General features: G+C 36.0%; 4 protein-coding genes across 5 annotated transcripts in view; 3 read left to right on the forward strand and 1 right to left on the reverse strand.

Moving 5' to 3' along the window:
• LOC121251918 (diacylglycerol kinase 5-like) overlaps positions 1–4,602 on the forward strand; it is a 23,010-nt gene extending 18,408 nt beyond the window's left edge. The window contains exons 10-13 of the mRNA XM_041151325.1: positions 1,595–1,669; positions 2,834–2,921; positions 3,058–3,174; positions 3,911–4,602. Coding sequence (XP_041007259.1) covers positions 1,595–1,669; positions 2,834–2,921; positions 3,058–3,174; positions 3,911–4,240 — 610 coding nt within the window. The 3' untranslated portion in view covers positions 4,241–4,602. The remainder of the gene's footprint in view (positions 1–1,594; positions 1,670–2,833; positions 2,922–3,057; positions 3,175–3,910) is intronic.
• A 3,265-nt stretch (positions 4,603–7,867) lies between these two features.
• Positions 7,868–15,193, reverse strand: LOC121252891 (protein THYLAKOID FORMATION1, chloroplastic-like). The gene is made up of 5 exons (XM_041152722.1): positions 14,789–15,193; positions 13,270–13,537; positions 12,490–12,706; positions 8,901–9,016; positions 7,868–8,263 (listed from the first exon to the last, which is right to left on the reverse strand). The coding sequence occupies exons 1-5, from the start codon at positions 14,982–14,984 to the stop codon at positions 8,170–8,172; spliced, it is 891 nt and encodes a 296-aa protein (XP_041008656.1). The 5' UTR covers positions 14,985–15,193; the 3' UTR covers positions 7,868–8,169.
• Positions 15,194–37,275: 22,082 nt separating this feature from the next.
• Positions 37,276–42,055, forward strand: LOC121252812 (vesicle-associated protein 4-2-like). Of its 2 annotated transcripts, XM_041152634.1 has the most exons (8): positions 37,276–37,424; positions 38,083–38,288; positions 39,219–39,289; positions 40,053–40,134; positions 40,286–40,404; positions 41,272–41,349; positions 41,478–41,597; positions 41,705–42,055. In XM_041152634.1, exons 1-8 carry the CDS (start codon positions 37,396–37,398, stop codon positions 41,762–41,764), a joined length of 765 nt encoding a protein of 254 aa, XP_041008568.1. In that variant the 5' UTR covers positions 37,276–37,395; the 3' UTR covers positions 41,765–42,055. The 2 variants fall into 2 exon arrangements, with proteins under 2 accessions (XP_041008568.1, XP_041008567.1); XM_041152633.1 differs by lacking the exon at positions 37,276–37,424 and having other exon boundaries at positions 37,737–38,288.
• Positions 42,056–49,000: 6,945 nt separating this feature from the next.
• LOC121253383 lies at positions 49,001–49,774 on the forward strand. The gene has a single exon (XM_041153403.1). The coding sequence runs from the start codon at positions 49,001–49,003 to the stop codon at positions 49,772–49,774; it is 774 nt and encodes a 257-aa protein (XP_041009337.1).
• Positions 49,775–72,089: the final 22,315 nt, after the last annotated feature.

Genomic DNA, 72,089 nt, shown 5'->3' on the forward strand with positions numbered 1-72,089 from the left:
ACCTCTTTACCCCTATTCTACTCTCGAGACTGCACCGGCGCCGTCTTCTGCACCAAGGCCTCCCTATACAAACGATTTTGTGGTTGATTCACCACCACCAACGGCCTTAGAAATACACCTCCTCTATTGTGAGTCACATGTCCTCTCTCTTTTACGACATCCCTCAATGCATCCGCCATTCTCTTCTAGCCTTTATTGTCCACCTCTTCTGGTATGAAAATAAAGCTGCATTTGCCACCACCACTGTACTCCACTAAATCAATGCAGCTACCGTAGGCATTTGAACACCTCTACGCAATGAAGCTTCTGGTACCCTCTCTTGAGGTGGTGTAAAAATCCTTTTTTCACCCTTCTGACAGTCCTCCAGTATTTTGGCGAACCATTACACCATGGACACCCCCAGCCTCATCTCTTTCACTGCCCTCCAACTCCTCTCAATAATAAGCATGGAATTTCCATCCTTCGACAAAGCAAAAACTTTTGATTCTATCACTAAGTGTTTCAGGAACCCCTTAATCACATTATTCTCACCTAATAACTCAAAACTCAAACATAATCTCACCGTTGAAACCCAACAAACATCATCGGAAATAGGGTTTGTATGCAGAGAAAATTTTTTGTAGTAGTATTTCATTTACAATAACCTCATTCTGACTCTTGAGTTACATTTCAGTACATGCAGTCATGCCCTTTAAATTTTCGGAAATCTAAACAAACTCTTAACTCATAGTATGAGTTTTGGCATGGATCGAAGCTTACTTGGGTGTTTTCTGCATTGTCAGACATAACATAAATAAATTTGATATTTTATTTAAGTATGTGTTTTTAACAAATATATTGAATCGGATTTACTCAAAACCGTTTTGTGTTCAACAATGTCACTTGAGAAAATACTATGGTAGCAATAGCTACTGCTCTGGAAATAATGGACGTCTATTCTATATTTCATGAAAAAGAAGAATAAGTTTTATATTTCAATACTGCTTTATCTTTTCTTTATTTTATTAAATAATATATAAGCAGATGCCATATGTTACTGTAAAATTTTCTGCTCTCTGGTTTGTACCTTGATAAGTGTCCGCATCATGATTATGCTCTGGTGGAGTTCCCATGTACTCTCCTAGTTCTTGTAATGTAATCCTCTGACGGCTCAAGAAAAGTCCAATCCACATCTAGGCCTACACTCTAAAAGGAATAGCTAATGGTACAACTTGAGCCCCATTGGAATCACTAAGAGCAAGAACTTTTGCCACCCAAGCAATACGGGATCCCATACATCACCTATATTCACCATTCGCAATGGGGTACCACAAATCCTCATCATCATTGTCATCGTAGTACTATATTTGTTTGCTTTGATGAATCACCGGTTACCAACAGACATGCAAAGGCAGAGTTTTAGTGAGTCACTTTAAAGTTGATCGCATAATCATGCAGAGGAATTTGTTTCATTGTCTTCATTTTTGTCCATATTCTTGGTTGGATCCTAGAACAGCAACTACCGAATTGATTATCTTCACTCATAAAGATACTAGATTACATAGTATAAAATATATAAATATAGTAGATTAACTGATATATTTTTTAAATAAAGGAGTGTGGCTCACCTTGCAAAAGTACTCATCCTGCCAAAGAAGGGTCAGTGGCAAGAACTCCATATACCTAACAGGTAAAATATTCTGTGTATTTTATACCATAATTTAATTTAGTTTGCTTTTTCCAGGTTTCATGTTGCATCTAATTATGGACCATTTGGATAGCATATTGTTGATATGTATAAGGTCAATGCATCCTGTGTTGTTTGCACTTACAATAAGGTGTCTGGTGTATCTACTACATTGGGCTGCCCTCCATTGGATTTTGTGAGATTTAATGCAAGTTTAGCTACTATATTTAATGGGAAATAACATGGATTTCAATTCTATCTGATTTTTTAATAGTCCATAGATGTAGGAAGTTATCTTGCAGGTGACAATATCCTCTCTAGTCTTAATTGTAGAATTTAAAAAGAACATATAAAGCAGGCCTTTACATCCTGTGCTGTTTGCACTTACAATAAGGTGTCTGGTGCGAGGAATTCCTTATTATTTTTATTATCATGTACCTGACATGCATCTGTTTATCTAGGACGCATGATTGCTTCTCATCATCTGTTTGCTGCTAACATTTGCTTCAATATAGGATCCTATTGTTTTGAAAAGTTCTGTTCTTTTTAGTTTTTCAGGTAAAAGGTGTTAGGCTCGTTAGTCACTGAGTGTCATTAATTTATATTACAACATCCTTTACGGGTAACTCTCCAGTAAATAATCTCTTAATTTCTTGGTTGCTCGAAGATTGCAAGAGTGATTATTTTCTGTTACTGCTGCTCTGATCGTTAGATGATTAATGTGCTATCAAACCAAGAACGTGCACTTTATAAGTTTTCTCTGGTGTTCTATTTGAGTTTTTAGGGTAAATTACACTAAAACCCTTGAACTACAGCCCCTTCTATATGGTTTTCGAACTACCAATTTTGGCACATAGCATCCGAATTCAAAAGTTAAGTTGTAAGATATCCCGGCATTTTTATTCTGAAATGACAAAATTGCCCAAGTTATTTTATTATATTTTCTTTTGATGAGGGCAATTGGTTATTTCGAGCCTTAAGAAAGTATACAAGGTATACATTGCAAATGAAGTTTCAAATTGGGGTACAAAAGTGCTAAAATTAGTAATTTGGTGGTCAAATTGCAAAAGTGATGGTAGTTTTGTGGATTAATTATAAACTTCCCTAATTAAAAGTCCCTTTGCTTCTACTGACTTTTTTTTTTTTTCCTTTCCATTTTAAATACAGCATCAGGTCTATAGTTTGTCTGAACTTGCCTAGCTTCTCTGGTGGACTAAATCCTTGGGGAACACCAAATCCGAAGAAAAAGCATGATGTCGCTCCCAAACTTGGCTTGTCTTTTCTTCCCCCGCCCCAGTCCCAAATTTTGTGTTGATCTTGATTAGTTTCATGCAAGTTGATTCTGCTTATGTAGATCTAATAAAAATATCCTGACACAATATGACTTGCAGAGGGATTTAACTCCTCCATTTGTTGATGATGGCCTTCTGGAGATTGTTGGGTTTAGAGATGCTTGGCATGGGCTTGTTTTGCTTGCTCCAAAAGGACACGGGACTCGTCTTGCTCAGGTGAGAAATAAAAAAATTAAGGGTTAGCCTGTTACATATGCGCACGTGCGGCGCGCACACACACACTTGTGTATATATATATATATATATATATTTGTAGTTTTCTAGAAAATGCAAAGACAAATCTCACAAAAGAATTAGACCCTAGAAATCGTGTGATTTTGGATAAATTCATTATCGGTACACACACACATATATGCCATATATATACACATATATACATATATTTGGCAGCATATGGGATAAGCCTCATGGCTAAGAGGATCACAATCTTGATGGTCCGGTTAGAGGTCCAAATCCTTTAAGAGTTGTGATATATGCTATATCATAATACTGAGATGAACTCCTGATTTTTCTGTCCCTTTTTTCTTTTTAATCTTTTCATTGGTGGGTAGGTAAACACTGCTTGCATTTCTAAATTGGATTGAACCATGATCTGACGTCCTTCTCAACTTAGTTATTGTAGGGATGCTATTTGGTTAGGAATTGACCTGTTTTATCTTGGTCCTCGGGAAAATGGCTTCCTTAGAAGATATCTTTGCTGATGTCAGCCAAATATATCCAAATATATGACCTCTTAGGAGGGAAAGGGTACATCTAGTTACAAATTTGATTTTTACAGTTGAATGACTTTGCTGAGCACCATTTGACATTTTATATTGGATGACTCAATTCTCAATACCCACTGAATGATCTGAGCATACCACTGATTTCTTTGGCTTTATTTTGGCCGTAGGCACACCGAATCCGCTTTGAGTTCCACAAAGGGGCAAGTGATCATACGTTCATGAGGATTGATGGGGAACCCTGGAAGCAACCCCTCCCAGTTGATGATGATACTGTCGTGGTAGAAATCTCTCACCTTGGCCAAGTGAATATGCTTGCAACTGAGAATTGTAGGTCTAGAAGCGTCCATGATCCCACAACACCTAGCCATGATGATGCTGAGGAAGAAGATGATAGCAATGAAGAGGACCCTACAGAAGACGAGGAGGCGTTCAAGAAGTTTGGTGCTGCAGACACATTCAAGATCCCCGACGGGGTTGATATTTCCCATCTAAGCTAAAACCTTCCAATTTCTTCACCAATGGCTTCAATCATCAATCGTGCCCTTTCTGCAGTCAGCATTTTGTCGAGTCTTGGAGTTCCAGTATGGTTTCAAGTTCTAGCTCTTCTATGATGGCTTCATTACAAATTTGATGTCAAGTGGAACAGCATTCACAATTTGAGGGCCAGGAGGGTTGTTGGTTGAGGGGACAATTCCTTTAAGAAGTGCTCAATTCATATGGTTATCTTATGCCTTTGTAATAAAGTAATAAAAGCGTGCAATCTCCCTTGATGCAGTTGTAACTATGTTTATACATAGTGGAGTGATTAACAAATGTGGATTGGTGTTATTCTTTTCAAATGAGAATGGATTGTGGGTGAGTTCTCTCTGTCTCGCTCTCTCTCTCGATTTCGGTTCTTCCTAACCTTTTTTTCGTTTTTTGTTATCGAAACATAATGATCCGTGCACGTACAGCTCAAGTTAAGATGATTTTCTTGTTTTATGCTTCAACTAAGTCACTTGATACGATTCATGTTAACATCTTTTCATAGATGTCAATTTCATTTGCAAAACTGCTTAGACTATGAGAAAATCAGGCTACAAGAAAGAGGAATGCATTTTGTGAAGTCAGTACAAACACGCATTTCTGTGGAGAAGCCAACTACTACGCATGAGTGGTTTCTTGCAAAATTTCCAAGTGAAAAAAAACGCAAGGAGTTGCAAATTTTCTTCTCATCAGTGGAACAGACAGGGTGGCTCTGCTTTGGAAGAAAACAGTGTAATGACTCTGTTAAATCTGGGAATGTAATGGCTGTTAAACGCAGGATGGGATAAATCTGGAATGTAGCAATGAATGTAGGTACTCTGTTTGTGTAAATGTTTGTGACGATAAAGGATAAGACAAGAATGATATAGGGTTCTTCGAGGGCCCCTTAACCTCCCAAAAGCTTCTATTCAATTTTGTGATAATTGTTCCCATGATGTTTCTGTGAATTTCCTCATACTCACGAAGAGTACTTCTCAAAGCAATAACATATGGACACCTATCCTGACTCTAACAGAAATAAAGCAAGAAAGTCCTTACAAGGTTCTAGAACATAAAAAAGGAAATAATGGACAAAACGGTGCACTTTGGAACATTGAAATATGCTGACATCCTCATGAAACGACGCGTTGCTCCTTACTGCTGCTGTACGTTTTGCTGCTTCAACCCAGGTCGAACGCTGCGTTTTGGAACAGGCTTCTCAACTCAACTATATTCCCAACGCTTGACTCCCGAAGTCTTCAGTTGTCTTTGTCCTCTATCGTCCTTACTCTTCTGTGAACCTTAGACCCCTCCATACTTCTCCTTACTTCTCCATGGGGCCATCACAAACAGAGGCAAGATCCATAGTCGATACCCTATGTATGTATACATATAAGTTTAATGGGTATGAAAACCGATGTTTTTAGTCAGGTGATTTTTTACTTTTTGTCTATTATCTTCTAACAACAATTATCAACATGCTGAGAATTTTTCTTGATCATGTTTTTTACACCATGTTTGGCAGATTTTGACCACCGAATCCCTGCACTCCCATTGTTTGAACCCAATTCCTCCTCCTCCCACTCAAATTCTCATCTAATCATAAAAAATGCTTGGATTAAACCTGATTTTACACCGTTCGGTTCTTGTGTTTTTACTCCTCTTTTTTTTTCTTTTTTTTTTTTCAAGAGCTTATGTCCGTGTTTAAGGTTATAAAAGGGAGATCTATGTGTGTATCCATGGATGCATGTACTCTCTGACCAAATATATCATGACAAACACAAACACAAACATGTCTCGGTATGACTTCAGAAAAACAAGTGTTTCGCCATAAAGCTACAATTCAGAATGGTCTCCTTCTGCATTTTCTGTTCTTAATCTTTTCTCCTCGTTCACTTATTTCCTTCGTCTTATTACGTCCACAGAAGAATTACATAAAAACAATCCTATAAATTGACGTGGCTTCATCTAATCCGGTAGATCTATTTTATAATAAAAATAATTTTACAATCTGATAAATTACATCAAGTTACGTCACTTTATAAAATTATTTTTATATAATTATTTTGTAACTAAAATATTTCTTTTTCATTAAACTTTCATTTAATGAAATAATAATTTTTACTCTAAAATTAGTCAACGAAGTCAAGGGAGGCCTTCGCCCGTAAAAAAAGTTTTAATATATATTATATATAATCTTGTATCTAATTTGTATGTCTCTCTTACTTTTTTTGTACTTTTGTTCTTGTCAAGAATTCATAAACAGCACTGACCAATATCTTAAATGGCCAGTTTTACGGGTAAATTGTCAATTTTATAATAGATTTTTCTTATATATCATCAAATTAGAATTTGGTCTCATTTAAAATTTTATGGTAACTACTTTTTATTTTTCTGTTTTATTTCAAGAAATTAATTAGAATATTAGAATATTTCTCTTTTAAAGTCTGTGAATTTATAATTATCTGGATGAAACATATTTAACAAAAAATCTCATGTTCATTGGATAGCTGGCTACGTAGTATGCAATTGCGCTACTTAACAACTTTTAAATATATGATGTTATTGCTATACATTAATTAGCAAAATACAAAATTCAGTTTATAGTTTACATATATTACTCCTTATTACAATTCCTATATAGATCATTTCCATAGTTCAACTTCTTCTCATAATTGCAACATATGAAAAGCTTAAATGTAAAATTATCAGTAATCATGGAAGAATGCAAGTTTAAAATTTAGTTTTTTCTTTCTTTCTTATTTTGCACCAAGTTTTTTTTTTTATCAATTTGTTAAATGTGTTTCTAAAAATTGTTAATTCAACTATTTATTCTAGACCTAAAAATTGAGTCCCTCCAAACTTATAATTGTGGTTGGCCCCTGGTCGTAGTCTCAAACTCAAACTATAATTTCGGAAGGGAAATTAATAATTACTATTCACACATAACAATTTAGATGTTGACATAAGTTTAATTTATTATATGTAGCGGATCCACTTCCACACTCAGGTAAAATTTGTCAAAGGCGTACCTGTAAATTCTAACATTCTATTCATAAAAGTTGCAGATTTTCATGCAGAGGTAACTCATCCTCCCAATTATTAGAGTGAGAGAAAACACTATCAATCCAATAGGACATGTTACAATAGAAACAACTACTACTGCAGCGAAGCTTTATGAAAATAAGGTAGTTGATAAAACAATCTCTTTTTAAAAAAAATCAAATAAAAAAGGGTTAGAGAGGGTAATCTAAGGTGGTTTCAATTGATAAATCAATGATTAATGGAGTATCCAACGCAATAGAAATATAGGGGGGAGCCCATTGAGTCTTGAGAGGGACATCACACTCGAGTCAATTGAAATGGAAGTTGAGCAAACAGATTGATTGCAAATGCACCGATAACTCGAAGGTTCAAGATGTTCAGATGTCATCTTGTTGCACTTATTCATGACTTCAGACATGTCGCCTTTGGCACTCAGGGGACTCTCTCATAAGACTTGTTTGGTATAGCATTCTTAAGAATTTCTATTCTATACATAAAATAAACAAGGGCTATGAAGTATGAACATCTAAGGGGAGAGAGAGAAAACAAAAGTTGAGAGAGCGAGAGAGAATATCTAAGAAAACTGGATTTACCATTGAGAATACCGATTTCTATGCATTTCGAGTATTACAGTTATGAATTTTGAAATACATTGCAGATTTTTCTTTTATTTTCTGGGAAATATATATGTGGACATCGTCAATGGAAGATCATTCCGAACGACACCATAAATGAAAAATAACCAGCTGCTAAAAGGGTGCCTTTAAGTGTAAAAACTTCAACTCTATCTCAAAACCACTTAAAACAAATTAGGGGTTTGAAGATTCACAGAGGTCAGAGGGCGATGAGCAATCGGAGGAACCACTGGAAAAAAATTCTACAGGCCAGCATGCTGGTACTCCCCCAAACATTTTGTGATAGCCTCACTAGCCTTCTGCACTCCTGCTCGTTCCTCTCGTTTTTTCTTCTCCCTGAAAGCCAAGTTCATTGAAGAAGAATACTATGGTTTATTTCACCAAATACAAAGTAAAATGATTACAGGTATAGTAAAACCACATAAAGTAAATCTTCTATTATCGATTGGTATGTCCGAAGGACCTACCCAACCCCACCCCAGTTCAACCCTTTGCCATCTCAAGGAAGGCCAAGTGACATAAGAGCAAAATGGAACAAAACAAAAGAATAAAACAGGAAAAAAAAAAGTGATGCAGAATTTTTCCAATACAACTAGAGTTTGCACTCTGGAAAAAGGTCCATCATAATACAGGGAATTGAAGTTCGAACCTAACTTGTGGACTCATGCAAACTTAATAAGAAGGATTGTGTACGCGTTTAGAAACTTGATGAGTCTCATGCCCACAGGATTTAACTTCCTTTCCACCATGCTACGGTTTGGAAATTCTGATCCTTTGTGTAAGGTTATGCAGAAGACTGTTCAATCTTCATGTCTTGAAAACTTATAGTATAGCAGACCTTTTCCAGTCGACTTAAATATAATTTTCACGCTCATGAACTAGACGACGTGCCAGTCCAGGAAGATGATATGGTAGCACGAAATGAAAAGGTACTAAAACAAAATACAGATTCTAGTTTAGTATATGTTTTTACCTATCCATGTATTCCTTTAGCAGCTCTTTTGCCTGAACCAACTTGGAAAGCAGATTGCGATATACATCAAGGTCCCGATCCACACTTCTTTTGTTAACATTCAAGGACGCACAGAGCTGTTAGAAAGCAATGAGAGATATTGTCAAACCATTAGTCGTAAACAATTATACATCAGCTCCACACTAAACTTTGTTGCTAACAATTTTTTTTCAAGTACAACAGAATTTAAAATCAAATAGGTCATTGTGTGATTCTGTGTCGAGATTTACCTCTCATTTTCATCTGAACTTTCCGCCATTTAAAAAAATATACACAAATCAGATCCATAGATATTTAGTAATGAACTTGAGCAGGTGCATTGCCAGAAAATGTCTGACTTGTAAACAGTACAAGAGTGAGGCCAAATATGTTCGTCAGCCCTATACATAGGGGTGTAATCCGGTCAGTCCGGTCCGGTCCGGCAATGGACCGAATATTTTCGGTCCATTGCCGGACCGGACCGAATAGCCATAGGGACCGGACCGGACCGGACCGATGGTCCCGTCCAATCGGTCCGGCCTAATTTTTTTTTTTTTTTTAAATCAATTAATAAAAAAAATTTATTAAAAATACTAAATTAAATTAAGTGATTTATTAATGTGAAGTATGTAACAAACTCAATAAAAAAATATTTTATATGGTCAATGATAATAAATTAGATGAAAATTACATTATTAGTTTATATAATTACTATATAATTAACTAAGTGATATTATTTTTTTTTATAAGTAAAAATATTGTATATATCAAAAGGAGAAACCAAGTACACTGAATGTATACAAGAAAACATATTGCCCAAAATGACCCAACAAGCCCCTAATTCCCCAAAAAGCCCATAAAAAAACCAACCCAAAGTACATCAGACCCGACCCCAATCCTTGTTTCCCGTATAACTAAAACTCTACCCGAACACCAACCCCAACACCTTGATTCCCCGTATTCACAATACCCTCTCTTTAGACTTCCCTCTAGTTGAACTACCACCCTTAGCGTCTTAGTTGATTGTCGAAAAGAGACGCTATAACTCCCTGCTTTTCTTGAAGCTTGATTTGGTTTCAAGTGTGCGGCTTACCTCGATCGCAGTAATTCGTTCGTTAAATTGGTCTTCACATCCTCCATGTGAAATTCCCACAAACTGCTGAATCTCGTTAACTTTAGGCAGAATCCAATCAGCTATTGGAGGAAGAGAGACTAGGGGAGCCACAATATCCCCATCAACCTGCACTCCCGACTCTAGACATTCCTCTACACAAGGCACCAATGCCAAACCCATTGGTTCTCCAGTAACTCCATTGGTTCTCTCCAATGGTATCGGAGTCCCCATTGGAAATTCTGGGGTGCAACAAGTCCCTTTACCTCTGGGGTGATAGAGGATCCTACATCTCCTTCAGACCTCGGCAGTACACCTTTTTCCTTCAACTCTGACGAGGGAGCCATAGTTTCTTCAGGGACCCTTGTAATACCGACTATCGATCTATCCTGTGTTACACGAGGTAAATGACATTCCATTACTGATGTCTCTACGCCAATACCCGATGTAGACCCCATTTCAAATAACCTAGATTTCCTTTTGACTTGCCATACTCTCCTGAATCTGGTTATAGGGACAGGGCCAAATCCGATCTTTCGTTTTCCTTTCAAAGGATTCGGGCCTATCATGTTTCTTACCACCCTGTTGCCTCCAGTTGAAAGCGATCTATTTTCGTAGACAAGAAAGTTATCGTTGTCTTCAACTCGACAAGTTGGGTTTCCATCTCCTTTAGAGAATTGTGCATCTCGACAAACTGGTCTTGAGGCGTGAATGACAGACCCCCCACACTCTGAACCCCCGAAGCATGTCCCGTCTTTAGAGTTGCCGCATAGGATTGCCTCGCCACAGAGGATGTACTTGGGTCTTTCTCCATGTTCTCCCTCCCTGCCACACCACCTTGTCCTTCCAAGCCGTCACTCCCTCTCTTGCCGAAGGAAAAATGACGCAGAACTTCCCCCATCCTTCTCCAACCACTGCCCCTTCTTCAGGAATGAAAATAAAATTCCTCCTCCTCCCCCACCACCATACTCCTCCACCGCCATATACCGTCCGCGAGCATTCGAGCAGCAATGCACTGTGAAACTGCGTCGACCTTCCCAGACAGTGGAGAAAAAATCTTGTTTCTTATCCTTAGTACACGCTTCTATAGCCTTGGCCAGCCACTGCACTGTTGTCGAACCCAGAACCAACTTAGATATCACCCTTCGACTCCTTTCAGTAATGGCCAACATGCTCCCCTCCTTTACCAATGTAAAGGATTTAGATTCTATGGCCAACTCCATAGAAGAACCCATACTGACCCACTCCCATTCTTCAACAACCATTCATCATCTCAGAGAAGCACTGCGAAGTTGTGGACTCTAGGTCGTGCTCACTGCAAGCACTGCAGAGTTGTTTCCAGCTGCAAATTGTGCTCACAGAAGATGCCGGAGCACTCGCCGGAGCCTTCAGGGTCGACGGCACGACCAAATGAAGCCTTTGGGAGTATCGCCGAAGTACTCTAAGAGGCAAATCTAAGACGCCGAAGGTTGAACCGACGCCAGACGGCCCTCAGCGAAGTCGCCGAGGTCCGTCGGCTTTATCTGTGCCGAAGGTGCGGTGTGTCTCGCCAGCGAAGGGTGGGTGGCGGCAGATCTGGTTCCTTAGGGTTTTCGCGCTTCGTATTGTTTTCTCTTTCCTCTGGACCGAACGCCGGACGGCCCTCAGGTAAGTCGCCGGGGCCCGTCAGCTTTGTCTGTGACGACGGTGAGAGGTTCACTCGCCAGCAAGGGTGGCGGCGGCTTCCTTAGGGTTTTATGTATGAGAGAGTTTTCCTTACGTATAGAGAGAGTTTTCACGTTTGACACCTAAGTTACATACAACATTAACAAGTGTTAATAACACATTTAAAATTTTATATTGTTAATAATGATAGGTTAGATGAAGGTATATATAAAATATTGTTAAATTTATAGAATATTAACAAGTATTAATAACATATTTAAAATTTTATATTGTTAATTGTACAATTATTATATAAATAATATATATAATTTTTTTTTTAATTCTGTCGGTCCGGTCCGGTCCTAGAAATCTCCACCCCGGGACCGGACCGAAGACCGAAATTTCTCTATTTATTGGACCGGACTGGACCATGCATTTTTTCTGTCCGGTCGGTCCGGTCCGGTCCGGACCGAACTGGTCGGTCCAGTCGGTTTCTCTGGTCCAGACCGACCGGATTACACCCCTACCTATACATATGAATATGCTTACCCCAAAATGGTACAAGTGAAAGTTCTTTCCACTTGATGAACCAGTACTTTAGAGCATATTTTAAATTACAAATCTCCAAACACACGTCTATTCTAATTTTCTCATAATCTCTTCAAGAGCAAGAAAGTTGATTGACTTACTATAAATCCACCAGTAAATTCATCATTATGGGTAGAAAGCAGACACAGAAGAACCCCATATTATGCTTCAAAAATCATCCCATAGAAAAATGTGCTTAAAATAGAAGGGTTAGGTTAATGGTCTAACCTTTTCTAAAATTGTGGGTTCAGTTGCATTTGCCAACTCAAGAAGACGAAAGAGCCCAACAGCAAAGAAACGGCTGTAGCTGAAACTCCCCTTACCCCCGGCTCTTTCTGCAATGTCCTTTAATATCCCCTCAACTTCACCTTCTCTGGATGCAAACTCAACTAATGAACTAGCAGTTTGAGCCCGAGCCCACTCTTCCAGTTTTTGTGCATCAATTCTGTGGTGTGTATCAGGAAATTAATCAATGTTAAATTACTAATGCTTCTCTTTAAAATTGAAAAGAGCTTTACAAAATACGGTGCAAATGTTCTTTAAGTACATGTGTCAAGTACTTATTGAAAAATATGCTCAAGAGTCCAAAGATTGATTGCTTCCCTTCCACAATCAGTCTACTGAAGAGGTAATTGATGATAGTCATATAATTAGGACAGTTTCTTTTCAGTGGAAGAAACCTCTAACTTTTATAAGAATCCATCCCATATTTTCGTGCAGGTTTATATTCACTCAGCTTACCTTTTATCCCTTTTTTAGAGCTTTATACATATACAGTATTCTTTTTGTGCCACTTATCTAGCTTAGCTGGATTTCTCTTAATTGCCATACATGGTGAAAAATTAGCAAGTTACAATAAAACAATCTTCCCAGCATAAATGATCACCAATATCCCAATGCTCATGTTGTAATAAGGAACAATGTGGTATCATCCCATCAAAACATAAAAATGAAAGTACTGAAATGAAAGGAGGCAGTACAGGAAGATAAGAAATAATTTAGTTAAACCTATATTGTTCTGGGTCCTCCTTCAGTGCCTTTATGTATGCTTGGAAGATGGCATCTCGATCCTCATCACTAGGGTATCCATCCATGAGTTGATCATACACAGTAACAAAACCAAGGGCAAACACAGGGTCATAACGGTATGTTCTCTTGTACTTCATCAAATGTTGCTGGACAATCAGCTCCTGGATAACATTGTTGTAGACAGTGGGAATAGGCCGCTTATATGACTTGAGGAAATTCAACTTCGTCTCAGATACAGTGGGCAATTCTGCAAAGCATGTAAAATAAAATCATGACAAGGAAAGATATTAAGGATCTTTTGTTCTTCTTCTTCTTCTTCTTCTTCTGGCTAGGAATGATAAAATAATCTGAAGCAGAAAACATTAATCATATGGGATACAAAACCTCTGATCCTATTCAAGCATTACTATTGGAAATGAGAAATCCTGAAGAATTCAGCATGCCATTGTAAAAAGACTATCTCATCAAGTTTATTTTTAAATCAATGGAAGGGTGGCTTAAAGAATTGAAAAGGGATAAAAATAAATAAATAAAGTCACATGGCTATGGTCATCATTTTTTTGAAGTAGAAACATTATTTTGAAAAACATATGATCACTTAATGAGAAGCCAAATGGCTAAAGAAACATCAACCCAAATCATTTTCCCACAAAAAGAAAAAGAAAAAGAAAGAGTTATCTGAAAGATTGATGAAGAAAAATCCATACCTTTGAAAATTTTTCCAACAAAAGAAAAGCAAAGAAGCTTAAATTCCCATTGGATAGAGATGCAAGATTATATTTCATAAGATTAGTTAGGGCATTGAATAAATTTGAAAAAATTTCCAACATAAGGAAAGCAAAGAAGCTTAAACTCCCATTGGATAAAGATGCAAGATTATCCTTCATAAGATTAGTTAGGGCATTGAATAAATTTGAAATCTTGATAATTTCCATTTTAATACAACCAGTAATTCAAAACAAAACACAAAAGAAAAAATAACAATGTCAATATAACCAGCAATAACAAATTCACAATCCTCCTTCACTGCTCTCCACATATCTTCTTGGCAGTCTCTCCGGGCACTAAAATTAACCAGTTTAACGAGGTATCCAACTGAAACAATAACATGACCTCGACATAAGTTTTTGCGGAAACATTAGAAAGAAATACAGTTCAGATATGATGAGTCTTCTGCCTCAAATTAATTTCAAAATTCTTATTTTTCCCACACGTATGCCTTTTGAAGATGGTTAATTTTAACAACAAGCTTGAGTTATCTCAAACCATATGCATATCCAATCCAGTGATTCCAATCAAAATAACACACCAAAATACAAAAGAACACAGAAAACCCTATAGCTTCGCAATGGCAAACACATCAAGCTATTTCTTTAAAACTAACTTAATCGGAGAAAGTGGAAATCAAGTTACCTCACTAACTGGAGATTAAAAAATAATTAAATTTCTATAAGTTATGCTCATTTTCTCAGCAATCAAACAATGCAGAGAAAATCACCTATGGAAGTGGACATGCAATGAATAGCCAGACGAGATGAAACCGAGGCTCGAATGCCCCCACAGTGACATGACAAGCTTGTACGCAACCGGAACCCTTCAAAATTCGTTGGCAAAGTACGAGTCGACGATACGATTGCTCTTCGCTCGGGATATTGACTCGGTACTGAGAAAGACAGAGAAGACACAGATGCCATTGTATAGAAAGTGAGAAAGCGGAAAGTTGTAATTAGTAATATTCCTGGAAAATGAGGCTCATTTACGGAGATTTTCTCGGCAAAACAGAGAGAGAGAGAGAGAGAGAGGGAGAGAGAGAGAGAGATATGAGGTCGACCGAAAGGAAGCTTATCCAGTGTGTGTGAAATTGAAACTTCATGGAGGAGCCTGTAAGAGTTCGACACGTGGATATGTGATGCTGCTGAGGCTATTTTTTTCTCATATGTTGGAGGTTTCGCAGTTGACTTACGGTCTGCGAATCCGTTGAAATGCAAAAGATAAAAAATAAAACAGAAAATATTTTTTCTTTCAATCGACATAAAATATTATATATTGGAGGAACGTAAAATATGACTATCGGGCTTATAAGTTTTGTGCAATGAGTCCGGCTACTCTGCTCCCCTCTCTACTTGATCGTTAGTTAATATTTAATTTCTTTTTATTTTTTTATTCATATTTTTTTTTAATCACTAAGTTAATAAAATAAGTTTTTTTTTCACCAAGCGGTACATTTGAGCGGTTCGTTTGGGACTGCATAGTACCTTTTTCTTTGTACAATATCTATGAAAATATTAAATTTTATTTTTTTATTATAAAATTTATTTTTTTCAAAAAGACTATACGAAGATTACAGGTCTTAGATTTGCACAAATTCTTTTTATTTCTATTTCCTTTTGTGAAAAAATCTTTTTTTTTTAAATATAACTCAAGGGCAAATAAATATAAATAAAAATTATTATTAAGAATATTTATTTTGTATATAAGATGTGACATCATCTAGATAATACATCTTCTTAAATGAGTGTTATAAATAATCAATTAAAAATAATCATACAATAAGTACAAAATATGCATTACTATAATGACTTTTCTAACGTTACTGGACATAACTTTTGTGCAATCCTCTACGAAAAATGTTGAACCTTATCATGGGCGCTGCTACAGCCACCTCTGCCCTTTTACTTTCTTCTTCTTCTTTTTTTTGTTTTTATCCCCCCTAATCCTCTGCACTTTCATCACTTTTGTATGAATATCCAAATAAATTACAGAATAGTCAAGAAACGTGGTGAACAATCACAGAAAAGGTAACTGTCAGACGCTCCTCCTTTTGCGTTGAGAAAATTAGCCGCGAGCAGAGATTAGCATGCAAGGTCGTTGGGAACAATATTACAACCATAAATCAAGAAATCTATCGTGATAAACCTAGACCAGTGATAAACAAGAGTGGTCCACCGAATTACCCCACCATTGCTAGAACTCACCCATTTCTTGATTTCTAGACCAGGAAATAAATCAAGAAATTTAGATGAAATGTGGAAATGGAGAAATCTACCATGAAGGGGACGAAATGCAGAGGTTTTGTTTCCTGGATTTGAGGCCGAACGAAGAGCGAACGTCACCGAAAATGGGTCTCTTGTGCCGGTCGGAGATGGGTCTCTTGTGCGTCGGGGTTTGAGTGCAGTCGACACTGGTTTGGAGAAAATGAAATGGGTGAAACTGAAAGTGAAAGTGCAGAGGATTAAGAAAAAAAAAAAGTGCAGAGTTGAGAAGTGAAATTGTGAAGGAGAAAGTCAAACGCGGGTGCAGACGGGAAGCAAGGGAAAAAAAAAAAAAAAAAATGAAGAAATGCCATTGTGGCGTGTACACGTCAACCGGAACTCAAAATTGGTGTCTTATAACAGTGGCTTTAGTATTTTTCTTATTTTTTAATTTCTAAATGCTTACAGCGTGATATTCCACGTCAAGCGAAAAGTGGGAGCGGGATGTTCGAACGATAGTCATAGCATTTTATTTTCTATTTCTATTTATTTTATTTATTTAAAGAAACTCGTTTTTGTCTCTCCCTATGTCCAATGACCAAGTATTATTATGTGATTAGTTTAGTTGAATTGTTGTGTGTAATAGATAAAAATAATAATTACACACAAAATAAATATGGAAAACATGAGTCTAATGCTATTTCTTTTCATCAAATGTTGGACAAGTGAGTTATGTTTATATTCTGTGTGCTTGAGCTTTGTCTATATTTCAATCATAATAATAATAAAAATTTGGGGCAGTTTTGGTTTTTATGCATGCATGTACATAAACGACAGAATCAACATCTATCGTTTTGGTGATGCAAAATGGTTAATTTGTCGTTTTTACCTTCATTGTTTTTGGTTGGGGGTGGAAGAACAGATAAGGCTTGTTGCAACTTGCAATCATGTATGGTTTAGGTGTCATTCTTATCCATCTGACTAAATTGTGTTATGATCTATCGGAGAACGTACCTGCATGTTGCAACCAAGGCAGTTATATTTCTAGGAGTGGAGCCACCGCACCGCTAGTATTAGGATATTTTTTTTTTATCATATATGTATTTTTTAAAAAAATAAAAAAAAATCACAATATTATTAAAAAATACATACTTAATCATTAAGTAAAACAAAATTAAAAAAAAAAAATTGGGAGCGGGAGCTAGTGACGAGTTACTAGCGGTAGCCCCCAGCGGGACATTTATCATTTTCCTATTTCTAGTGTTCCAATGTTTATAATAATTAAAAATATGAAGTGTGAGACATGCATATGAGAGTGACTCCATACATTTCTTGAGAGTAATTAACTACAAATTATCATTTAAGAACGTGTCTTTCATGATAACAAAATTCATGTAATTCCTCAAAATTGAGGAAAAAAAAATTAATACTTACTCTTTAGATAGATCATGACTATATATTGAAAAAAAAGGCTCTTCAGATGTCTTTTAATTTTTTGTGAGTATTGCTAATTAATGGCTCTAAGCAAGTAGACTTAGGTCTGATTTGAATACAGAAACGGTTTCATCTCATCTTATTATTACAGTTTTTTTAAATTTTCACATAAAATATATAAATAATTCAACTTTTTCAAATCTCAAAACAATAATAATATTAAAAAATAATATTTTATTTAATTTTCAATTTCTATCTAAATTTATCTCATCTTATTTCATCTCATTATCTAAACGGATCCTAAAAATCACGTCACTATTGCCACGGTAATTCAAAACGCTGCAGAAAATTAAACCTGAAGGTAATAATTAGTAGATTTTGCCCAATGAATGGTTAGAGTTTTGCCAGCAGAGGTAAACTAATTAATATTTCCTTAAATTCTTATTCAAATTTACTGACTTTAAGTGAAAGGATACAATATTTATTAAATATTTGAAATTATCCAAAAACTTTATACAATAATAACAAATATTGTACCATATATTAACTTTATATATAGGTCTATCCGTTTTCAAGTTTTGTACAAGAAGTCCTCAAAAAAATTTTCCTTCCTGATTAATGACTTTATGAGACCAGGAACCATCAATGCAAAGCCACCATTCTTTCATAGTAGTGATCAGGCTTCTATATATGTAGACAACCTCTCCTCTCTCTCTCTCTCTCTCTCTCTCTCGGAGAGCATTAAATTTAGATGTGTATGGAAGAAACCTTCCAAGCAGGTTCACAAATGAAACAAGAAATTGAAGACCAAGCTCCAAGAATCACATCTTTTGAGGGCTCTGCTTGTTCTTCTACTTCAAAGCAGGTGAGAATATCCAGGACTGCTTTCAGTGCAGATATTGCCTCTGCTAAAGCTTAAGATCGAGCAAGGATAATAAGATTGTTCAAAAGGCTGAGGAGTCCTTTCGGACTGTGATGTACTTAGGCTGTTGGGGTCCCAATTGACCTCTAACCTTGATTTTCGAAGTCGCTTTGACCTCTCAGTTTTCAGTGGCTGCTTCTTTCTAAGTCTATTAATTAATGCAGCCTCCTGTACATATTTTGGAGATATTATGTAAGATGTTCAACAAAAGTCCTTTGAATGAATAATATATCTATATTTCTTGGAATATTGTTACCTCCATAAACGAATTATATAAAAATAATTTTATAAAATAATATAATTTTATCTAATTTGTTAAATTTATTTTACAATAAAAATAATTTTATAATTTGATAAATCACATAAAATCATATTAATTTATAAAATTATTTTTATATAATCTCTTTACGACTAAAGTATTTTCCTTTGCATAATCGCATTGGATTTGCTATGAGGTGAGCCGTAAAGATTTGAGTATTAATTCCGACTTACAAATAAGAGTCATATTTCTTCTTCTCCGCATCGGCTTATAAATATAATTTTTCATAACAATTTTAAGTAAGTTTTTTTTTTTTTTTTTTTTTTTTTTTTTTTTTTTTATGTTTTCCTTGAGCTACATCTCCAGGTAAGCCCATCTAAGTGCAGGTGAAGTGGTTCACTAATTCCGACCATCTACTTATGAAAGATATTCTTGGACAAAGAGCATTTACTCAGTATTGGCAGTTCTCTCTTGCTAAGCTTGAAATATCAAGCTCTGGTTCACTATATTTAAAAGCTTTTTCTTCAGTACACAAACGTATAAATCAAGATGCTGAGGCAAATAAAAATAATGCTAGGTGGCTAAGCTCTGGGTGTGTGCGCGCGCCTATACTTTCTTCACTAGGAATTTATCAAAATACTTGTACAGAAATTGACTTACCCAAAATTTTCTGTGTCAACGCAAGACTTCTCCTTATTACTAGTCACTGTAACGCTCTAAAGTCGTTCCCCTCTACTCGGTTGTTTTCACTAATTTTTAACGAAAAATTCTTTCTATCAGTTACTATTCACAACCTCACACTCCACGCTTTCTGAAAAACACACTCATACCTTATAAAAAATACTTGCACACTCTATGAAAAAGTTATAAGTATTAGATGCGAGAGTGAATAGTGGTTGATACATAACATTCCTCTATCTTTTTTTTTTTTTTTTTTGTGTAATATAGGGAAATAAAAGGAAAATTAAGTCACTTTTACTAACAAACTACAAGGAAAAACATTTAACTCAAAGTGCATATATAGTTGAAAGTCATAGCTCAAAAGCACCTCATGACATGCATAGAAAATGACTATTTGGGTCCCCAAAAAATGAGATGCATAACATTCTCAGCCTTCTCAGTCTCTCTTGGCTCCTTTTTCACAGGCACATCAACCTTCTTCATGGGTTCCACGGCGCCCGAAAACTGTCTAACCTGAGAAGAATTATCAGAATCTGATCTGATTTTTGGTTGAGGAGGCGTAGTTAATCCCTTATAAGAGCCATGCTCTTTAAGCTCTTCTGCCATGCTAACAACAATTCTGCTCAGATAAGTCAACTCCTATTGAGCTCTTACAGTCATTTGATGTCTGAGTAAAGGTTAAAATGGTATTCGGGAAGTAACTCCCGGTATAGTAGTAAAAGCAAATTAATATGTATTGGCAATGCATTGATGAAGAAAAATAAAAAGAAATTAAATGAGAGAGAGAGAGAGAGAGAGAGAGAGAGAGCTGATTTCTTGGCCAGTAAGTATAATTCAATATTAATTCATTTATGAGGAAAAAACCAAAAAGAAATTAATAAGTATCCTTATTAATTATGCTCAACTAGGCTTATTAAACCAACCCAATTATATATATTTTTTTTATAAAATCTGGCATAAAGGACATTACGTACAACTGTGCCCATATAAAGGAGGAAACACAGGAACTATAACAACCAAGATTCCTTTTCTAGATGACAACGCAGTAACAAACACTAATAAATGGGCTGACCAACCTACTGGACTGCAAGTTAAACAAATGACTATTGAAATAACAAAGACCCAAACCAGATAACAAGACACAATATGTAAATGACCCATTACAAAAGTCCGGCCCATTGGCCCAGCTCCCACTTCACAAGACAGAACCCTACGCTTCGCCCCTCACTTCCATCTTCTAGATCTGAACTGCAACTGAAGTGTGACTCTCTCTCTCTCTCTCTCTCTGTGACATAATCAAAAGAATAGATCATCTGTAATTATATGCTCTGATACCACATGAAAGTTGCAGCGCGCACCCATGTGCAACGCACACCGTGGTGGTGCTGCGCGCACCACTAATGGTGCAGCGCCACCCAGGTGTGGTGAGATACAGAGCTGCGGCGGCTGCAACGGCTGTGACGGCGTCTGTGTGCTATGCTGTGAAATGGCACTGTTCATGTGAACAGTGCCCTAAGTTGAGGTTGAAGATGAGGAGTCATCTGAAATGGGCTTGGCCCTTCGGCCCATTTTTCTTACAAAAAAAAGGAATGCTGGGCCAATTTCGTGACCCAGTGTTTTCATTAACCCTTTTTTTTTTTGTACACTGAAATAAAACAAAAAGTGACACAGTTTTGAACCCAGAACTAACTCCTAAAACCAAAAGTGCTGTGCGCACCACTAAGTTGCAAGTTTTTCTTGGTTTAGGTGGGATTTATAAATGTATTTATTATATATTTATTTTTAGATAATTTATTTTTGCATGATTTATTTGTTTAGATACATGCTGTTTTTTATTATTCCATAATGTTATATTTCATGTGATATTTTATTTAATATTTTAGATTAAATGTGATATATTAGGCTTGAATGTTTAGACATTAGCTTTTTTTTTTTTTTTTTAGTGATAAGATAGAAAGTTCTCACTAAGTTGTCGTTTGGATTCGAAAATGAGTTGAGATGAGTTAAAATGTATTGTGAATAGTAGTGAGATTTGTGAGTTAAAGTTGATGAATAGTAATGAATAGTAGTGAGATGAGTTGAGATGAGTTGCGAATACAAACTGGGCTAGTTGATATTGTCAGTGTAAATGATAAACTGAAAGAATTACAGTGACCCCAATAAGAAGTGTAAATGCACTATATAGCCAAAGGACTATGGCTTCAGTAAGAACTGTAAATGCACTATATAGCCAAAAGACTACAATGGCCCTAATAAGAACTGTAAATCCACTGATAGAACAAGAAAAGTGGATTGTAATGATCTTAAAAGAACCATCTTTGTAGACTGACCCAACAGGTTATTGTATTCTGAGTAGCTGTCCTTGTAGACTGACCCAACATTACTGCGGTTTTAGTAGGTTCTGTCTTTACATTTCAATAAGGCTATATAACTACTTAAAATAGTGGGAGTATGGTTGAGATTTAGGAGGATTTGATCTCCCATATAATTTTTTAAATTTGAGCAAAAATTGGATTAGAAATTAATAATTAGACATTGTGGCGAAAGAGATGATTATGAAGCCTAGTGAATTTTCGATCTTGCGACGTGTTTGTATTATTTTTCTTCTAGCTTAGATGAACGCGGTAGATTTCTTAAGTGTGTGTGTAATGACATCCAAGAATATATTGTCAATTTAAACATGGGGGATAAATTGAATGGGGAGAATTATGACTTCTGGCATTGCAAGATTCAAAATGTCTTAGATGAGCAAGAGGTCTTAGAGGCCTTAACTCACTCCCTTAATGAGCACGATAAAGGGACTCGGACCAACACTGGAGAGATAATGAAGCCTATATTGGGGCCAAAAAGAATTGTTGTGCACACATTATCATGTTAAGCAATATGCACAATGATCTCCTGTGTGAGTTCGAAACCTATGACACTACCCAGAACATGTGGCAAGTACTGAAGATGAAGTTTGGGGGAACTTCAACCACGAGGTTGCATGAATTGACTATAAGATTTGACTCCTATAAGATGTGCTCTGACCACACGATGAAGCAGCATCTTAGGGCAATGTCGATCATAATTTGCGAACTTAAGACTGCAGGAAACAACCTGACTAATAAGCAATAAGTACAGGCAGTGATACGCTCACTACCAACTTCTTGGGAGACAATGAGCCAGAATCTGATGCACAATGATAACATCTAAGACTTTGATGATGTCTCGCGTCACTTGGAACTTGAGGCTGAGCGCCTAGAGTTACTAAGCCCAAACATTCAGCCGATATAGTTGAGTCTGGTTAGCACAAGGCATCTAGGCCTAAGTGCAAAAAGTCCAAGATAGGGGTAGCTACTGGACAAGTGAAGAAAAGGTTAGAAACTTCTCAGCACAACAAAAGAGACGAGTGCGAGAAGAACAAGTTAAAGTTAAAGTTAAAGTGCTTCAACTGCGGAAAGGAAGTCCACTTCGCTCGTGATTGCATTGAGCCGAAGAAGGTACATTCTGACTATTCTTGCATTTTTTTTTAACCAGCCATGTGATGGTTGCTCATTCCTATCCTATGTGGATTGTTGATTTAGGAGCGACCGAGCACATAGCGCAAGATCGAGTCAATTTTGTAGAGCATCGCCGGATTCTAGCTAAGAGTCGTGATATCAAGGTAGGGAATGGAGCTAGTGTGGAGGTGTTGGGACTTGGTACCTACAAGTTAGACTTGCGGTGTGGCCACACTCTATTTCTACACGATGTGCTATACGCTACCGAGATATGACGAAATTTACTTTCTATAGTTACTTTATTAAGACTTGGTTTTCAGATTGTATTGGAAAATAATGGTGTTTCCTTATATTTGGGCAATATTTTTTCTGGTTGTGCTTTTCTATCAGACGGTTTTATGACCATGGATTTGGATTATTCAAGTATAAATGAGTCTATTGATTTTTTTTTTTTCTGCATATGATAATTTAGATTCATATAAATGACAAACTAGGCTTGGCCATATAAGGCAAGAAATAATGACTAAGTTAGTTAGAGAATGCCTAATAAGAAATTTCACTAAGGTCACAACGCCCATATGTGAACATTGTCTTATGGGAAAAGTTAAGAGAAAACCATTTAGAAAAGTCAATATGACATCTTTTCTATTGCAATTAGTCCACTCAGACATTTGTAGTCTAATGAGTGTGAGGGCAAGACACGAAGGTGTCTACTTCATCACATCTATAGATAATTTTTCACGTTATGATCATGTCTACTTAATCTCCTATAAGTCTGAAACATTGAAGTGCTTTAGGCGATATCTTAGAATGGTTGAGAATCAGTTAAACAAGAGCTTAAAAAATCTTAGGACTGACCGCGAACGTGAATATCTTAAGGGTGGGCAGTGGGGGCCCGCCACCCATTACCCCGCCCCCATCCGCCCCGTCCCCGCCCCGCATGAAGGACCCATAGCAGCGGCCAGGGGTGGGCTGACCCCAACGGGGCCCCACCCAGCACACCACTCCGCTCCTCGCAAATATAATAAAAAAAATATTTTTATATTTATATAAATTATATATTGTATATAAATATATACAATTTATTAAAAACTTGAATTCAAGTTAATGGATTGCCTTGGCCTCCTAGGCCAACCTTTATATAGGAGGCCAATGTAATATAATAGTCATTCTTAAGTAATGTGAGACTAACTGTACACTTTTTGAGATGGTTAGATCAATGATGGTACAAGCAAACCTACCAATTTCATTTTGATGGATGCACTTTTGACTGTTACCTATATTTTTAACCAAATGCCCTCTAAGTCAGTATCTTCCACCCCATATGAATTATGGACCGGCGAGAATCCCAATTTGAGTAACTTACGATCATGGGGTTCAACGGTTTTGTTCACATTGTTTCTCATAAATACGAGAAATTAGGCCCTAGAGGAAAGAGTGTATCTTTATAAGATAAGCAGAACACTAAAATGTATGTATTAATAGGTGAACAATCTGATGGAACTGCTACTGAGATTGAGTCACGAGATATGGATTTCATAAAGGATGAGTTTCCAAGTAAGGGTGAGGTTGGTAGGAGTTCGAAACTCCATGAGATTATGGGTTAAGAGGAAGGCGCTCCAAGAGGTTTAGTTGAGAATGAGCAAAAAATTCCTCAAGCTCCTACAATTGTCAGAGTGACTTGTCTCAAAGTGGGAGCACACCACTTGTAAATCAACCACAACAACCTCAACCGCCTAGAAGCACGTGTGAAAGTGTTCCCTGTTGTCGTTTTGAGATTGAAGGGAAAGCTTTCATGGTAACTTCGCAAGATGATGATGAGCTTAGGACAATTCATAAGGCTCTCTCGTCTTCTACTAAAGATGAGTGGATTAAAGCACTACATGATGAGATAGAGTCTATGAGGAGTAACCATGTATGTGATCTGGTAGATCTACTGTCAAGGCACAAGGCTATTGAGAACAAATGGGTTCTAAATGTGAAGTGCAAGTCGAATGGATCAATAAAAAGGTACAAAGCTCGCTTAGTGGTAAAATGATATACTCTATAGACTATGAAGAAAATTTTTCACCAGTGGTGAGATTTGCCTAAATTCACCTGATTCTAGCTATAATAGCATATATGGATTTGGAACTCTATCAAATGGACGTTAAGACAACATTTCGCAATGGAGAACTAAATAAGGAGATCTATATAGATCAACCAACGGGCTTTGTGGTCAAAGGTCAAGAGCACAGGGCGTGCAAGCACAAATAATCTATATATGGCCTAAAGTAATCATCTAGACAATAGTATCTCAAATTCTATCAAGTCATTCACTCGAATGGGTTTATGATGATCACGAAAGATCATTGTGTCTTTATCAAAAGGTCTAAGAAGAGTTTCATTATGTTGTCATTGTATGTTGACGACAAACTATTGGCTGGAAATGATAAAAGGTTGATAGTTGCCACAAAAGAGTAGTTATCCTTCAATTTTGAGATGAATGATATAGATGAGGCAAAATACATTTTGGGAGTTAAGATCTACAGAGATCGATCAAAGAAACTTATGTGTTTGTTCCAACAAACTTACATAAAAAAAGTTCTCGAGTGCTTTCAAATGAGTGAATATAAACCCATTGACACTCCTATTGCAAGAGGCGAGAGCTTGTCCGAAGAGATGTGTTTTAAAACTCAAAGAGAAATGAAAAAGATGACTCGTGTCCCTTATGCATGTTAATGTTGTGGGCAGTCTGATGTACATAATGATGTGTACTCAACCAAACATATGCTATGCAGTTGGCTTGGTGAGTAGATTCCAATCTAACCCTGGACTGGCCTACTAGAAAGCAATCAAGAGAATTCTGAGATATCTCAAGGGAATTGCAGACTATGTGTTGCGCTATCAAGAATAAGATTTGTAGCTGAGAGGTTACAGCGATGCTGATTGAGGCAGTTACTTAGATGAGTGCAAATCAACCATTGTCTCTCTGCTCAACAATGGAGCCATGAGACATGATAGCGCAAAAGGAAGTGGTCTTGAAACACTTTTCTACAGGTCACATGGTTGCTGATCCCCTGACAAAGCCTATAGCAAGAAATATTTTTATGGCTCATATTAGGAATCTAGAACTGCAGAGATTGTGAATGTAATTTGTGTTTCAGTTAACATTGAGATGTAAACTTTCTTTTGGGATATTAATACAATATGATTTTATTCAGTTCTTGTTTTTATCGTATTGTTTTCTGAATACACACAAGTTATGTCAACAGGCTTAGATCGGCTCACTCACACGAACGATCAGCTCTGGCGCTTGAGTAGTGAGTGGAGATGAGACATTGTGTCCCTAAGTACTTGTCCAAGAGGATAAGATGGTTGACACAAAAATATGTCGTCTTAGTGGGAGATAAGATGAGGTCTATTGTATTAAGAGCACCTTGCGTGGGTACCCTACAATTCATGTAGCATGTGGTTAGCCAGATGCGAGATCCTTTATGATGTCTTGGTGGCAAGCAAATAGAGGAACTCAGGTTAGACTCTTAAGGAACGGCTAGACTAAGATCTGTATAGTGTTGATATAGACATATGCTTTTTTTTGGAAGAAAAAAACATTGTAGCATGTATTTCATATTACATGTGCTTATTCGATCAAATAAGTAAGTGAGTAAATGGTTTCCTTCTTTCTTACTGTGTAAGTCTCATATTTTATTAAGTGTCATTTATTTACCTTTGACTATGTCATAAGATGGAGGTTGTAACGTCTACTACTTTGGCATGCTTTCTATGATCATGATTGATACGGTCTAAAGAGGCATTGCTGGGAAAGCGGTTGACCAATGTTGAATGACATGAGAGCAAAGGGAAGACTATTCGACATCATATCTTCAATGACATTTGTCGACGTCGAATTGTGATGCTACACATTGGTAGTGACTAAGGTTATAAACACATCGAAATGATTTGGAGGTAGCCAAGCATTGTTCTAAGTTTTTTATGAACTCAAGAGGGTTTGAAAATGCTTGATCTAATGCGATTGAATGAGTCTAGAACATGACAAGACACTTTAGGGATGTTGTTATACTGGTCTTCTCTGTGAGAGATTTGGCATAGTGTTCCCATATTTCTTTTTGTAGGTGTGCTTGGTGGTGGCATAGCCTATTTGCTTCTATGAACAAGATTGAGAAAGTTAGAGAAATGCAAGGCCTTAGGTCATGCCCACTGTGTGTGAGTGGGAGATGTAAAATGAAGGGGCACTCACATGGGCAAACCCCTTTTATGCCGTAACGAGCCATGGCATATAATGCATGGCTTAATGGCCATGCGTTACATGTTTGTGAACAAAAGTGGCAGCGACCACTTTATTGCAGTGAATAAAGTCTGGCCTTTAAGGCTAGCCATATGAGATGAACAAGGAGGGTTATATATAGCCCCCTCAAATGGTTATCTGACAATTTTTTTACAAAAAAAATACATAATCTCTATCTTTTTGTTCTCTCTTGAGAAAATATTTAGGTTATCAATGTGTTGAGTATTACTCTAATTTATTCTACCTAGTATACTTCACCACTAAGAGGAGATGCTTGAGACTTGCTGGATTGTTCAATATGGATAAACTTGTGGAGCAACTCAATAAGCTGTGTGTTAACGTCGTGTTTCGCACACATTTAGGCCAAGCTCTGACAACTCAAGCCTTCGAAAATAGACCCTGCAAAAGGTAGAAAATACTGCGGCTTTAAGGGGCGGCCTAGGGGCTGGGTACTTCTGATACTAAAGTTAGTAAATATTCTTGGAGGGTAGTAAATAAGTAAGGGAGATTAGAAATCAGATAGCGGTTTACTTAGCAGCAGTGTCATTAAGGCGATGTGGTTCTCTGACCCTGCGTCTAGTCTATACAAGCCGTAAATGACCTGATGTCGATGGATCGAGGGCCCTCCGTGTTCCTCGTTGTGTTCTGTGTAGATCCCTGGGTTCTGAAGGCTGCCGTAGAATGTTAGACTTATTTGTCTTGTCAACTATTTGGCACCCTTCACTGGTGGATGTTTTGTCTCCTGCACATATATGGGAGCCCTTAGGCCAGGCCCGGTGGGCCTTTCTCGGGGAAAATCCCCTTAGAGTTATCCTGACAATTCCTCCCGGACGGATCCGGGGAGAATTCCTTTTATTTCTTTTCGCCCCTTATTTCGTCAAATTCCCTACCCTCCTTGTTGCATGCTGAGCGACCGCTCACATTCCGCATACGTGGCAATGCGATGTCAGTTACGCTTTTGCATTGAATGGTGCTAGGGGTGATAAATGATCCGGTTGGATTGAATGGACCGACTGTTTTGGTCCGGACCGGACCAAGACTGAGACCGGTCGGTCTCGGTCCACGTTTTAGAGGACCAAAAAGTTTCGGTCTGGTCCATGTTCCAGGGTTTTCCAGACCGGATCGAATGAAAAAAAAATATTTTATATATATTATTTATATAATATTTGTACAATTAACATTATAAAATTTTAAATACATTATTAATACTTGTTAATATTCTATAAATTAACAATACTTTTTATATATTTTCATCTAACCTATCACTATTAACAATATAAGATTTTAAATATGTTATTAACACTTATTAATATTCTATGAATTAACTAATATATAATATCAATTAGTTAATTATATAGTAATTATATAAATTAATAATGTAATTTTTATCTAATTTATTATCATCGACCATATAAAATATTTTTTTATTGATTTTGTTACATAATCCACATTAATAAGTCACTTAGTTTAATTTAGTATTTTAAATAATTTTTTTATTAATTGATTTAAAAAAAGAAAAAAAAATAGGCCGGACCGAATGGACCGGACCAAACCTTACCAGACCGATAGCTACTGGTCCCTATGGGTGTTCGGTCCTGTCCGGTTCTGAAAAATGATGGACCGAAAATGGAACATTGCTAGACCGGACCGACTGATTTGCACCCCTAAATGGTGCTCCTTTGATTTCTGCGTCATGACTTCGTGTTTCACAGCCATTAATTTCGCACATTGTATTAGTAGATATGCTTTGTAGCGATTACGTTAATTTTGTGATTCTTGTACCCAAGAAGGACACGCGGAGGTACTTGGAGTAATGACTCCTCGAGAGGGCGAACGTCAACCTCGCCTATATAAGGGCTCCCTTTCATGTTGAGAAAACCCATTATATTCATTCTACCTTCACCCTGTCATTCTGCAATTTATTTTTCTTACTTTTCTTCCGAAATTCCTTACCATTTCTTTCTATCCTTTATGGCTCCGAAAAAATCTTCGCGTTCTGTCAAATGAGTAAGGCCCTTAGGCGCTGTTCATGCTATTGCCGGTAATGGCGGCTCCCTTCTAGATGACTTTGTTGGATTTTCATGGAGGTCGACGGTCACCTCTGCCGAATTGGAGGAGTTGAGGTCGACCTACAGGATCCCCTTAAAAGTGGAGCTCGTAGTGCCTTCCCCCACTGATGGAGCGAAAGATTCTGAGGGTTATGATACTAAAGTGGTGGTGTACCCTGCCATGTTCTCTTGTGGCCTTAGGTTTCCATTTTGCTTACCAGTGCATGAAGTGTTGAGTTTCTTTAATTTGGCGCCCGCTCAGCTTCCCCTCTAACATGGAGGATTCTAATCTCGTGCTGTGTAATCTGGCACAATGCTTTGGAGGAGGCCGGAGCAGATTTTCCTGACCTCACTGCCTATGAGTTCTTTATTACTCATAACCTAGTGCGAAAGGGCCAACACATCTATAGTTTCCAGCTGGTTCAAGAACTGGCCCGAGTAGAGGAGTGGCATACGGTGGTGAAGGGATACACCTGAAGGTTCTTCTTTTTGTCGGTGACGGATGGGAGTACCCGGTCTGGCATACCATTAAGAGCCTATTTTACGTACATGCCAACTGGGGTACTGTAGATGGTGACTCGATCAGCCGCCCTAAGCTGAGCCTTGATGAGAGGTTGAGACTGGGGGTCGTTCGAGCCTGGGTAAAGGCGCATCCAGGCGACCTTTCTTTGGAGACTCTGTTGACAGAGGGCAATCTTTGTTGGTATTTGGCCCCATCGCTAATCTGAGCTCCGATGCGGGTATTCTAATGAAGTTGGTTGCTCCATCTACTCGCAGTCGTTCCCCGAGCCCTCCGGTCGGAAGGGGAAGAGACCCGTAGGGCCTTGCCCACTTCTGTTGAATCTAATAATGTCCCCATTCCTCCCGGAGGGCTGTCCGTTCTGGTGCTTTCGATCCCGGCGCCCCCAAGAGTGCCTGAAGAGACGGTGCCGATAGCCAATCCTACTCATGCTGTGTTGCCAGCTCAGAGAGTTGCAGTCGACACTGCCCCCATGATCAAAGCTATTCTCCTTGGCAGTGCCGAGGTGGAGGAGGCCGACATTCCAGGCGAGGGAACCGCGACACCTGATGTGCTTGGCGATGTAGTGGGTGAGGAAGCCATTGAAGAAGTTCTGCCTGACCTTCAGATGACCGCGTCACACGACCGTGCCAATTGTTTCCACAAGACCGAGGGGAGAATCCAGAGGCTATCTCCAGGGGTAAAATTTGCTTGCCAGTTCCTCAGACTCTCTCTCTTCTCCGCTCTCTTACTTTTTTTTTTTTTTTTAACCTGACTTTTTATGGTAGGGGTGGAAGCATCTGGCGGCCTTCAGTGGAGACAGCCAAGTGGAAATGAGGAACAATAACCAAGACCTTTGTTCTCTGGTTCAAGTAGCCTTAGATCGTGTGGCCTTCGAGCGGAAGCAGAATGAGGCGGTTGAAGAAGCCTTAGCCGACTTGGTTAAGTCCCAGGGGGAGGTTGATCAGCTCCGCATTGAAGCCTCACTCGCTTGCCAAGCATTGAAGCCTCACTTGCTTGCCAAGCGAGGGACACGCTGCAGTAATCCCTTGACCAGTGCCAGGCGGAGATGGAGCTGTTGTAAGCTGATATTCGAGAATTGTACCAGCAGGGAGACACAGATGGTCGGTCGATCAAATGGCTCGAGGCCCAAGTGCAAAACCTTAACGAGTCAGTGATGACACAAAGGAAAATCCTGGAGGAGGAAAGGTAGAGAAGGAAAAATGCGAAGGCTGCCCTGGAAGTGAATAAGCTAGTCCTCGAAGGTCGCAAAGTTGTCCTCCGAAGCTTGTGGGATGAGCTATCTTATGTCTGTGAGGTTTGCGATGATGAGTGGAAATTCGACTATACGGAAGGTTTGGAGCAAATGAAGACCTACATTCTTCAAAATCCCCAGTCTGACCTCCAGGCTATAAGCATGAGGGACTTTCCCCCACATGAAGAGTCCCTGCGGCGGCATGACATTCTTAGGAAGGGTCTAATTCTGAGTGGCCTTGGTGATAGTCATGCAGGGAATGAACCCGCTTGTTGAGGGTGAATTTTTGGGGCAGATCTCCTTGCCAGTCCTCCGATGTTAGGGTCTCGAACCCCTTGTTCTTGTTCTTGCCCTTTTACTTACGGGGCTCGACTTCGAAGCCATTCTTGGGAAGGGTCCCTACGAAGGCACGGCATTTTTGGGAAGAGTCTAATTCCAAGCGGCCTTGGTGATAGTCTAGTGGGGAACGAACCAGCTTGTTGAGGGTGGATTTTTGGGGCAGATCTCCTTGCCAGTCCTCCGATGTTGGGGTACCGAACCCCTTATTCTCGTTCTCGCCCTTTTGCTTACGGGGCTCGACTTCGAAGCCATTATCCACAGCCGGCGGGCTATCTTGGGGGCTTCCCGGGTGATGCAATCATCGTGTGACTCAATTAGTTGCCTCATTACATCTATGTTGATGTTTTCTAGGTAACTTCAAGTGTTATTTACACGTCGTAATAGTGGAGGCCTTTGCTCGTTGCTTCGCATGGAAGGGTGATTTGATCGGGCTTGGTTGCAATGGTGAACGACCTTCGTCCTGTAAGCGGTTCTCATTGTAGAAATCAACTTCGAGATGTTCCAATTCTTGGCGATTTCTTCATCGTGGTTGGAGAATTTTGGCTTATCTTGTTCTACGTTGGTTCGAGAACAGTGTGGTCTTGTGGTCTTTCTAGGTTAGCCCTGGTCGTTTTACCATCTAGGTCTACGATCAGGCATTGATACTTGTTTTGTTGAAGACATGAGGTTTACGATGTAACTTGTTCCTTGTAGTCCTGCAACTTTATGATGTAACTGGTTTCTTGTAGTTCTACGCAATGTTTTGAATACCGTACCGGACGCCGTACCGATCAAGGCACTGGAACGAAATATTTCGATACCGGTACCGTTTCGGGATAGTCGATATATAAATAAATTATATATATAAATATATATAAAAATTATATTCCAAAATAATAGTCTATATATAAATAAATTATATATAAATACATATATATATATAAATTATAAATAGTCTAGTATGAATTGAGGGTTAAAAAATAAGCTTGTAGTTTGAAAAAAAAAATAAAGGCTGAAATATCGGCCGGTACAGGCCGAAATTGAGGCAAATACGGCCGGTATTTGGGCCGGTACGAAACGGATATAGTACCTGTACCGGCCGAACGACCGGTACAAAAAATATCGATCGTACCGGCCGGTATGGTATGAAATCCAAAACACTGGTTCTACGGCTTTATGATGTAACTTGTTTCTTGTAGGTCGTCTATGTAGACTTCCATATTTCTTCCTATCTGATCAACCGCTGGTAGGTGGCCCATTCATTCTTGAGACTGAAGGGCATTGCCTTGTAGTAGTACAAACCTCGGTCTGTGATGAACGGAGTTTTCTCCTTCTCTTCGAGCTTCATATGGATTTGGTTATACCCCGAGTAGGCATCCATGAAGATGAGCATGCGATGACCCGCCATCGAGTCAACAATGAGGTTGATGCGAGGAAGCAAAAAACTGTCCTTCGAACAAGCTCTGTTGAGGTTAGTGAAGTTGACGCACATTCTCCACTAGCCGCTCAGCTTCTTTACTAGCACTACATTAGACAGCCACTCCGAGTAGTGAGCTTTTTGGATGAACCTCACCCTTAGCAGTCGGTCTACCTCCTCGGCTATGGCGGCGTTCTTTTCCCCACTGATGCTTCAGTGCTTCTGTTGTACCCCTTTGGCTTTCGGATCCACACTTAAACTGTGACATATAATTTTTGGCAGTATCCCGGGCATGTCCCCATTGTTCTATGCAAACGCATCCAAATGTTCAGCAAGGAGCCGCTGCATGGCATCTCAAGCTTCGGACATCATTTCATTGCCAATCGCCATCGTAGCTTCTGGTTGATCTGGGTGGAGGGTAACAAGCTCCAGCGGCCCGATTGGCTGGGCCTTTCGAAGCTCTTGCTCGTCTCAAACTTCGCTTATAACCTCGGTGCGATCGGGGGCTGGAGGCAAAGCGTCGATAACCTCTGCTGCGTGTCGTGCTTCATCCGCGTATGCATGTTCTTCTCCCATAGCGACCTTTCCATTCCTGCATGCCTGGCTCTTTGCCTAGCCTGTTTCCATGTCTCATATAGCTTTGGTGAATCTCTAAGCTGCTAGGAACAAGTTGTCTGGGGTGCAAGAAAGACACGCAAGATCTATTAAGATCTCACAGACAGGGCTACTGTTAATGTCTTGTTTCACACACCTTTGGGCCAAGCTCCGACAACTCAAGCATTTGAAAACGGACTTTGCAAAAGGTAGAAAAGACTGCGGCTTTTAGAGGACGGCCTAGGGGTCGGGTAACCTCCGATGCCAAAGTTAGTATATATTCTTGGAGTGTAGCAAATAAGTAAGAGAGTGTAGGGATCATAGCCTTTTTTTGGTACATGGAGCTGGCTATTTATACCGTGATCTGGGGGAGAGTGCAAATAGTCTTTTTCTCCACAAAGTTCCTGCCTTCTTTTTTGTATCTATTGTCAGACCTCCTTTAATGCAGCGTGGCTTTGCGTCGACTCCATAAATGTGGCGTGTTACTTAGCAGCAGTGTCATTAATGCGGCGTGGTTCTCTGACTCGACGTCTAGTCTATACGAGTTGTAGATGACCTGATGTCGATGGATCGAAGGCCCTCTGCATTTCCCATTGCGTTCTATGCAAATCCCTGGATTTTGAAGGTGACCGCAGAATGTCATATTGATCTATCTTATTGACTATTAGGCACCCCTCCCTGGTAGACGTTCTGTCCCTTACATAGATATGAGAGCCCTTGGGCCGAGGCCCAGTGGCCCTTCCTCGGGGGAAAATTCCTTACACTATGTTTGAGATATTCCCTTGTGTTCTCTAACATAAATCAAAACAATATTCTTTCTCAGGTTCTAGTATACTGGACTTAAATGGAGACAATCAAGCTGGCCATTGTGTGCATCTTTGTATGCTAATCAACTGGTCGCTGAATGGATACAAATGAAACTTGACCCAGCAGCCAAATCAAATTTACAAAGAGAAGATCTCCATCCTAGTACATCAGAAAGTAAAAACAAAGTCAAAAAAGAAAAAGAACATTGCAACAGTTATGAATTAAATTGAGTTTCCCTTATCTGATCTAACAGCTCAAAATTCAGTCATTTCGATTCAATCAAATGATCTTTTAAATTGGTCAAGGCTCTCCATTTTATGGCAGCTTCGATATGGTACAGTTAACAAAGCTTTTCCTGACTGGTCTCCTCCTCCAACATTGGGAAGATACTAATAGCCAGAACAAGTCATATCCATTCTTCCTACCCAAAACAAGGGGAAGCCACAACCGCACTGATATCACTTTTCACCTCCAATCCATAGTATTGGGAAGTCCAAAAGATCTAAAGAAATCAGAACTTATGTACGCACTCAGCTGCATGCAGAATGAGCCAGCCTCCAAGCTGTGACAATTTGGTAGCACACCCTTTACCAAAACTGCCCCTTGCTTGCTCGCTTTCTACAGTGGAAAGGACCTTCTGCAGATACTGATCTTGTAACCGACTTTGTGAAACATCTGTCATGATCTATATTTACAGCGTGCTTGGGGAAAAAAAAAAAAAAACAAATCCCCACCAAGAAAAAGGTTATGCTATGCCGCCTTATCTTTTGAATTATAAAATAGAATGACTAGGGCAGTAAATCACCTAGAAGAGCTCATGGGTCCGGCATTCAGACAACAAAATGAGAAGAGGGAAAAAGAAAAGTGACTTTATGCAGAGACTGCTGGGTTATGCCCTAACAACTTACTAATTGCCCCCAATGTCTTGGTAGGTTACATTATTGCCTACCAACAATAATTTAGATGGAAAAGGAGTGATGCCTTTTGCAAGAGGGCCACATGGGAGAGTATCAGTGGCCATTCCTGTGTGGCTATCTTTAATTAATGGCACCACAAATATCAGGTTCTAATGTCATACTATCATAACATATCATGCTCTTCCATCATGCTCTCTAATTATAAAAAATAAAAAAAAATAAAGGATATGATCCATTCTTTAAGCAAAACCGAATCTTTCAATGAAAAGGACTGCTATAAATATAAATAAATTATATAAAATAAATTTACAAATTAATATAATTTCATAGAATTTGTTAGATCTATCTTATAATAAAAGTAATTTTATAATCCGACATATCACATCAAGCCACATCAATTTGTAATTTTACTTTTGTATAATCATTTTACGGCTAAAGTATTTTCCTACAGTGAATAAACATAAATTGGAAAGTGAGAGTTGGAAGATAAGGAGGAATAGAATGACAATTGTTTAAAATGACCCTCACCCAAAGGCTTTCACTTTCATTCCTTTAGATTTTTATTGGGACATGTTGGTTGTGCATATTGATTTTGTACTCTCTACTCTCAACATTATTAGTTTTCTGTAGTGGAATATAGCATTCTCAGTTGATGAAAAATAATGACTGATATTTCAGTTCTTAGAGAAAGACATAAGAAAACGTTTTCAAATGTATCACTTTATAATCATTATTTTTAGATTAAGAATATTGGAAAATATATCATGTAGTACTGCATTCTTTAAAACAAGGATGAAATGAAAAGTGTGTACATGGAAAGAGAAGAAGAAAGATCCAAGTTCCAACTTTATAGCCTGATGAACCCCAACCCCAACCAAATACAATCAAACATTAACCTACCAATTTAGTAATCCCCGCGTAATAAATTAGTCCATCTATATAATTTCCAAACACAATCAAATTTTAAAATATAATCGTCAAGGAAGGAATATATTGACATTCGTATTGTCAATCATATTAAGACAGATATGAATCGAGGTTCAAAAAATTAGTTCGAGTGGACTTTTTGAATTGTTCACCGAACTATTTCAATCGGCGGATTTAGGCTGATTCAAACTGATTTTAGCCGATTTCAATCTGAGTTTAGCTAATTACAACCAATTCAAAACTATACATATTTTTTAAGTTGTCTGATAATTGAGTGTTTTTTTTTTTTTTTAATTTCTTGTACAAAAATATGATAGAACTGAATATATATTAACTTTTGCATTACTGTATTCAATAAGAATCATAGACAAATTGAAAGATAAACATGTAATTCTTTACTTTCTTTAATTGAAAAAAAAATAGGAGATGAATGAATATTTTGTATCAAATTTGTGGTTGTGCTTAAAATACTTCATTTGACATGTGCTTATAACTTAATGGTCTTTATCTTCTTCGTATATGAGGCAAAAAAAATGTAGACAATTGAGGTTAAATAAATGAATCATATATTTATTGAAACTAATTAGATTCACATCATATTTTTATTGAAATTAGTCAATGAGTTTATATTTTATACTTTTCTATACATGATATTAAATGCTTGAATTGCTTTATATATGATTTTTAATACTTTATAATTTATATCAATATTCAAATAATAGATCCAAACTTATTATGAATTGTCCGATTTAACAAACGATTCAATTTGTTGAATCTCCCGATTCTTTGATGGTCCATATGCGATTCTGATTTTTTGAATAAAAAATCTTCTAAAGTTCAATACTATAGCTTAAAATGATATAAATAAATACATAAAGCAGGTCCAGCATTTATATTATTCGAGATACTCACTCGGGTAATTATAAATATTGTGAAATTTATTTTATGTGTTCATCTTTTCTTCACTTAAAATTTTAGAATTTGGATAAAAAACTCCATGAGATCTAAATTCTATCAGGGCTATTAAAATTTAAATGCATGTTCACGTATTATTTCATGTCATGTCAGTGCAAAAAATTAATCCATAAAAAATATAAATCAAGAACTAAAATAAAGTTGAAGATTAAAATTTTTTAAAAAAAAAAGAAAAGAAAAAGAAAGTGATGGGAATGGGATCCCATGAATCCCTTCCCCCTAACCTCGTATGGAGGTCGCAAGCTACTGTAGGGAGGAAGGGTCAACCCTTCACCCTGTAGTTGGGAGTGCGGCTCTTTAAGGGTGGCTCATGCTTATCAGATTAGTTGGCAGGCACCATTAGGGGGGGCGGGGGGAAGTTGGTCCCTTCCCAACCTATTGGCACCTCAAGAATGGCCCCCACCTCTTTGTGTGGTGGCAGCCAACCTATGACATCTCATGACATTTTGTTTTTTTTCCATACTAGTTTAGTAGTTTTTATCTTTGGCAGTTCTTTTAATTGTACTTGCGGCGATATGGCAGTATGATCTAATATTTTGAAACTGGAAAAATGATATTGATAGAATTATTTTACATTAAAATTATATAAAAAAAAAATAAGAGATTTTCTACTCGAGAATCACTTTGTCATTCGGGCAAGGCGGGTGGAGTGATGGGAATCGGATAGTTTTTGCAGCAAGGAACAACGTTACAACAAACCCATCTCCTGAGCAAAAAAGTAACCACCGGGATTTCCGACATATCAAAAAAAGCGTAACGAAAAAACATACACAGCTGAAAGGTCATTTTCCGCCATATGGTAAAGAGCTTTCACATCAAAAGCAAGGCTGTTCCTCAAGCTCATGCGCAAGTTCAAACAAAAACAAAATCCAATCTTTGTAAGCAGCTCCGACGAGAGATCCAGGCCCAGACCCAGTTAGTGGTGGGTCTGATTTCCCCGTCTAGAAATGGCTGTTGATAGTGAGAAATCAGCTACGGATGGGAAGATTTGGAGTCTTTGCAAAATGCCGTTTTGGCAGGCAAGCATTGCTTCCTCTTCTTCTTCTTCTGCCTCTGCTTCGGTTTCTGGTCCGAGTCACACTCATCATGCTGTTGAAAGTTCGAGCCTGCATTCTTCGAATGCCGTTTCGGCTATGGCCAAGTCTCTGCTTCCGACTCGAAGAAGGCTGCGACTTGATCCTCCCAACAAGCTCTTCTTTCCCTGTAAGACTGTTTTTTTCTTAGTTCAGTTTTTGTTCTGGGGTTTTATTCGAATTTAGTTGTTTTGGGGGTGTGTACTTTGCTGTTAAATTTGTTGCACTTCGATCTGGGTCTTATTTTCTTTTTATTCCGTTCATGATTTTCTATTTTTGTATCTAGAACGAATTCATTTGGTAATTACCAATCTGGGTCTTGTTTGTGAGTCTCTGGAACTGAAATTCTTTGTTGCGTGGACAGTATGTCTGTTTTACGAAGGATTTATTTATACTTCTGAGCAAGTTTTTAGAATTGCCTTCCTCTTTATTCTCGAATTCTGGTTCATTCATTGGTAGACCAAATAAAATTTTAAAAAGAAAACTTGATTGATTTGGCGACTGCTGATATGGATCGTCTTAGTTTGATCTCTAGAAATGCGATTCTTTTTTCTATTGATTAGTTTCTATTGCGTGATTCATAGGTTTGAATGAGTTATAATTGTTAGAACTGCCATAGACCAATATGTCGGTTTGGAGTGCGTGGCTGGACAGGTGGAATCGTTTGAAATCTGGGTTTTCTTTATACAGTCTGTGCAAGTGAAATCCTTTGTTATTGCAGTTTTTTGTGTTTTTTCAATATATATTAATTTGTGGCTAAAATTTTTCTTTTTGTACTAATTCAGCTCAGCCGGTCATGATTCTGTTGCTAACCTATCAGGGGTGTGGCATGTTGATGACTGAATTGTTTCGATTAATTATTAAGACTTGATTTGGGTTGACTATTCTTGCATGTGATTTATATCTCTATTAGATTCATCGAAAACTTCAGCTGTAACTATCTTACTCCAGACATGTTGTTAATAATTGGTAGCAATAATGTTGAATAAGTTTCTCTGCTATTGCTATTTGCAAAGATTTTTTTTGCTACCCATTTCATCGAATTCTGTTCCACATGAAGTTGAGCCTGGAAAGCAAGTCAGGAGTGCCATTGGGATTAAAAACACCAGCAAGTCTCATGTGGCTTTCAAGGTAGGTATTTTTTGCGGTTGTTTTTCTTTGCCTTTTTACATTTTTTTTTTTTTTCTCTTCTTACCTTTAGATCCTTGCCTGTGCTGCACAGTCACCTATACATATGATAACCAAAATATATGTTTTAGAACCTCACAACTGACTGTGACTAGGTAATAAAAAATTCAATTTTTGACCATCACCTATCATATTAGAACGATGCTCACTGAGGAAAATGTATGTTCGCCATAATATGGAAGAATGAATTTTTGCAATTTTTAACAATTGATGTTCTGTATTGATAAAATGTATGTTCACCATAATAGTTGCAAAAGATCAGTGCAATGTCTCTGAAAAACTAGGTCAGAATTTGGATACCAGTCCATGGTAAGATCTCGTCTGTATTTTCCACACCCTTTTATATATTCTGTGCTACATTTTGTCTATACAAGTTCTGAAAGCTATTTCTGTTGTTTAACAATGCTCAAATTTTTATTTTAACCATAAAAAAAAAAAGCTAGACTTTTGAGATAAGGTAGAAAAGAAAGTATTACTGCAGATCCTGCCTTTTTCTCCCTCTGTTATTATTGTTTTTACATATGTTGTAAGAATTTATACTACCACTGGGACAATCTAACAAGTGACCTTGGTTGTTTTAAGGTATTACTGGCTTACTGCAGATCCTTTTTCTTTGTGTTTTTCACTTTTATTATTGTTTTAGACATATCTTGTAAGAATTTCCACTATCACTACAACATTTAACGAGTGAACATGGTTGTTTTAGTTCCAAACAACTGCACCAAAGAGTTGTTATATGCGTCCTCCGGGTGGTATACTTGCTCCCGGTGAAAGTATAATTGCAACAGGTAATTCAACCTTCTTGATCTTTTCTTGTTGAGCCCTTCTCCCTGCCCTTTTCTTTCTTCTGGCATTTGGTACTGTCTCACCGCATTTGTAATGCTATGCTGCACTTGTTTAAATTGTATTCCTCTTCTGAATTTTTGACTTGGGTGACAGTTTTCAAATTTGTTGAGCCGCCAGAGAACAATGAGAAACCAATAGATCACAAGAGCAAGGTTAAGTTCAAAATCATGAGCTTAAAGGTGAAAGGTGAAATGGACTATGTACCAGAACTGGTATATCTTGCAGGCCCTCAAGATTGAAATTTACAGTTGATATAATTTACTCTCAACTTCTCGTGTCTGCTTGATATAGAAACTCATGCAGTGCCTTGATCCTGTTCTTCATATTTGCATTATTATATGTATCATCGTTGAAATGCTAGGTCAGTGGAACAAATTAGTATGGAAGTTGGAACTGCATTTTATGTTCGTTGCATTTATTGAGTCAAACTTTCCTGAATTTTTACATTTCCTAGAAACCAAATGAGTGGAGAAGATAACAAAAAATGTACGTTTTTGAAATCTTGATCACAAAGTGATGGTTTAAATATCATTTTCTTTTGACAACCAGGTGGATTTCGCATGTTAGTGATGGGCCAAAATTAGGAGCTTTATGCCCATGTCTGTGGCCCCTTTTACCTTGCATTCTCTAGTTTATTTACAGCATGTTCTTGTTCATTCGAATTCTTTGACATTGTTTATATATATTTTTTGGCATGTGTGATATTGCTGTGCAATTTATTTTTTAATTTTCCTAATATCATTCTCAAAATAATAGTCCTCGTTTAAGTCTTGAATAATTCGTGACATGAAATATCTTTTGCATGCATTACCAAAATGTAACCTCATTTTAATTATGATGATTATTATAATCGGTTTATTTTTTAAGTGTTCAAGTAAAGGTAAAGTTTAATATTGAGTGTATTCTGTTATCAACTGGACTTTCCTGTTTATTCTGCAAAGCTTGGTTAGAATGACATCCGTGCGCCTTTTTTCTTTATTACAATTCAAGACCACAGTGCATCATTTTTTTTTTTTCCCTTTTTGATGACATGCTATTTAGATGTTGAAGAAAATGAGTTATATGACACTTCTGTGCAGTTTGATGAGCAAAGGGATCAAGTAGCTGTTGAGCAAATTTTGCGGGTAGTTTTCCTTGAACCCGAACGGCCTAGCCCTGTAAGTAGAATTGGAATATGTTTAGTCTTTCTTGTGCCATTCTTACCTTCTAAGTTTGCTTGCATTTTTAATTCTGTTCATAGAAAAAAATACAATGTTTGGATAAATTTAACTATCCTTTTGTTAAGGCAATGGAAAAACTTAAGCGACAGCTGGCAGAGGCCGAGGCTGCACTTGAAGCACGTAAGAAGCCTCCAGAAGACACAGGTCCTCGAATTGTTGGGGAAGGACTTGTTATAGATGAATGGGTGAGGCAATAAATAATTATGGGATTCTATCTCCAATCTGATTGGCCTTTTATGATCTTTGTTTTGCATAAATCTGACAGTCTGCCCTCCGTTTCTCTTATTTGCAGAAAGAACGGAGGGAAAGATACCTTGCACGGCAGCAAGTTGAAGGGATGGATTCAGTGTGAAGTACTGTCAGTTCCTCATGTTTTGTGCAATTATTTTTCTAGAACAGCTCTATATTGTGATCTTGAGTTTTCTCATCAATCGATCTCTAAGTGGTGGTAGAGACCAGCAAGAGGGTCTGTGAAAAGATAATATGGAAGCATCTCTGTTGTCATAGATGTGAGTAAATTTGTATTTGGTTTAAAGTAATTGATTAAGGGTCATCCCTATTACTTGTAGAAAGCAGGATTTTAATTAGAATTGAAATTGGCACTTTTTGAAGAATGAATATATTGCCCTTGATTTTATGCAAACAGAACCCCTTTTATTTACCTATTATTTTCCAAATTATTTTGCTCTATGGTTGTAGAAGTCCTCAATTTGAGAAAATGATACCATTTGTGGCTCTTAGATGAAAAAAGAAAGTTGCCCCTGAAACCTCAGATGTATAACTTGTTTTTTGTCCCTGGAAAAGATAAGGGACTGTAGGTGTTGTTTTGAAAATAGATCGGATACTTTAGAACACATCTTTTCATCTGGAATTGTTTTTTCAGTCTAAACCTGAAAATTTTCATTCAACAAAAACTTTGCAGAAAGTTAAATTATATGTGCAACCCGATTATCTCTTGGAAGGGTTGCCCATGCTTGCAAATATATCAATAATATACTCGCAGGTCCATACCTTTTTTTTCTTTTGAAAAAGAAAAGACAAGTGCTACGGCTAAAAAAGAAGTCTACAAATTGATGTGGTTTCAGGTGATCTATTAAATCTATTTTATAATAAAAGTAGCGATACAATCTGATAAACCACATGAAGAGACGTCAGTTTGTGAGATTATTTTTGTATAATTCCTTTAACTAAAGTATTTGAAAAGGGTTGGAGCTTGGAGGGATTTCCAGAGGTTTATAGCTTATACTGCCACAAAAACATCTTATCCGATTGGCAACTCGCACGCACTACACGTTCATCCATTCAATGTATCTATCTTTGGAAGCATTGATTCGTTTGTCATATGATGCCCATACTATGCCCACGATTCCTTGTGCTAAATCCTAAAACTTTTTTTCCCCACTGTTAGTCTTCCTTTTTCTGTCCTTTCATTCCATATCCCTCCCAATCTGTTTGCTTCAGTCCCTGTTTTCAGGGGACCCAGTTTACGCGTTATCATTAGACATGGAGGATGATAACACTTAGAAAATAATGGAACACGAAAATATAGAATCCAGCTATCAAAAGTAAACTTGGCATTATTTGTCCCCATCAAAGTGACAACGGATTTATACACAACTCTCTGCTGGCATGTCGAGTACTTTAAATAGATTAAGGCTGCATTTGAATATTAAATTAAATTAAGTTGAAATGATAAAATATTGTTAAAATATTATATTTTAATATTATTATTATTTTAAAATTTAAAAAAATTAAATTATTTATTATATTTTATATTAAAATTTAAAAAAATTATAATGATGAGTTGAGATAAATTTAAAATCGAAACGTATTCTAAGTGATACCAGAAGGATTGTGATTTGATTATTTGATTTGACAGCCTCAAAGTGCATAGTATAATCTTCTTTAATCCAGATATGGTCCTATTATTTTTTTTCTGCAAACTATAAATTAACATCCCAAGTGCCTATCGAATCTCTGTACTTTATGTGAATTAACTTATTGACATAAAATCTACTTACTGGCACAATGCTCATTGATCTTTGTTTCTATCCCCAATGAAAGCAAAAGGCAGGAATTAATAATGACAAGTGCTATGTTAATAAAGAGAATTACAAAAAATAATAATAATAAACTTGTAAATTTACTTATCTTAATGTGATATGTCACTTAATATAGTACTGACATATGTTATGATCTTGAGAGTTAAAGGTTTGTATGTATATAGTATTAAGTCATTGAATATTCATAGATGAGTGAAACCGTCAAAAGAGAAATAACTACCACCCGGTCAATGTCGATAGAGTGGGCTGCCGTGGTTGTCGGATTCAGAAGCGTGGTGGAATGTTATGATACTGAGGGTTAAAGGTTTAACCAAATTAGTATTCAACAATTTTAAAACTTTTAGATCAATGATTAGGTCATATCACTTTAAATCACATTAGTTTGTAAAGTAATATTTTGTATTATTTTAACTAAACATTTCTCTTTATTCTTTAATAATATAGCAAGCTGGCGTCCTATCAAAATGTAATGATTTTGCTGCAATTTTTTATGGCCCTTTTATTTTCTTGTAATATTTTTATCATATTCAATTAGCCTTCAGTTGCTTGTGCATATATATATATATATATATATATATATATATAATAAAATAAATAAATAAATAAAAATGACTAAAATCTTCCAATATATTTTCAACTATGCTTTGTTAATAATAAGGAAAGGGGAAGAGAGAGAGAGAGAGAGAGGGAGAGATGGTGATGGGAAGGATAGAAGTTTAAGATCTTACCTCCTAAACAACTTGAATGGTGTTGGATGGAAGCCAATGGATAGGAACAAATCACTATCTTTGAGGAATCATTAGCAAAAAGAATCAAGTTCAAACAGGACATGCCACTTTTATTCCCAAGTGGGTGTATCAAGAGCACATTTTCTTCCCTTTTTTTTTTTGTTTTTGAAAGGAAGAGCAGATCTTCATTTCTAAAAGCCAAAGGATATTATGCTCTATATAATATATATTTGTTGAGAATCCATCACTATTGAAGCACTAGCAATGTGGAATAAAGGTGAATATGACTTTGTATTGTATGGTTTTGCTGCATTTCCATGGTTGATTCTCAGCTCAACATCAATAAAAAAGGAGGGAGGATTATTTTAGGATTTCTTGGCTACATAATGCCATGCATATCATTCTAGTGGGTCGAGTGAAGTAATCTTTTAGAATCCTTATACAGATTAAATAAGCTCTAAAAATAAAAAATAAAAAAATAATGTTTGCACTCGCTATAAAGAAATCATTATCTAATACAAATGATCTTTCTCACTTGGTCACTTTACCGAAATGGCATGCCATCAAAGTACCCAAGAAAAGAAGAGAAAGCAAGCAAGGTGGTAACAGGAAACTCTCTCTTTTCTTTTCTTCCCCACTTTAGAGGAGTTTATGGCTTTTCCCAATTATTTCATGCACTAACCTTTATTTAATTTAGAGAATTTCATTCATCCGAAAGCTATATTTCTTGGGAATAAGAGTTAAAACAAAAGTGACTCTAGGGGTACTCTCAACAGAACTTTTCAATATTACAACTTTTTAACAAAGTTCTACAATTGAAAGCTTTGCAATGAAACGTTATTATATTACCTACATAAATCTCAAACAGTTACTGAGAATCCTAATGTTCAATTTTGGAATATTAACTTTATATAAGAATCAAGTTTTTCGATTTTGAATATTACCATAATTTCACTCCATTTAAAACTCGAGATCCTGATTCCTGACTTCCATTCTGTCATAATTTTACCAATTTGTTGACTTTATCATTTAAAATCAAGTTAAACACGTCTAACGTTGCCCCTTGCCTCTAATTTCGGACTCAAAGGATGGCAAGGGCCATTTAAATTCTCCATTAAAGAGTAGCATTATTGGGTTAGGCAAAATTCTTGGGTAGCTAATATTTAGACAAAAGACCCTCAACTTGACTCATAGGAGGGAGGGTACTGCAAGAGATGAGACTCATCGATCTAAACGTCTCTCGAGTAGTGTTCAACTCTTAAGTGCTTGTATGCATAGTAGGTGTAATATGCAGAGAACCCTTGATCTCCTTATAGGAAAGACATCAACGGACCACTAGGATATTGTCTGGGAGAAGGAAATCGGAAAACCACAACACATTAATGGCAGCATTACCCGGGCTGCATGCTACATTGATGATACCGTCGCAAAACCATGCCGCATTAAATGACTCTAACACAGGGAACAGTACAAAAGATGTGGACTCTATGGGAACGATCTATCTCTCAAGCTTATAGTATAAATAGCAACTCTCAGGTACAAGAATAAGCTCTCTGATCCTTAGAACTCTTTCACTTATTTACAAACATCTAATAATACTTACTAACTTTGACATCGGAGACTCCCCAACCCCAAGGTCACCCTCTCCTAGTTGCATTCTCTCCTATCTTTTGTAGACCCATTTCGAAAGACCTGAGTTGTTGGAGTCTGGTCTAAATGTGTGCGAAACACGACATTAACACAACTATTTCCAAAAGGGATGCTGAGAAGTTTTTTACCACTGCATGGAGTTTGTGGAATAGACAGAACCTGGCAGTTTTCCAACATAAACAAGTTGCTCTAGATATTGCTGGACAAAGTGGATTACATATGTGCTTCAAAGCTTTCAACTAGAGAAAGATGTTTTGGATGGCAACAACCACCACTTGATAGTGTTTTTATTTTATTTTTAGTTTTTTATGGAAATATACTTCATTTTATTCAATGAAACCGACGTTACAAATGTGACTTATCAATACAGAAAAAACCTGGACTATAAGCCAAACTATGCATCTGCTCTAGGGTACCACCGCACACAAATTCTTTTGTGACGGACATTATCTTAATTTCTATAAAACATTTTGTAAAAACAGAACTAAACGAACCCTCTTCCAAATAATAGAAGCACTAGCGCCCTTCGTCCTCTCAAGGAGGAGGAGTACTGTCGCACCGCCGGCCTCCTGAAAGACGAACGAGACTCTGCTGCTATGGACACCAAGTCAAATAGCCTATTTCTTTTTATTATTAAGTAAAAACAAACCAAACCTGCAAAAACATAAAAACAAAAAGTAACATATAAAAAATACATAAACACATAAAACAACTGTAAGTGGGAGCTTAGGACTTCATCGCCTCTTTGCTTGCCCCGCTTCTTCCTTTTATTTATTTATTTATTTTTTCGTTCTTCTTCCACTCATTCCTTTTATGCCTTTGTTACCGCCCACCCGTTGCCCCCCCCCCCCCCCCCCCCCCGGACTGCTTTCACCTTTGCCCATGCTCCCTCTCTGCGACCGCCACCCACCACGAGCATCGCCATGAGCATCAGCTTCACAAGTCTAGACGGCACGAGCACCCAGCTCTCGCACGGGCACCAGCCTCCACTACGCAGGCGACCAACCCCCTCCACCTATGCACGACCATCGGCTATAGCCATCGCCACCATCCCTTTCGCCCAGCTTTTGCCCCAGACTGTTGTTGCAGACGACTCTTTACCTCACATTTCGAGTCAAAAGAGAAAGGATGAAAGGAGAGGTCATCTGGAAACGAAGTGTAGAAGAGGCTATGCTAAAACACAAATCTCAAAAATGTTGAAAAGGATTAGAGACTATGCTAAGACTGGGATCACCGGAAATTGTTCTCCTTTATTAGACTTGAAAATAAAGACACACAAAAAAAAAACAAAACAAAACACAGATTGAAAATATGGGCAAGAGGGAAGTGAGCAGGGAGTTCCGGATTGGAATAGTGTTTTTAAGAGAGAAGTTAGAGTTTCTCTCTCTAAGAAGTGGTCTTAGAGTTTCCACCACTCGATAGTGTTAAATTAATGTGGATGGAGCATTGTTTTCTGCGTTCAATATATTAGGTATGGGTGCTGTTTTACGCAATGTTCTGTTTTAATGGCTGGTAATAATGTGGTACAAAGAGAGTGTTGTGTTTAGACTATTGAAGCTCTTGCTACTTTAATAGTCGAGACAGATTCACAAATTATTTTTGAAATGTTAATGCTGAGAGGAGGTCCTGTCTGAACACAGGGCTATACTTGCTGATATTAGGAGTTTGACTATGAATTTTCAAGTTATTGAATTCTGTTATACCCGAAGCAAATTCTGTGGTTTATAAACGAAACCAGATTGTTGCTCTTAAATAAAATATTATTAAAATATATTTCTTCTAGTATTAATTTTATTTTAAAATTTTAAATTATTTATTTAATTTAGTATAAAAATTTAAAATGAGATGATTAGATAAGATGAGAATAATTATAAAAATAAATATGCTTGCAGATTAATAAATTTTGTTTCAGTTAAATAAATAAATAACTCTTTTCAGGGAGCAAAAGCTCCTCCCTCTCCCACTCCGAGTCCTCCACTATTGTACTTAGGCCTGTGCACCATCCACCTCGTATTGATTTTGGACCCGACCCGACTGCATATCATGTCCCTAACAACCCGACCTGTAATATTCGGGTTGGGTTAAAAAGAATGCACCGACTAAAATGCTGACATGTAATACGTTGATATTTTATTATTCAACTATAATGAAATCACTTTCGAGTTTCTAGCCTAGGAACGTCTGTCATCTGTAACTTCTGACCTTAGGAAAGAGAAATAGAAAGAGAGAGAAATGGTGGGCATTACGGGTCGAATGAAGAGCGAAGAGGAGGCGAAGTTGAGAAAGAGGAACGAAGAGCTGGAGAGGGAGCTGAGGAAGAGCCAGGAGAGGGAGTGGCAGATGAGAAAGGAGTTACAAAAGGCTTGGGAGCAGCTCAGAGTCTTCAAGGAGGTGGAGGAAAGGTTCTAGTCGCAGCTCAGTGAGCTCGAGGCGGAGTCCATCCACCAGGCCTGTGAGTACAACACTCGTCTACTCTCCCTCGTAGATTGGCTCTCCCGTACCACCCACCAATCTGCCTTCGCTTGTTCGCATCAGCACGACGCCCATTTAGAGAGAAAAAGAATAAAGAGAAAAGGAAAAGAGTGCGATCAACATGATACTGAAACACATATGAAAGGCAACAGTTGTCTTCTTCTGTTTAGTCTTAGATATATGTTCTCTGTACAGAAAAAAAGTAATTGGCTTCCCTAGGATTTTTACTGAAATACTTGAAGAATGTTAAGAGTCGATTTATCCCATCATTTATCAAGTTCAACTCGACACTCAGCAAAATCGTATTTTGTTAGACGGATCAGATCGGGTCTGACAGGTTACTCGGTCTAACTGGTTTTTTGCACATGCCTAATTGTATTATATCCTCTTTTACAATCCGTCTAGTACAGGCGCTTTGGCACACCGATCCCGCATAATACTGGAATAACAGTCAGCTTCTTTTTTTTTTTTTTTTTTTTTTTTTTTTTTCTTTAAAAAAAAAGGAAAAAAAAGAAGAGGTCGCGTATCGACTCAGTTTCACCATTTCCGTCTCCCCCTCCGTATTTGGTGAATTCGCTTTCAAGTAGAGTTTTCCCATATATATGCATTTCCAAGGGCTCTTATTGTACACAAATTAGAAAAATCCTTATCTTTTTTCCTTCATAGCCGCCATCGATGGACCCAGAGGAGGTCATAGAGCTCTTTGATTTTTACTGGTTCGGCCTCAAAATCTTCAAGAAACAACTCTCAAATGTACAGAATTCGTCGGACTTCGAAACAAACACAGCTCATCAAATTCAAGAAAACCCGCGAAAACCAGATATTTCTCGCGTCCCAACCCTCCATAGAAGGTCCCTGAGTGACCAATTGAGCTCTAAAGCAAGCTTCAATTACGGCTCTATGTCACCAGATACAGTCCTTCTCTCACCAAAGCTCCGTACCATCCTTTCTGGAAAAGAAATCAAGGAAACAGAGAAAATTAAACCAACAGATCTTCAAGTATCGTCCAAGAAGGTGGTCACAGGTAGTAGAAAGAAGAGAGGCGAAACCAAGAGCCTGTCTGCCCTTGAGTTTGAAGAGCTAAAAGGGTTTATGGATCTGGGTTTTGTTTTCTCAGAAGAAGATAGGAATTCAAGCTTGGCTTCAGTCGTTCCTGGGTTGCAAAGATTTGGGAAGAAAGATGAGGAAGAAGATGCTACTGATGAATCTGCAACTTCAAGGCCTTATCTTTCTGAAGCTTGGGAGGTTTTGGATAGAAGAAACTCAGAGAACTCACTGATGAATTGGAAAATTCCTACCTTGAGCGATGACATTGACATGAAAAATAATCTGAAATGGTGGGCTCACACCGTTGCTTCCACTGTTAGACGAGGAAAATCTGGTAGGAATGAAAGAAGGAGAAGGGTGCGCCTCTTCAACACGCACCATTTCGAATTCGCTTTCAAGTAGAGTTTTCCATCCTTTTATATGAAAATATATCCACTCGGGTCATTATAAATTTGAACTGCGCATCCTTAATTTATGCTATCTAAAATCTAGGATTTTCAATTTGAACCAACAACTAGACAAAGTAACAGTTCATATGAGTATGTCACCAGCAAAACCCAACAGATTTCAGAACCAGAGAGAGAATTCACTGATATAAAAACTGTTTTTCTTGTTTCTATACAAATTTACGATGATTAGTGATTTACATCAATACATCTCATCCTCTCCCCGAATACTCTCGACTCCCCTGCCAGATCTGTCCTGAGTCCAGATCGATCCTACTCGGTCTTCCCAGAGTCACCCACTACTCCCGACTTCCGGCTCCAATTTCCGCTCATTTCGCCATGCCTCATCCCTGGCCCCAACAGTTCAAGTACATGACCCGCCTGAGAGACTCGTCGGCCTGTCTCTTCCTGTCTTCGATGTCCGAATTTCCCAAAAACCCGTCTAGATCCGATCCGACCACGCCGGATAGTGGCCGCAGATCCGAGGAATCGTTGTTGCCGGAGAACTTTCTTCTACCGAGTTGAACGGAATTAACGCCGGATTTCAATTTACGCCCCTGATCCGCGTGGCCTTGCACAACTGCGACGCTCGCCGCCATCCAAACACGGTTCAGATAATTCATTCTTTTTTGCTTGTTTTTTTTGTGTGCTCTGGAATTTGTCGTTTGACAAATGGGGTGGTTTTGCCGTGAATTCGGTGAGTGAGGGAAGGAGAGGTGTATTTATAGGGGAGAAGGAGAGAGAAGGAAAGGATTGGGGAAAACCGGAAGTAGTTTTTAAATGGCTGTTTAGAGGGTTTGGCGAGATGGTCGAGGTTTTTGGACTTTTGACAATTGATAATCCAAATAATTCATAATAATATTATAAAATAGAATATTGTTATAAAGTTATGTTATTTTTATAAAATATTTTATAAAATTATTCTTTATATGAAATGTATTGTAAAAAATAATATGTTCATTTTTCTAATTTTTAAAAGTGATAAAAGAGAGATGTTTTTAAGAAAGAAAGATTAGAGGAAGACTAAGGTTTATAAGTTATTTTTTAAAAATAAATTAAAAACACTTTAATATTTATAATATTTATTAAATATTCAAGAAATTAACTCAAAAATTTTTAGATCGTAATTCCTCTTTTTTTATTAATTAACCTCAGATTTTCTAGATAGTAATGTAGCATATAGTATCCATGTCCTACTTGCATTTTATTATTATTTATCTTTTAAAAAATGAAATTAAAAAATAATAAATAATATCACATCATCATACTAAGATAAAAATTTAAAAACGAATATATGAATTTCCAAGAAAATATAATGAGTTTTATTTCATCACCCATTTGTATTTTTAAGTAAAACATAGTATTATTTTTTATATATTTTATTATTATAAATTATATTGATTAATGCAATAAATTATAAATAATTTCAGAAATTTATTTGAATAAAAAATATTAAAATATAACATATGAATAAACCAACTTGATTAAGATAGAAAATGAAAAAGCAAATTTCTCTTTTTGAATTTCCAAAAAATCCTAAATAAAGTGACTCATAATATAATTAAAAAGTTGGTCTTTAAAAAAAAATCAAATTCTCGAATTTTATTTATGCAAAATGATGGATGCTACGCTTTTGTTTGTTTTCTTCTTTTGTCTATTTTCGAGTGTCACGTGACCTAACATTTATTTATTGATAAAAGAAATAAAAAAAACATTAAAAGGAAACAGGTGGCGTGCTTATCCTAAAGCACAGTCATGACTCATCTTCGTCCACCCAATTGGAAGCCACCTACGTTCCCCCGGTCGCTTTAGAGTGGGTCCCACTGTACCCTGTCCAGAAATATTTTATTCCACCATTGTCACGGTGCCTCTCACTTTCTCCCTTTTTCTCTGGGGATAACATTGTCCTTTTGCAGGAATGGGTCCTTGATTAGACGGATGTATGTACGATGGGTTTGTGTGCAGGTGAGGACCATCCACTAAAATTTATCTATTTAAAATTTATATAAATGATTTATTTATTTGTATATAGTAATTAACTAAAATAGTTTAAAAACATGTATTGGTCTAAATTAATGCGGCTCTCATGCTTTTTTTCCCACCCTTTTTTTTTCTTGTTCTTTTGTCTCGGGACTCGACCCTTACGAATGGATTGTTTCGAGAAACTTCTCAATCCTTCTGATCCCATTTTGTCTCGTATAAAATAAATAATTTAATTTTTTTAAAATTTTAAAATAAAAATAATATTAAAAAAATATATTTTAATAATATTTTATTTAATTTTTAACTTTTATTCTAATTTATCTCATCTATAAAAACATACGAAACTATTATCCTTTAAAATATATCACTAAATTTTATTTTTTTATTTTATATATTGAGTTTTATAATATATTATACATTAATTTATCTAATTTTTATTTATATCATTTAAATAATATTTTTTTATTTTGTTAAACATTTCCTTTTTATCAATAAATTTGCAATATCCATATTTTTTTTATATATTTACAATATATTATTATATACAATATAATATAATTCAATCCTATACATACAAAATAAAAATATATAAGCTAAATAAAAATAAAAAATAAAATCAAAATATGAAAAAATTGGATAAATAATATTTTCAAGATATTTTTTAGAAAAAAATAAAATAGATGTGTATTAAACAATGAACAATAAAATAAATTTGTATTGAAATGTAAAAGTAAAAAGAAATAAATGAGTAAATGAAGTATAAATAATAAAAAAATATTTGAAGGATAAACAGTACCCACTACATGTAGTGGGTTACTGTAGAAATTTGTATTTTACATTTTCTTTTACATAATCGAATGAAACCCATTTTATGAACAATTCTTTAAATATATAGACTTTTACAATATATCATCCATCAAATTATATATTTTTTCTTTATATCATTTAAATATTATGCTTTTTAATATATTTTATGTATTTCAAATAAAGTATAAAGTAGATAAATAAATGAATAAAGAGTAAAAAGTAGAGAGATAAATGAATTAAATATTTATATAAGTATAAATAGTATTTCATAGATGTAGAGATAGTACTGTAGCAAATTGGATATTAGTTATAAAATACATAATTCATTGGATGAGCTATACTGAGTTATTTCTTTTCAAATTTTCAAAAATATGGGTTGTACATAACCCATTGGGAATTCTATAATGTTCAAAATTATTATTTTGTTCATCTATTTTTTTTAACTATTCATCTTTTTTTAACAATAAAAATGTTACTCTTACCGACAGTTGGGTTTCAATAAATTATTTTTCTTACTTAATGATTAAAGAAGTATTTTTAATAATATTTTAATTTTTTTGAAAAAAAAATTAAGATTATTTCTTTGCTCTTATCCGACCGTCTCATGCTACACCCAATGTTTGTAGCACTGCTCTTTAAATAATGAGCAATACTAGGTACAGTTTTCATTTAAAAATTGTAATACAAGTCTAGGTAATTTTATCTTTAAAATTATAAAATTATTTCTCCTAAAATGATCTTTTTTTTTATTTAATAAAGAGTCTGTATATACAATCTCCAAGTAGGGATTATAAATAGAATTTTACTTAAACAATTGTAGAAAAATAATTTTGAATTAAAGTGAAAAGAATAACTTTTTAATATAAGATTGTAGATGAGTCCTAAATAGTTGTTATTGCACTGTAACTGTCTTGACTTTCAACCCCTGAAATCTAAATAAGGCGTATCGTCCAAAGTCTTTTTTCTTATTATTATTTTAATTTATATTTCTAATTTTTCTAATTATCGAGTCAGGAATTAATCTTTGGAGAGGGAGGGTGATTTATATTATAATAGTAGTTTTATTTTCTAATCTTATGTAAAATAATAAAAACTACAAAAGACACTATAAAACATAATTCAAGAAAAAAAAAAAATATAAGTATGTTCATCTCCCTGAAAATGTTTAAAGCTGTTGAAATAAATTATGAATCACAAATGATAAATTAAAAGTTATGTACAACCCATATTGTCACAACACAATTAGGGTTGAGCACCGCCTGTTTCGGAGTCGGAGGGCCCAACCTCCGACTCCGACTCCGACTTGTCGGAGAGGAATCGGAGCGGAGTCGGATTTTTTGATTTTTTTTTTTAATCTTTTTTAACTTCATATTTGACCTACTTTTAAAAAAAAAAATGTGGGCTTTCAAATTTCAATTTTCTCAACATTACAATCTAAACTAATTAAACTTTTGATTATAACAAAAAATACAACTAAATAAAATAAGTAATATACTAACATGCATTCAAAAAGTAAAAAAAAAAAAAAAAAATCCTATTTTTACATATACTCCCATCATCCATATCTTGATATCCACATCCAACTAAATACTAATCACTACAATAAACATTCACATACCACACCTACCATCCATCATCCATAAAAATTAAAAAGAAAGTTCTATTTTGACATGTACTCCCATCATGATATCATCCATATTCTGATATCCACATCATTCTAACAACAAAAGAAATCCAAAATGTTCTAAGAGCCAACCAAAATAAATGTTCCCAAGAACATTTAAATATTTAATTACAAACTTTCAAATGCACCAAAATAGAATAAATTACAAACTTCCAAATTACAATATTCTAAATGCCCAACAAATGAACCAAAATATATTAAATGTTAGAAACTTCCATATGTTCCAACTTCCAACTTTCAAGTTGTACCTGAAAAAAAAAAAAATATTAGTAAGGAAAACAACCCAACTTTAATATCATATGAAAAATAAATTTAAACAAATATAAAAAACATGTATATTACATCTTATTAGGAAGATGCAAAATCTTATATAGTTGTAATATTCTCAAAAAGCCTATTAGGAGCAATGGATCCATTTAGCTTTTTTGAACTAAGGTCTCGGAAATTTAAATAAATATGAACTTATGGTATAAACAAAGTAGAAGTAAATAGCAGAGTTGTCTTTGAAAAGTAAACAGAATTCAACATGAAGCATTTAGTATTTTGGATAGTAACTCAAACCTCGAAGGCTCAATATGTCAAATTGTCAATCGTCTTCACGAAGTAAGTTGGTCATACCAATGATTAATTCTACATTAAGATGTTAAAGTATAGGAGGTTAGTATCAGAAAATGTCAAAATCAACATATATAACAACTTAAAAAAATTTCTAAATACATTACCTGAGTCTAACTTATAACTCTCCATATCATCAATGGCATCCGTATAATTTTGACTCAAGCATATAGAAGTTGACTTCAACCAGTTTTGTGTGCACACAAGAGCTTCGACAGTTCTAGGAGCCAAATAACTCCTAAATGGATCCAGGACACGGCCTCCTGTGCTAAATGCCGACTCAGATGCAATGGTGGTGATCGGAATGGCCAAGATATATCTTGCCATTAGAGCAAGAACTGGATATTTGCTTGAGTTGACTTTCCACCATACCAAAATTTCAAAATTTTCCATAGGAACCTCAACATCCTCAAACAAATACCGCTCTAGTTCAGACTTACAATCCATCAAGGATGCTGATTTTCGATCTTTATGGAATCCCAACAAAAAGTCCATGGGATCATCATCATTACAGGCACTACTACTACTACTACTCCCCATTGATGCACTAGCCTCACCACTCCGACTCCGAGTTGACTTAGACCCAGTTACGCAACCACCACAAAATCCTACATATTGTTCATACAAATATTCCATATCCCTCTTGAGGAGTCCAACAAATTCCTCACCCCTCTCATCGCCCAATGTTTTGTTGAACCAATATGCTTGAGCAACCAATTTGTACCGTAGATCAAGAATGGCAGCAACAAACAACAATCGATTTATTTTTTCTAGATCACCCCAATATTTATTATAATTTGTCTTCATTCTCCAAGCCATTGAACTCAAGTGTCGATTACTATTGTTACAAAAAGTATTCCAGTTTTTATGAATATTAATGAGCTCTTGGACATACAAATTTGATGTGACATATAGTGTACCAGAAATACGCAGGGTGACATTATAAAATACATGAAGAAACTTTGAAAAGTTTCTTATGGTCTCCCAATCATCAGCCCCAGGAGCTCCTAGACCCTTTTTCCCATGCCCATCCTCAGACAAATAAACTCGTGAGTAAGGATCATCATCAAGCAAAAGTTGGAAGGCTTTTTGATACTTCTCAGCCACGTCCAACATAAGAAAAGTCGAGTTCCATCTAGTAGGCACGTCAAGACACAAGAAACTAGAACATGACACTTTTGACCTATCAACACAAGACTTGAAAGTGACAAGTCTTTGGGGAGAAGACTTCACATACTTAATCAAATTTCTGACTCTTATGATCAAGTCATCAACATCTTTCAAACCTTCACTCACAACAAGGTTTAAGATGTGTGTTGTACATCTCATGTGAATAAACTCGTGAGCTGCAACACAATCCTCACTTCCTATTTCCCTTGTTCTCAACCAATCAATAGCAGAGTCGTTAGATGTAGCATTGTCCACGGTAATTGTGAGAATTTTGTCAATGCCCCAATCAAGCATACACTCCTCCAACTCCCTCCCAATTGTTGCCCCCTTGTAGTCGCTAATCCGAACAAATGAAATGATTCGCTTCTGCAACTTCCAATCACTATCAATAAAGTGAGCGGTCACACACATGTAATTAATATTTTGGATAGAAGTCCAAGTGTCGGTGGTCAAGCATACTCTTTGTTTGGTGGTCATAAACATTTTCTTCAAGCTATCCTTCTCTTTCAAGAATAGCCTCATACAATCACGCATTACGGTAAATCGAGAAGGAATTGAAAATCTAGGATCAAGGGATTTAGTGTATTCCCGAAACCCTTGGCCCTCAACAACCCTAAAGGGTAACTCATCCACTATCATCATCCTAGCAAGAGCTGCCCGGATTTTTTTCTCATTGTACTTGGTCATTCCTAAGTTCTTCTCCCCTTGGCCTTCAATTCTTGCTTCTGGGACCAAGAATGTTTGAGTCTTGTCCAACTTACTCTTACGGTTTTTGGGGCAAAGTTGGATGTGTGTTTTCATGGCCGAAGTGCCTTGCCGTTTGGGATGGCATTTCCATTGCCTCCCACAATGGTTACAAGTAGCTATAGGCTCTTCGGGATCACAATCGGGCACTCTTGTGAAGTGGACCCATACCAAAGACCTGTTCTTAGGAACTCTACTACCAGGTGGAGGGCGAGGATTAGAACAGAAGGCACTAGGAGTGCCTACCGAAGATTCTATTGGTCCGCTGGACTCTTCAACTATGGGACATGGAGCATCAATAGGGTGTTCTGGGATGCCAGGGGAAGATGTAGCTGTGGATGTAGGAGTGTTTTTGCCTTCTATATTCATGATTTAAGAACTAAAACACAACAAACAAAAAAAATCATACGATTAAGACAATCACTAAAACAGCCAAACACAGCCCTAAAAGCATAATACAAACTCATTAACTCAACTTGTGGATGTTTTACAATCACTAAAATATAAATATATTTGAGAAAATATATACTCATCTTAAACAAAAAAATAGAAAAAAAAAAAAATCAGACCCAACATTCAACAACATAAACGAAAACACTACTAAAACAACATCAAAAATTACATATTTTTGGCCCTTTTGGGTAACAGATTCCCCAATCAACAATCAACAAAATAAACCCAAACTTGATGACTGATGAGTGATGAGCTTTCTGTTTAACATCAAAGATTCAAAATTTGTTTGTTCACTTGGCTCATTTAATTAATTAAAGTGCCAGAATGTCAGTGTTGTGTTTGCATGAATGCCAAAAATTATGGAGATAATTTTGTTATGAATTAAACTATAATGCCAAATTTGGAAATAAACATAGAAAAAATCAATAATTCTACTGAGAGGAGCTGAGCGAGAGGGGGGCTGCGCAAGAGAGGGGCTCCGCAAGAGGGCTGCGCCTGCGCGAGGGAGCGGCTCCTCGAGAGGGCTGCACGAGGGAGGGGCTCTGCGAGAGGGCTGCGCGGCAGCGCGAGACTCGAGAGATTGCTGTGCGAGAAAGTGCTGCGTGAGAGAGCTGTGTGAGTCTACGACTACGAGAGAGGGCTGCGGCTGCGCGAGAGGGAAGGGAGGGCTGTGGGCCTGCGCTGCGGCGCTGCGCGAGAGAGGGATAGGCTTTGTATTTCAGAGTCTCAGACTTTCATTTCAGCCGAATTAGCCCTAATTCACCTATTCTTGAAGATGAAATTGAAAAGGGGGGAAGTATAAATCTAAACGGCGCCGTATTGTATATATTAGTAGTATAAATCTATTTTATATATATATATTAAGATTCATAAAAAAATATATGATATATATATTATTATATATGAATATTAAAAAAAAGGTACCGTATAAGAAATACTAGTAATACACTAATATACTTGATATATATATATATATGTATATAGATTAAATCTCTAACCTCTTAATTCTTATACTTGATATATATATATTAATATATATAAATATTAGTAATACACTAATAGTATTAGTATTAGTATTAATATTAGTTATACTAATAGTTATATTAGTATTAGTTATTATTAATACTATATATTATACTAATAGTGATATTAATACTATATATAGTTATAGTGATTAGTATGATTATATTAGTATTAGTTATAGTCATTTAGTATAACTAAATCAGTATAAGTTATAGTGATTTAAATTTTAGTATAGTTATAATACTACAAGTTATAACTATTTAACTATAGTCTATATTAGTATTAGTATTAGTTATAGTGATTAGCATTACTATATTATATATTAGTATTTGCTACAATGATTTTAATTTAGTATAACTATATAATAGTATTAGTATTAATATTATACTAACTATATCACTAATAGTAATTAGTATTAGTATACTAATACTAGTATATTGCTATAGTTAATAGTACCCTATAGTAATATAACTATATTAGTATTACTTATAGTGATTTAAATTTTAGTATAACTATATTAGTATAAGTTATAGTAATTTAGTATAGTTATAATACTATAAGTTATCACTATAGTCTATATTAGTATTAGTATTAGTTATGGTGATTAGCATAATTATATATTAGTGTTTGCTATAGTGATTTTAATTTAGTATAACTATATAATAGTATTAGTATAAATGTTATACTGACTATATCATTGATTGTATTAGTACACTAATATCTAATACTAGTATATCACTATAGTTAATAGTATCATATAGTAATACTGTAATATAATATTAGTAATTAATACTATAGTGATTTATATAGTAATTTATATATAGGCTTAAAGTGGTTTACTAATTTATATATAGTAATTAATACTATTAGTAATTTATATGAATAATACTTTAGTTATTATACATTAATATTATATGTTATTATAAATTTATAGATTAGTATTTATACATTAGTATTACAATATTACATGTCGATGTTATTATGCATCTTAGATTCTTAGTGTTTATGGTATATTATATATACATTAGTATTATATGCTATTATATTTATACATTAGTAATTTAGTGTTACATGGTAGTATTTAGTAATATTGTAAATTTGTAATAGTATGATATTTACATCTAGTTATATACTAAACTATTATTAGTCAATTTAGTGCATATATTATAGTATAAATATATTATTTAACTAGAATATTATTGAGTTTAATTAACTATATAAGATATAGTTGTATAAAATTTAAATAATTAATATATAGAAAAACACATCTTCTTATAAAATATATATAAAATCGGAGGCGGAGGCGGAGGCGGAGGCGGAGGCGAAGTCGGAGGGACAATCGGAGGCGGAGGCGGAGTCGGAGGCGAAGGCGGAGTCGGAGGTGGAGGGTCGGAGTCGGATCGGACCGGAGCCGGAGTCGGTTCATCAATGACTCCGACTCCGACTCCGACTCCGACTCCGGCTCTGACTTCTAAGAGGAAAAAACCTCCGACTCCGACTCCGACTTGTCGCAGTCGGAGTGGAGCCGGAGTCGAAATCAGATTTTTGAATTTTTGCTCAGCCCTAAACACAATATTTCATTTGGAATTAAGGTCATGGAGAACAGTAAGGTTGAATTGAAAATAATAAAAGATAATAGAGAAAAATGATAAGTGTTTGATTTTAGAAAAATACATCTTTTGACTTTTAGAAATTTTGTGGGTCGACCTTGAATTAAAAAGATATAATTGTCTTAAAATCTAGGCTAAATTCTTTAGCTTTATAAAAACTATCTATGCATATTTTTATTTTTATTAAATTTCTTGGAAAGACTTGTGAGTTTTTTTTTTTTTAATAAAAAACCGTAGAGTTAGTTTGTTGTTATTTTGAAATTTTGTAGACTAAGGGCCTGTTTGGATGTTGCGATAGGAGTCTTAAAAAATGTTTAAATGGTCTTAAAAGCTTTTTAATGGAAAAATTAGAATTTTTGAGTATTACATATTAAAATATTTTTTTATTTCAAATAAGTTAAAAAGTATATTCGAAGAAAAAACGTATTTTTTTGGATAATACAGAACGTGATTTGAATTTTAAAAAGACTGTCAATGAATGAAAATACACATACAATTTTTAGATAATTACAACTTTCAAACTTTTAAAGATATGATCATAATTTTTAAAAATTCAAATAATCGTAATTTCGACATCATAAATCACTTTTTAAATTTATTTCCAAACAAACGTAACATGTTTGAAAATGTTTTAAACATCTAGTTATCAAACAGTAAATAACTTTATAATAATAGAACTTATTACTTAAGTTATAAGCTACAAATTTTAAAATTATAAATTATATTTCACACCGCAATTCCAAACATATATTAAGAGTTATTTTTAAAGTTTTTTTAAAGACAGGGGAGAGAACTTTTGGTTTTTATTATATTTTGGAGGGTTAAGAATTTTCTTAAAGATTTTGGGGAGAAACTTTTGGGTACCTTTGAGGCTAGTAGAGAGAAGTTTTGAAACTTCTGTTTACTTTTTTAAATAAAGTAAAATAGATTTTTTTTTTAGGATGGGCAAAGTATTAATCCAACCGTCATTTTTTATTTAATAATCATATTTTAATAGCCATATTTATACAATTTCTATAAGAATTGAGAGTGAAACTGCCAATGTGATTAGAGTTTTTAAACTAGTATGCAATGATCTAGCATATTGAAAGGGAATAAAAAGTATTCATTTGTACTGCAGCAAGCCTATTGGACGGAATCAAGAGAGAGAATGAAGATGTTTGGTGAACAAACACAACAAGACCTGAATCTCTTTGAAGCTCTTTGGCTTGACCTTCGTCAACTTTCGACTTTTTTCAACTAGTATCATGGACATGGATTCTCTTATACAACAAACTGAAGCACTATCTTGAGAAGACCTTAATCTCAGCCTAGCAAAGATCCTGCAAAAGAAATAATAGACTTGGCGTTAATAGGAAGAATTGTAGCAACAAGGCCTCTCAACAAATTTCATTGCATGCCACTTTCAAAGCAACATAAAACTTTCTCAAAAAGTTTCATATTGAAGATCTGGATGTAAACAAATTCCTTTTCACTTTTCAGTCAGCAAGGGACAAACAAAGGATTCTAAGTTAAGCTCCTTGGAATTTCAAAGGCCATCTTCTGATCCTCAAAGATTGGCCAGCTGGATTAACCTGGCAAGAGATAAGCCTAAACTCATCAGTTTTCAATATTCAAATTCATGGTCTTACTCTTAATCATACTATTGTTGAAAATGCTATAAAGATTGGGAAAGCATTAGGAACTTTACTGGACATAGATGTTGATCTAAACTTCGGTATCACTTGTAAAAAGTTTGTTAGGATCAAAGTAGAACTTGATACAATCAACCACTCAAACAAGGATTCTGGCTTGCTAGAAATAATAAGATATATGGGTTTCCTTTAAATATGAGAGGTTCTCGGATTTTTGCTATGCATGTGATAGATTGGGTCATTCTCAGAATTTCTATAATTTTCTAAAAGTTATCTCTGATCCATTATCCTATGGCCCGTGGTTGAGAGTTAAATATCAAGCTTCGGGAATTTTTATCCCTTCTCAGCAAGATCAAAATCCTTTTCCTAGATCCTCTCACTCAAAAAATCTAGCTGAAGAAGGGAATCTCATTGAAAGTCTGCTTTCTACTAAAATTATAGCAACATAGGGCACAGAGGTTTATCCATCTTCAGTGGTTTTCCAAGGACCGACTTATGTGAATGTTAATAGCAATTCGATTGATATGGTATTAGATCAAGAATCAAAGATCAACAAGGGGAAACATCTCTCAGATATAGAAAATATTGGTAAAATGAAAGGGAAAGGACCTTTAATTGAAGATCAAGAAAGGACTCCAAACAAAATCTTCAATCTGCCCTCTATTGAAACGCCTACAAGATTGTCATCCCATGAAGCTTTATTAACAAACAAAGAATTGATTGGTGAATCAAAGTTTCTAGGGCAAAATTTTAATTTCGGAGATCAGAAAATTTTAGAATCCATGCCAAAATTGGATGATATTACCAAGAAGGAAAAAATGGGCAAGCATTCAGAACACGACAGTGCCAAAAATCTGAAGGAATCGATGACTGCTGGCAGCTCTTCCACAAGATCATTGTTCACCATCCCTGTAGATCATAAAGAAGACCCAACCAATGTTTTGAATACCGTATCGGACGCCGTACTGGTCAAGGCACTAGAACGAAATATTTCGATACCGTACCGTTTCGGGATAGCGTTTCGGGATAACGTTTCAGGATATTCGATATATGAATAAATTATATATATAAATATATATATATAAAAATTATATTCTAAAATAATAGTCTATATATAAATAAATTATATATAAATACATATATATATAAATTATAAATAGTCTAGTCTGAATTGGGGGTTAAAAAATAAGCTTATAGTTTGAAAAAATGAAAAAAAAAAATACAGGTCGAAATATCGATCGGTACCGGCTGAAATATAGGCCGATACAGGCCGAAATTCAAGCCGGTACGACCGGTACCGGCCAGTATGGTCGATATTTTGACTGGTACGGAACAGGTATAGTACCTGTACCGGCCGGACGGCCGAAACAAAAAATTTCGATCGTACCAGCCAATACAATACGAAATTTAAAACACTAGACCCAACTGCTAACCCACTCTCATTTACTTCGGCAGTAAATACTTTCCCAACCAACTTGGTCACATCAGTCCATCCGAATATATAAACTGATTCTCATCTGACAGAACATCAACTTCTCTACAAAAATTTGATGCATTCGATGATGTAGAGTAGTGTTTATCTTTCGGGTTTGACTTCAGAGGCATGGTCTGATTTAAGGAGGAGTTTTCATACTACCTCTATGAGCTTTAAAACTCATCTTTCTAAACGGGCTGAGCCTTCGGCCCAATCTACTATCCTCACCAAGGGCTTTAAAATCTGGTCAGCCTTTTATGGGCATACATGATTCTCCAGCTACACGTGAAAGCCCAATGCTTTCACCAATTTTCAGCTACTCAATGGCCGGCGAAATACATCACACTGATTTGGCTACTACTTTTTCTGCAACTCAGTCTTGCAGATTTGTGCTTCAGGTTCATTGAAAAGAATTATAGTTACTGCATCTGAAGAAGATCTGGATATTAAAAGTAAAATTTCAAAATTAATGAAAGATGCCATGGAGATCAATCTTGGCAAGGAGGATAAGGATATGGCACATATGCTACTTTCATTGAAATCAGAAGCCACTGGGAAAATACAAAAGAAAAAAAATATTTCTAAGAACAAGCTGTATACTCTGGCTACATCAAAGTTGGGTTCATCAGAAAAGAAAAAAGAGGCGGGGGCATCAAAGCCGTCAAAGACTCCATGAAGACACTTGTATGGAATTGCAAGGGACTGGCTCGACCCAATGTAATTAGAAGTCTTAGGGCTAATATAAGAAAATATAATCCGGATATTTTTTTTTTGTTAGAAACCATGGTGCCTGATACACGCACCCATAATATAGTTAATATCTTAAGTTTCCAGTATTTTGTACACTTCCCTGCCTTCGGGAATAATGGAGGCATTTTGTTGTTATGGAAACCGGGTATAGATATAGAACACGTGCATGTTAATACTAATGCAATTTCTATTTTAATTTACTCTGAACCTTCTTATCTTCCATGGTTAGCCACTTATGTTTATGCTCCTGCTAGATGGCAACAAAGAGCAACTTTCTGGGCTAATTTGGAAACCATTCATAATTCCTATCCAGGGACATGGTTATGTATAGGGGATTTCAATGATCTCATGAATCAATCAGAAAAAATACGAGGACGGCCAATAAGTGGTAAAGTGAGACCAATAAAGAGCTCTTCCTCCTCTTCTATTGGTGGTTTAAAGAATTTGATGAACAACCATGGACTAGTCGATATTGGGTTTTCAGGACCTACTTTCACTTAGACTAATAATCGTCATGGTAGAGCTCTTATCAGAGAACGACTTGACATAGGAATTACAAGTGCATAATGGAGATTTTTATTCGCTGATGCCACTATTCAACACTTAATATCAGGAGCCTCGGGTCATCAACTTTTATTGCTAAACACCATGAAAATACAGATGAGAGCAACCTCTTTTAAATTTGAAGAATTCTGGACAAGAAAACCCTTTCGCAGAATTATCATTCAGCAAGCATGGTGCAAGCAAGTAAGTGGAAATCACTCTTTCATTCTCTGCAGTAAAATTAAAGCTACAAAGGAAGAACTCAAATACTGGAACAAAATGCACTTCGGGAGAATAAAAGATAATATTCAGCAATTGGAATTAGAGATCAATCATCTTCAATGTCCTCAAGGGAATACTAGTAATCTTCATCAAGAATGCCAGTTGCAAAAGAAGCTTCAAGACCAATTGAAATACGAAGAAACATTATGGCGCCAAAAATCAAGAATCAATTGGCTCACCACTTCAGATCTAAACACAAAATTTTATCATCTATCGATGAAAATCCAAAGGAGAACTAATGGTATTGACTCTATAAAGCTTGGTCTGTGAACTGGACAATGGATCAAAATACTATTGAATTAGCTTTTATAGATCATTTCAGGACCGTTTATACCTCCACAAATCCTATCATTCCATCAGAGCTCGATGACTTATTCCAAAGGAAAGTATTAGATCTAGATAATGCTTTCTTAACGACAGTACCAGCTGATGAAGAAATCTATAGAGCGCTTAAACAAATCTTAAATCACAAAGCTCCAGGTCTAGATGGTATGACAATTCTCTTCTATAAGCATTACTGAAATATTATCAAAAAAGAAGTCATTGTAGCAGTTCGAAATTTTTTTCGAAGTGGGAGGATTCTTAAACAGATGAATCATACCAATATTGCTCTAATCCCAAAAGTGTCAAACCCGAGCTCACCACAAAATTATCGACTAATTAGCCTGACCAATGTCATCTATAAAACTATCACAAAGATCCTGGCAAATCAGTTGAAGACAACACTTCTAAGTATAATCTCCCCCTTTCAAACTGCATTTGTTCCGGGTAGGAATATCAAAGAGAACTTCGTTATTGCGCATGAGCTATTTCATTTTCTAAAGAAATCGAAAGGGAAGAGGGGCCAAATGGTGATCAGGCTGGATATGGAGAAAGCCTTTGATTTTATAGAATGGAATTTCCTATTTGCAGTGACAAAGGCTCTAGGTTATAATAGTCAGTGGATCAATCTAATCAGAGAATGCATTACGACGGCATCATTCTCAATTCTTATTGATGGTTCGTTCAAAGCAGAAAGAGGACTTAGACAGGGTGATCCCATCTCACCCTTTCTATTTATATTATATATAGAAGTTCTATCAAGATTAATTGCCAAATCAGAGGCTAACGACAATATTGTAGGTATTAAACTTTGCATAAATTGTCCACCAATTTCCCATCTATTTTTTGTAGATGATCTTATCATATTTGGGAAGGCAAAAGAAAATGCAGCAAGGTCTATATATGTGAATCTGGAAAAATATCAGGCATGGTTAAGCCAACGAATCAACAATGGAAAATCATCAATTTTCATTACAGGAAATACAAATCAAGCAATAAAGAGAGCCATTCTTGGGAAGTTGGAGTATAAGGAAAGAACATCTAGTATGAAATATTTAGGAATTCAAACCTCTTTTGGTAGGTCTAAGAAAGAAAGCTATAGAGAATTGCTGGAGAAGATCAATCATAAAATTATTTAAACGTGTTAAAAAATGATGTAAAAACAAAAAAATAAAAAACTTAAATTTTTCTCACATCATTTTTTAACACTTTTAAATATTTTAAAAAAATGAAAAAAATACAATATTATTAAACAACATTTTCTTAATCACTAAGTAAAAAAAATAAAAAAAATAAAAAAACAATTTGGAGCAAGAGGTCCAGCGGGATCCCCTAGCAGGATCCATATCATTTTCCAAAAAGTTATTCAAAGATATTCCCTAAAGTGGGAGGAGGGTTGATAGGATGCTTTTGATTGTACATACGTACATACATAAATATATGAAAAATACTATAGACACAAAGGGATTCTACATATTGATGTGACACACGTCTCTCCCTCATTTTTTTTCTTTTTTCTCCCGTCTCCAATGCCTCTCCCCTCCCTTTGTGTCTGTAGCAACCCCTACATATATATATATATATATATAGGAAAACACTAAATCCACCTATAAAACCAACCGATTGAGAGTGTTTTTTTATTATTATTTAATTTAATGGTTAAGGAAGTGTTTTTTTAAAGAATTTGTGATTTTTGTTTATAAAAATGTTTAAGGGGTTTTAAAAAATGTTTGGAAAATAAAAATAAAAATGCCTGTTTGGTGGCTCCGTACGTGGGAGTAGCACCACCCACATATATAAATGGCATTTGTTATTTTGGAAATGATGAAATTAGAGTTTGAAGCAAAGCAAAGCTTTTAGTCTTTAGGTTTTTTGAACTGGATGTTTATTTTTTAAGCGAAATACTTCAATGTTAGATATGAGTTTGGAATTAATTGGTTGTAAATCTAACATGTCGCTTTATGTAAATGTAAGGTCAAAATAGTTGTGAAGAAATTAGTGAGGCTTCTCTATTAGGTTTGAAGTTAAGACATCATGTATATTTACATGCAACTGCTCTTTAAACAATAGGGTAGTTGCTCGTTAATGTTTTTGTGTGCTTTGAGAAATGATGATTATGTAATGGAATTGCAATCAAGTGGTGTCAAATGGTTTTAGAATATTACTGCATACAATCGTGAAATGCGTAAGTGCTGTGCAGTTCATGTTTTGAAAAAGAGTGGGGTTCACTATTACAAAATAAATAAATTCTTTTCACGTGAATCTCGTATTTATTCACTTTTTTCAAAGTGATTGTACGGCGTTTGTACTCTTACGACTGCGACTATCATTTCTTTTACTTTTATTGGTAAAATTATAAGAATTTGTAGAAGTTATACTTACCACCTATATCTACAATACCGACAACAATATATGTAATTTGCAATGATAAAATCTCGTAATTAAAAGTTACTATTTGTAACAGAAAAAAATCCGATGGAATTAAATTTTCCTGAAGAGGTATTTGCGACTATAGAGCAACGAAATCTTATCGTTACAAATAGTTATTTGTTACGAAACTTTGACTTATACTAGCGCTTTTTCCCTTGCGAGAAGCCGACTTCGTTGTAGTGTGGAAATGAAATGAATGAAATGAGACTAGACGAATAAAATCTTCTTAAATTGAATGATTTAAAAGAGTATAATAGAAAGCAATGAAATATGAAAGTAACCTTATTTATAAGAAGTACGTAATAAGAATGAATGTAAATGAAATCTTTCTCAATTGAAGGATTTACAAGAGTAGAATGGAAATGAATAAAATAGAAATAACCTTGTTTAGAAGCATATAATAAAACCTAATGTAAAGCTTAAAAGCCATTTTCATTAAGTTTTTCTTTTATTTTTTCTCATACAATGACCTGGCTAATGCTACTGAGACCGATGATGAACTGATGAAATTTGACCGATAAGTGCAAATGCATTTTTTTCCCTTTTATTTCAATTATTTTTTATATATCTTTAAACATTTTGATAGAATAAAAAAAAAATCAATTCACTAATAGTCACTTTCTTAATCCTTAAGTAAAAAAAAAAAAATCAATCGATCACTTTTATCGATAATTTTTATCAGTTCAAGTAATATTTCCCTTGCGACGTCCACACAAGTCTCACACTTATCTCATTTTTTAACCCTTCACTGCCACACACATTGCTCCATTTGTTTTATTGATCTCACATCTTCAATTTAATCATTAACACCTTGCCCCAATTGGTGTGTGGGGTATCTTTTATGTTTCTATAATATTAGCAAAGCTTCAACCGGTGGATCACTTGTCATTTTTTTCAAAACATTTTAGAGAGTTTATTATTTTGATATTGTTGAAAAGTGACAAATTAAATTGAAAAAAAGTGAATTTTCTAATCAATTTTTGCTTAAAAAATAGTTAGACCATTACAAATGCTCTCAACCGGTGGATCATTAGCATCATCTACTCGATTTGCCTTATTTTTTTTTAAAAGATTGGAGTCGACATACTCCTTTACTCATCGCAAAAAAATGAAGAAAAATGTTTGAATTCAACCAAGCGCTGCCTAAAGCAAACCACTTAGACAATGCCTTAAGCATTGCTTGCATGGAGTTGTTCCAGCAAAGCATAGTGTGCGTCGGTCTTGTGATCCAAGTGTAATTAGAAATGAAAAATTCTTCTTATCAGTTACTTTTTAAGATCCCACACCCCATATCTTACGAAAAACACTCTTACATCTTATGAAAAACACTCTCACACCTTATAAAAAAATTATAAGTGTGAGGTATAAGAGTAAATAGTGATTTATGTATAATATTCCTCATTAGACATAACCAAGCAACACCTATAACTTAGATCACACTCAAGTATTCTGGTAGCTCCCAGGCATCAAATGGGTCACCCAACCCAATTCGCTCTTATATCTCGCAATCTAGGTGTTTCACATTTTAAATTTTTTTTAATAGATTTTTTAGTTTTTGTATGCGATACTCAATTATTAGCATTGATGCGACTTATGGATTACAAATGTTGCAATAATAAAAAGAAAAAAACTCACGATTGTCAAAGTTGAAAACATGACTTAAAAATTAAGATGATAATATGTGATACGATCAGTAAATCCAACACAAACACGATGCAGAATTAGCATTAGAACTTGATGTTAATGGATTCGGGTCAAAACATGTTGACCCGTTAAAATACAATTTATAAACGGGTCAATAACGGGTTAACCTACATAATACGAAATTAACCCGTTTTGACCCGTTTAAAATTTATTTCAAAATTAAAATTTTATTATTGTTAAATTGTAATATTTGAAATTCTCAGTATGCTTATATTTTTATTGTTGAGATTATAATTTTAGATCTATGCTCATATTTGTTACAATATGGTTGTAATATTAATTTTATTATATGTTAAAATTTGAAAAATATTGATATATATTTTTTAAGATATTATCGTTATTAATAAATATAGATTTTAATTTTTACGTGAAATTATGTTAATCAGATCAAATGAGTTATGTGTTTTAGTTCAACCTATTTACATTGAACAAACAAGTTTAAATGAGTCGTGTCATGTTAATATATTTCAAATTAATTCTTAAACGGGTCAAAATAAGTGACACGACACGACCTGTTATCTAAATGAGTTGAGTTAGGGTTTAGAAATTTGACATGTTTAACTTAACGGGTTGGATTTTGGTTGACCTATATAATTGAATGTTCATGACTTTACATGATACGAACACAAAAACACGATTAGCCACCCCTTAGTAAAAACTCAACATTCATGAATAGAAATTAATCTTTTCAAAAAACACAGTTAGGATCATTTTTTTATTTGACCATTTTGTTATTTCTATAATATCGAAAATGAATGTTTTATCTTATGCTGATCATCTTGACGTGAATCTAGTTTATCATTTAGCCACATGTAGCTATAATTTATATATTGTGAGTATTTCACTCAATTTTATTAGTTTTTATTTTTTTTAATTAGAATTTTAAAATTTTTATCATTTCAATAGCTGAGATGGTCCTTTTTTTTATTTTAAAATTTATATATCCTTCTTTCATTGAGTGAAGGTAAGGTTTTTCCTCTCTAAGTTTCTTGGTAAACTTAGAGCTTCCATCCTTCTGGACTTCTGTCTGTGAAGGATAGGTGATGGAAGGGGACATTTTTAAAATGTGTGAAGGCTTGAAACTCACGGAAGAGGAACGAGAGGAGGTGGTAATCAGAAATGAGGATGTGGTGTTATCAGAATCAAAAAGCAAACTCTGTTTTGTGATGTTGGTGGTGGCTGACAAGGAAGCCAACACAGGTGCCCTTAGGAACACCCTATCTCGAGTGTGGCAGGTAGAAAGGAAAGTTGTCTTCAAAGAGGTAGGTAGTAACAAGTTTTTGGTGGAGTGTAAGAAGGTGGAAGACAAGAAGAGGATCATGAAAGGCCGTCCCTGATCTTTTGATAAGAATCTAGTTTGCTTGCAAGATTGCGAAGGGTTTAGGTCTTGGATGGACATGAGTTTTAAGAAAGAACCTTTATGGATCCAGTGCCATGATCTGCCTTTTGCTGGTATGAACTATAACACAGGTGTTAATCTGTGTAAAGGGGTGGGAGAGGTACTTATGGTTGACACTGATAGTAGTGGTCTCTGCTGGGGGATTTTCTTAAGAGTTAAAGTCCTTTTAGATATCACCAAGCCTTTGGAAAGAGGGAGACTACTCAGTCTGGATGAATTAAAGTATTGGATTCCTTTCAAATCTGAGAGGGTGCCAAACTTTTGCTACCATTGTGGAATGATCAAGCATGCTATGGGCATATGTGAAAGTCTGGATAGAGGGAAGACGAGTATGGAAGGTTTCGGTCAACAATATGGTCCCTGGCTAAAGGCAAATCCGAAAGCCTCTTTGACTGGCAGTAGTCAAGATAGGAAGGTACCTGGCCATGAAGGGAGGTCGGGAAGTGTCGGTAGGGAGGAAGATGGTGGAGATCAGGAAGATGGCGGAGGGGCTCAAGGCAAACTACATGGAAGAAGATTAGGGAGTATTAAATGCTGGAGGAAACCCGGGATTATGTCCTAGAAAAGAAGACCCTGTTGTTTCTAAAAGGAAAGCTGACCATCCTTTTGTGGAAGGACAACGGGCAGTTTCCATTTTGCTAGGGCAGAATCCTCTCTAGTAGGTGGAGTACCTATCCCAGGAAAAGGTGAGCAAAACTTTTCCTCTTTGAGTGATGCAACTGCTGCCCTCATGGAAAACCACGTGCAGTTTCCTTTAGTTGGTAGTCATCCTAATCTATCTACCAACCCTGTACCCACAAAAGTCAAGGACCAGGCTGACATGAGAGGATCCTCTATCACAACCAAATGGAAAAGAAGGGCACATGATGGATTAGACATATTGAGTAAGACTGACACATGTGCAATGGACTTGGATAAAGTAAAAGCTGGACAAAAGAGAAAAAAAAAAATATGTCTAAGCTATAGTGGCTGGTAAGAAACTCAAACAAAATCTCGATGGGGAAGGAAGATAATGGGATTGCAAGGCAGTTGCTGCATTGCAGCACTGCCAATCCCCATGAAACTCTTATGCTGGAATTGTCAAGGGTTTGGGAACCCTCGGGCAGTTAATGAGCTTCACTTCTTGTGAAGGAAAGAGGCCCAAAAATGATTTTTTTGGTCTGAAACCAAGAGTAACAGGTCAAAAGTGGAGAAAGTAAGGAACAAGATAGGCTTTACAAACAGTTTTATAGTTGTCTGCGTTGGTAGGAGTGGTGGTCTTGCCCTCCTTTGGAAAGAAGAGGTGAGTGCTCAATTGTTTTCATACTCCAACAATCATATCTCAGTGACTGTTACACCTAAGTTGGGAGGCCAAACATGGATGCTTTCAGATTTCTATGGAAACCCTGATACAAAAAAGAGGAAAGAGAGTTGAAGACTCTTGAGAATGCTGAAACCAGAGAACCATATGGCGTGGCTATGTATGGGGGACTTCAACGAAATTTTATGTAATGAGGAGAAAATGGGGGCAGCCATTAGACCATTTTCTCAGATGGAATCTTTTAGGCTGGCTCTCGATGATTCTGACTTAACTGATCTGGGGTTCATTGGATCAAAGTATACATGGAGCAATAATAGAGAAGGGAGAGGCTTCATTAAAGAAAGG

Source organism: Juglans microcarpa x Juglans regia, chromosome 2S (genome assembly GCF_004785595.1).
Source record: "Juglans microcarpa x Juglans regia isolate MS1-56 chromosome 2S, Jm3101_v1.0, whole genome shotgun sequence".
NCBI lineage: Eukaryota > Viridiplantae > Streptophyta > Magnoliopsida > Fagales > Juglandaceae > Juglans > Juglans microcarpa x Juglans regia.

Bases quoted from the DNA above. Each gene is read 5' to 3' on its own strand.
- LOC121252891 (XM_041152722.1), bottom strand. From the start codon at position 14,984: ATGGCATCTGTGTCTTCTCTGTCTTTCTCAGTACCGAGTCAATATCCC. The intron at 13,538-14,788 runs GTGATTTTCTCT...CATGCTTTGCAG, and splicing joins TTGCATGTCCACTTCCATAG to AATTGCCCACTGTATCTGAG. The intron at 12,707-13,269 runs GTTTAACTAAAT...TACACACCACAG, and splicing joins GAGGACCCAGAACAATATAG to AATTGATGCACAAAAACTGG.
- LOC121252812 (XM_041152633.1), top strand. From the start codon at position 38,033: ATGGCTGTTGATAGTGAGAAATCAGCTACGGATGGGAAGATTTGGAGT. The intron at 40,405-41,271 runs GTATATCTTGCA...ACTTCTGTGCAG, and splicing joins TGGACTATGTACCAGAACTG to TTTGATGAGCAAAGGGATCA. The intron at 41,598-41,704 runs GTGAGGCAATAA...TCTTATTTGCAG, and splicing joins GACTTGTTATAGATGAATGG to AAAGAACGGAGGGAAAGATA.
- LOC121253383 (XM_041153403.1), top strand. From the start codon at position 49,001: ATGGACCCAGAGGAGGTCATAGAGCTCTTTGATTTTTACTGGTTCGGC.